The sequence below is a fragment of the Mirounga angustirostris genome, unplaced genomic scaffold, assembly GCF_029215605.1.
Source record: "Mirounga angustirostris isolate CCGP_5_RB_7025 unplaced genomic scaffold, mMirAng1.0.hap1 SCAF_15, whole genome shotgun sequence".
Classification (NCBI taxonomy): Eukaryota; Metazoa; Chordata; class Mammalia; order Carnivora; family Phocidae; genus Mirounga; species Mirounga angustirostris.
In genome coordinates, this window is record NW_026991723.1 from 10,839,887 (window position 1) to 10,911,975 (window position 72,089).

General features: G+C 39.7%; 2 protein-coding genes across 9 annotated transcripts; both read left to right on the forward strand.

Annotated features, from left to right (window-relative positions):
• Positions 1-4,510: 4,510 nt before the first annotated feature.
• On the forward strand, positions 4,511-57,530 carry ZNG1C (Zn regulated GTPase metalloprotein activator 1C). Of its 8 annotated transcripts, none has more exons than XR_008506694.2 (15): positions 4,511-4,767; positions 8,885-8,971; positions 10,927-11,023; positions 12,132-12,223; positions 28,602-28,661; positions 30,046-30,083; positions 34,851-34,897; positions 37,059-37,145; positions 39,500-39,544; positions 44,880-44,936; positions 48,695-48,746; positions 53,960-54,028; positions 54,126-54,191; positions 56,688-56,843; positions 57,213-57,530. XR_008506694.2 is itself a non-coding variant. In XM_045882204.2 (15 exons), the coding sequence occupies exons 1-15, from the start codon at positions 4,614-4,616 to the stop codon at positions 57,317-57,319; spliced, it is 1,188 nt and encodes a 395-aa protein (XP_045738160.1). In that variant the 5' UTR covers positions 4,512-4,613; the 3' UTR covers positions 57,320-57,530. The 8 variants fall into 8 exon arrangements, 7 of the variants coding, with proteins under 7 accessions (XP_045738161.1, XP_045738162.1, XP_045738160.1 ...); XM_045882204.2 differs by having other exon boundaries at positions 4,512-4,767; positions 56,714-56,843; XM_045882208.3 differs by having other exon boundaries at positions 4,751-4,887; positions 56,714-56,843.
• Positions 57,531-65,939: 8,409 nt separating this feature from the next.
• On the forward strand, positions 65,940-67,878 carry LOC123850228 (forkhead box protein D4-like 1). Its single transcript, XM_045883641.3, has one exon. It carries the CDS (start codon positions 66,135-66,137, stop codon positions 67,485-67,487), a length of 1,353 nt encoding a protein of 450 aa, XP_045739597.1. The 5' UTR covers positions 65,940-66,134; the 3' UTR covers positions 67,488-67,878.
• Positions 67,879-72,089: the final 4,211 nt, after the last annotated feature.

Here is a 72,089-nt window from a genome sequence, read left to right on the forward strand (position 1 = left end):
AAAAAGTTAGAAAGTAAAACTTAAAGCCACAAATGTCACTTTTAAATGTCCATTGTCAAGAGAAGAGGATGCTATTTAGACAGTCTCCTCAACTATGAGATGCTTTATTTGTTTGTTGCTTGTTTACCAACCACAGCTAGGTAGAGGAACTGGGTTAATTCTGAAACCCTGCTTCCTTTCCTCTAAACCAATAGCTGTTGCAGGACACTGATGTGTTCTTTCCTTTGTAGGAAGTCACAAAACGAGAGAAGAAAAACAAAACAAAACAAAAAAAGCAAAACCAAGCCAGCACTATTTTTAGCTTTCCTCTGATTTGGATATAGCGACAGTCCTTAGTTTTTCCCCTGGCAACTCTCCTAACTTTTAAAGGAGTAAAATGAGGCAAAGGGGAGGAGCAGGGAATTGTGCCAAAGATCTTAAGGCAAGGTTATTGTCGTGAAGCTGGGCGGCAGGAATCCAGACGGCCAGAGGGCTTATCTGCTCTGCTCCAATGCAGGAAGGCTCCTCCCATTAGGAAGACTCAGGTGCCGCCTAAATCCGGTCCCTCCGAGACCAGGTATCAGTTTCCTTGGAGAAATAGTTTAAGCTTCTCAGCTTCAGACCTTCCTCTGAATATTCATATGGTGGTAATCGTGGTGCCCAACCCTTTGAGGGCAAGGGGTTGTTGCAATGGTAAGGATTTACAAACTAAGCTGAAAATAGCAAGGATGCTATTAAATAATAGCCGAAAATAAAAAAAAAATAGCAAAGACGATCTGTTTTTGCAAAATATCATTTAATACAGCTTAACAAGGCAGCGCCTGTTAGCTTAGATCTGCAGTTGGTGGACTATGGCTTATCGCCTCTTTTTCTACTGCCTGCAAGCAGAATGAAAAGAACAGTGTTCCATGACATATGAAAATTATATCAAATTCAATTTCAAATCTAATCAATTTTCAAAATTTGCAGAAATTTGTTCTCTCTTATGATGAAAGTACCTACATAATATTCTTGAATTTGGCTGTTGACCTGTAAAACGTAAAATATTTACTACCTGGCCCTTTACAGAATAAGTTTGAAGATCCCTGGTTTGGAAGAACGTGGGATCGAGTGTCAGGTAAATCTGGAATGAGCCCCGGGGCTGCCATTTACTAATTGTATGACCTTGAGCAAGATATTTAACTTTTCAAGGCTTAGTTTCCCTGTCTATAAAATGGGCATACGAATAATATTTATCTTGCCAAGTTAAAGGAGATAATGCATTTGATGTGCGTAACACAATGCCTATCACATGGTAAGGGATCCACACATAGTTATTGCTTTGCTACAAAGCTACTGAAACTAAACAAAATGGCAAAACTGAGGAAATTTTATTTTTTTTATTTTTTTAAAGATTTTTATTTATCTATTTGACAGAGAGATACATCGAGAGAGGGAACACAAGCAGGGGGAGTGGGAGAGGGAGAAGCAGGCTTCCCGCGGAGCAGGGAGCCCGACGCGGGGCTCGATCCCAGGACCCTGGGATGATGACCTGAGCCGAAGGCAGACGTTTAACGACTGCGCCACCCAGGTGCCCCAAAACTGAGGAAATTTTAAAGTTACCTTAGAAAATGCAATAGACTCTACAATATTAGGATTAGGATTTTTTTTTTACGTATTTTAAATGGCATTTGGGATTAAACAACAACAACAAAACCTCCCTCAAAATAGAATGGATAAAAGTGGTAAGTCCTAGGTTAAGATAGAAGTGAAAACAGTCACACATGTAGGGAGAGCTGAGGTTGCAAGTCATGTATCTGAATATATCAAAACCCTCCCCTCTTCAGACACATGGATACTAAATTTTGAAAAAAGTTAATAAAAGTCAGAAAAGAAAATGGCGGAACTCCACAGAATTCCTGGATAGATATATTGCTGAAGAGTCTTACAGAAACAGACAAAAGAAACTTATTAAGCTGCAATCTTTGTAGTCATGCCTATGTGTGGCTCAGCTGAGAAATCACCACAAATAGGTTCAGACTTAACTGCTCAGAAGGCCAGGGCTTGAAATGGCTGGAGGAAGACCTTGAAGGCAGTGCTTCCCTGCAAATTCACACTGGCAACCCCCCACTTTTAATGCACAGTGAAAACTTTAACACTTTTAAAAAATAGCAGCTCTGGGGGCGCCCGGGTGGCTCAATCGGTTAAGTGTCTGCCTTCAGCTCAGGTCATGATCTCAGGGTCCTGGGATTGAGCCCCATGTCGGGCTCTCTGCTCAGCAGGGAGTCTGCTTCTCCTTCTCCCTCTCTGTCTCTCTCAAATACATAAATAAATAAATCTTTAAAAAAAATAGCAGCTCTGTTGGAATAAAATTCATATACCATATTATACACCTATTTAAAGTATACGGGGGCACCTGGGTGGCTCAGTTGGCTGAGCGTCTGACTCTTGGTTTCAGCTCAGGTCATGATCTCATGGGTGGTGGGATGGAGCCCTGGGTGGGGCTCTGCACTCAGCAAGGAGTCTGCTTGAAGATTCTCTCCCTCTGCCCCTCCTCACCATGCTCTTTCTCTCTCTCAAATAAATAAATAAATCTTTAAAAAAATAAAGCATCCAATTCAGTGGTTTTTTGTATTTTCACACAGTTGTGCTACCATTACCACAATCGGTTTTAGAACATTGATTTAGAACATTGATGACACCCCCAAAAGGTACACATGAGCAGTCACTCCTCTCAGCCCCCAGTCCCTGGTAACAACTAATCTGCTTTCTGGTTCTATAAGATTTGCCTACTCTAGTACATTTCATGTAAATGGAATCATACAATATGTGGTGTTTTGTGAATGCCTTCTTTCACTTAGCATAATGCTTTTGAGGCTCAGCCATCTTATAGCAGGTATTTTATTCCTGTTTGTTGTGAGATAATTTTTCATTGTATGGATGTACCACATTTTGTTTATTCATCCATCAGGTGATGAACATTTGGAGTGCCTTTGTCTTTTGACTACTGTGGTGTGTAAAACTCTATTTGCTCTGACCAAGGCTATACACTGTTACAGCAATATTTGTCAGTCATCTTGACCGAGCTGGCCTTATTGGGCACAGGTTGCTCTTGGTGAGATAAGAGATGTTAGTATAACATTCTGTCAGAACCACGTAAGGGTATCTGCAAGAACGTGTCTGAGCAATGTGTAGGAGAAAGTGGTCAGGGCTGTAACAACTTCTGTTCAGGCAGTAATACAGTGCTGAGGGGTCACTGAATGCTGTCCATAGAGCAAAACCTGGAAATGATTGACAGAAAATGAATGAAGAAATTGCTGTATAGTCATATAACAGAATATAATAAAACACTACCTGTACCTCTGAAACAAAGAATACATTTTCTGTTAAAAAAAAAAAAAAGAAGATATTAGGAAGGGAAAAATGAAGGGGGGAAATTGGGGGAGGAGATGAACCATGAGAGACTATGGACTCTGAGAAACAAACTGAGGGTTCTAGAGGGGAAAGGGGTGGGGGGATGGGTTAGCCTGGTGATAGGTATTAAAGAGGGCACATATTGAATGGAGCACTGGGTGTTATACGCAAACAATGAATCATGGAACACTACATTAAAAACTAATGACGTAATGTATGGTGATTAACTAACATAATAAAATAAATTTTAAAAAAGAATATAATAAAACAGAAGAGTTGAAAATATAGATAACCCCAGGAGATTACATACTGTATGATACTCTTTTTATGTAAGTCAAAGACAAAATTAAACAATAAATTGTCTATGCACATATATATTTGATAACACCAAAAAGAAAGGAGGGAATGATCAGTCACCCGAAATCAATTCAGGGTAATTGTTACTATCTTAAGGGAGAGGCAGAGGCAGAAGGTTGGAACAGGGTACTGACTCCACATAGATAGGTATACTTATTGGTAATGTTCTTGGGCTAGGGATGAAGTCAAAGGAGTTCATTATAGACATAAATAGAAAGGAGGGCTACCCATGGATTAATGATGGGAGTGCCATGAACCAAAGAATATGATAAATGAACACAGGTTACCTGAGTCCAAATAAGAAATGAGAAAGAAAAATAAATGAGAGTAGTGCATGTACATTGTAAAAATTTGGATATACATGTAAAATATGCAGTTATAAAAAAGAAAAAAATTTCACTCGTTATTCCTTCAGGGAGAAAAAGTACAATTAATACAGTAATGTTTTAGCTTCCCATTCTTTCCCCTATGAATTAAAAAAAGTTTCTAATGACACTAAAAAATTGTCAGATTGATGAAGTCTGTTCTCTACGGGGGCTGTTTAGGTCAGGCTACCCACTCCTGGCTCCCACCACCCAGGTCTCAATAGGCAAACACAGTGACAGCATCGCGGCTGCAGCCTTAACAGCTCCGCCCAGCTCCGCTCAGGTTCGGAGAACACGCCCCGGGGGTGGGCCCAGCTCCTGTGGGGGCGTGGCTAAGAGACGAGGTCGTTCTCAGCCTCGGCCCAGGTAAGCCGGGCGGGACCGGGAGGCGCCACACGTCGCAGCGTGATGACGTCAAGAACGCGCCCGGCGTGGCGCTTTCGGCGTGCGCAGCTGCGTTTCGGCGTTTTGGTTCGGTCTCCCGAGCCGAGGGTGAGGCGTGCTGTGCCCTTGGCCGGCATGTTAGCGGCTATGGGTGCTGTGGATGAGGAAGAGGAGCCGGCGGAGGAGGACTGTCCTGAATTGGTCCCCATTGAGACGAAGCTAAGAGAGGAGGAGGAAAAGTCTGGGCCCGGCGCTAAGATCCCAGTCACAATTATCACCGGGTATTTAGGTAACTAACCATCCCGGTCAGAAAATGCCGTGAACGCTGGTATCCTGGGATTTGGGGGGCTGCCGGTGCCTCATCACCTTAGGCATCTGGGCCTTCTGGGCGACAGCACATGTCTCTGAGGTAGGGGCTGGGTCACGCGCTTCCCGCCTGGGTTGCTTTTCATCTCGGGGCTCAAGGATGCCCAGACCCCTTGGCGTTAGATTCTCATTTATCGAGGGAGACTGAAAGTTAACCTCGCATTTTGGAGCTGGTTTTGGCTTTGCGCCTGGAGGCTTGGACCCGCCCCCTAATTATCCCTGTGGCCTCTAACAAGTTACCTTACCTTTCTGAAGCTCGTGAGCCTTACTGGAAAGTGCAGGTAGTATCGGTCGCCTGTTTGAGTTTGTTTTCTTACCTGCTAAATGGGGCAGGAAACACCTACCTTTATGTCTGTTACCTTTAAAGGGTGCCCTGTCTGTGCCCGACCCGCAAGGGGCATTCTTTAGTAGCTTCCCCTTCCCCGCGAGCCAGCCTCTCCCAGCTATTCGGGGAGAGGACTCCTATCTCAAACCTTTTTTTGAGGTTTTTTTGCAAAGCACTCTAGGAGAAAGTAGGAATAAAATCCCTACCCTCCCAGACTATTTCTCAAGCCAAGGACGTTCAGGAATGCACATGGACACTTCAATTCATAGGTGTGTAAGCGTGCAATTTCCTGAAGGACAGTTTTCGGGCTTACACTAGAGGGACTTTCTTGGAAAAATCCGAGGAGGAGTATTTTAAGGCCTTAAATTTTACTAGAAGGGCTAGAATAGATACAGGACCATATTAAAAGTGTGGGGAAAATTAAATGTAAACAAAATGAAACGATTTGGGGTTAATGATACCATTCCTAGATGATGCCAGAGACGAGTACAAACTTGGTGCACGTGGGGGCCTTTTACATAAAAATAAGAATGAAATCTCTGGTGTTTTCTTTTTTAGCTTTGTAGTCTGAGTTTATTCTTTTTCCTCCGGACTGGTTTTATAAGGGAATTTATTTTTGTCGTGTCCCCATTCTCTGGCTTTTCTTTTTAAAATTTTCTCCAACCTCTGTCCATCCTTTTAAGTTGACACTCAGATAGTTTCTATTTTGATGTCCCACAGACATCTCGAACTCGGCAGGTCCAAAACCTCATATGTTACCTTACCCTCCAATCCTCCTGCTCCTGTGATTCCAACCACCTGGAATACTCAAAAGTTTTCTAACTAGTCTTGTGTCATGCTTCCCTTTAATATATTCTCTGTATTTTAGCCCTAATGATCTTTGTAAGTGTCAACTGTGTCACACCCTTCAGTGTTTCCATTTGGGTTGCAGTTCAAATTCCTAAACATGAATCAAAAGGTCCTATATGATCTGGCTCTTGACTGTCTTTCTAGCCTTCAAAACTGTGGTCCAGCCACATTGAATTACTTTTACGTTTAAAAGGTGCCAAGTAGGGGCCCTGGGTGGCTCAGTCGTTAAGCGGCTGCCTTCGGCTCAGGTCATGATCCCAGGGTCCTGGGATCGAGCCCCGCATCGGGCTCCCTGCTCGGCGGAAAGCCTGCTTCTCCCTCTCCCACTCCCCCTACTTGTGTTCCTCTCTCGCTGTGTCTCTCTGTCAAATAAATAAAATCTTTAAAAAAAAAAAAAAATTATAGGGGCGCCTGGGTGGCTCGTCGGTTAAGCGTCTGCCTTCGGCTCAGGTCATGATCCTGGGGTCCTGGGATCGAGCCCCGCATCAGGCTCCCTGCTCAGCGGGAGGCCTGCTTCTCCCTCTCCCACTCCCCCTACTTGTGTTCCTCTCTCGCTGTGTCTCTCTGTCAAATAAATAAAATCTTAAAAAAAAATTTTTTTTTAAAGGTGCCAAGTATTTTAGTCCCTAGAATACTTTTCCTTTTTGTTACTCCTCTGCCTAGACCTTTCTTTTTGGTGCTCCCTAACATCTTGTACATGTTCTGTCCACTCTGTAATCCTGTGACATCATTGCTTCTTTACGGTCTGAATTACCTTCCATCTCCCACTCTTAGTCTTTGTAAGCATTGTGAAAGTAGAGACAGTTTGTCTCTGTTTTGTGCACTTTTTGCTAAGGCCCAGCATGAAATCTGGCCCATAGTAGACTTTTGAACGAATAAACTGTGCCTTAAAGTCTTCTGCTTCATAATATGGTTAATTACTAAGTCCTAGTAATTTTATTAGAGGGTCTCTTACGTCCACCTCTGCCTTTCCATTTTCACTGCCACTGCCTAGTGCTGCCCTCCTGTTCAGGGTCTCTTTCTCACGCTTGGACTGGTTCTAAGAATTTCCTCATTGCCCTGCCTCCTTAAGCTCTGTCCCTTTCATTCTATACTTCACACTTTTGTGATGTTGAGCTTTTTAAAGCACTCTAAACACAAGCCTTTCATCCCTTCAACAGCCTTTAAAGGAATATGACCTAGAGGGATGCCTGGGTGGCTCAGTCGGTTAAGCGTCTGTCTTTGGCTCTGGTCATGAACCCAGGGTCCTGGGATCGAGTCCCACATCAGGCTCCCTGCTAGGCAGGGAGTCTGCTTCTCCCTCTGCCTGCAGCTCCCCCTGCTTTTGCCTCTCTCTTGCGCTCTCTGGCAAATAATAAAATCTTAAAAAAAAAAAAAAGGAATATGACCTAAAAATGTGGAAGATATTAATACCCTAATGATCATTAAATCTCTCCTAGTTAAAGGCTAGAAATCTCGTAAATGTACTTCAGAAGTTGTGTGCAAGCTTACATGTGAAAGGTCTTAGCAGCACTGTTTGGGAAAATAAAACACTGGAGATAACCCAAATGCCCACCAACAGAAAAGTAAATAAATGATACAGTTGAACTACACTAATGTGCAGTTTGTTTTTTTTCCTCTTTGAACTTTGGTGTGTATAGTTGTTCATAAGATAAATGCTTTTCTTCTACTTGAGCGGAACATACTAGGTTTAACCTGCCACCTACTGGATAAAGTTAGTGTAGCTTTATGAATTTATCTTTCTAAGTACTGAATGTTGTGTATATTGTTAACATTTTCTACATCCATTCTCCTATTTTGTGTGTGTGTTTTATAGATTGGTAGACAGATACGGTTGACACTTGAACAATGTGGGGGTTAGGGGTGCCACCTTCCTGCATAGTAACTTTGGACTCCCCCAAAACTCAACTACTAATAGCCTACTGTTGACCAGAAGCTTTACTGGTGGGACGTTGCCCCAGGCACAACCAGGAAAGGGTTAAGCGCGGCTGCTCCCGTTGGCCGGGCGCGACGGGGTGCACCCCAGCTCCTTTGAACTCGGGAGCCAAAACCAGTCCCTGGTTAAACTGGTCGGCAGAAGCTTTACTGGTGATATAGTCGATTAACACATATTTTGTATGTTACATGTATTACATACTGTATTCTTACAAAAAAGTAAGCTAGAGAAAAGAAAATGTTATGAAGAAAATCATAAGGGGGAGAAAATACAGTACTGTACTATATTTACAGAAAAAAGTCCACATATAAGTGGACCTGCGACCCACACAGTTGTTCGAGGGTCAACTGTATATATACTTATTTTCTTATAGGTTACTTTGAGTACGAAAATAGCCCTGTAGTCAGTTTGAATTTGTGTCTGGTTAATGATGGATGTTGAAATAAAAGGGCTTTATGTAAATTTTAGAGACGTAAACTGTGTATTCTTGGCTAAGAAACATTGTCATCATGTGAAAGTGTCTAAATATTTTAAAGTACATGAGTAATTTAAATAAAGTAAATAAAGTACATGAGTACTTTATTCCCTGGAAACCATTATTTCAATAATTCCTTAATAGAAAATCTAGATGTCTTTATATTAATTATAAATTGTATAGAAGGCATATTTTTGTTAAATGAGGGTGCAGCAAGCTGTGATCCATGTTGTAGGCATATTTGTAAATATTTATAAGATTTTATGTCAACATAAAGCTTTTTAATAGTTGCAAAGGATACTTTAATCTTTCCCTCTAGAATCTTCTATACCATAGTTAAAAATAATATTTTAAAAATAGCACACAAATTTTTAAAAACATTGGGACTCTTTTTTTGTGTGTGCCTTTAAAATTAGCCTTTGAATATTGTTATTTAAAACAAATATGTTTTATAGGTGCTGGGAAGACAACACTTCTGAACTATATTTTGACAGAGCAACATAGTAAAAGAGTAGCAGTTATTTTAAACGAATTTGGGGAAGGTAAGTAAAGTTCAGTGAATGCCATGCTGTAAGAATTTATAGGATAGCTTATTCCCCTGGTGAATTGATATTCCATATTTAAAAATGAAAATACAGGGTATTATGATGTGAACATATTGATGCGGATTGTTCTGGGAAAATTAATTTCTTTCAAGCTTTATTTTGTACAGATTTGAGATACTGAAATTACTAGTTTTCATAAAATTTTATATACATTTGAAATTCATAGCAACAGAATTAAATTAGGTTTTTACATGAAATAACTCCAGAAGTAAAAATCTAAACATATGAAAGAAAGTTCTTTCAGACTTTCTATGTACTTTTGTACTGACTATACTGTTCACTTGTAACTTTTGAAAAATTCTTTAAAATGCTTCAGTTTTTGTAAGTTTATCTTGTTGGATGTTTATTGTTTGCAAAGCATTTAAAACTGAAGATTTAAAAAATAAGTTAAATATATGGTTTCCATCTCAAGCATCTGCAGTTGTCTGTGGAAATACATGCATTTAAAATTCCAATTTTTTTTGTTTTTAATATTGAACTATGCTTAAAAAAAACCTGTACAGCAGTGTTACACACAATTCTTTGATTACTTTTAGAAGTTTTTCTTAAGTGTGAATTTTAACCACAGCTCACTTTTAGCCAAAAAATATGTCTTATGTTGAGCTATTTCTTATACTATTTTCTCAGTTGTAAATGAATAAAGGAGCTAGGTTTTATGAACAAGAAGGAAGACCTGTTAAACTTGATTTCTCATTTTAATAAACTAAAGTGAAAAGTCCTGTTAGAAAAAATTAAAATGCTAAGATTTTTAAAATCCTAATCTTGTACTCTAGCTTCTTATTAACTGATCTGTTGGACACTGTGATCACATTTATTATTAGTTGCTATTTTTCTTCATTCTTTCTGGATTGTTTATATAATTTATATAAACCATTTATTTGCAATACTTTCCTTTGCATTTTATTTATAACCTCATTTTATATATAACCCTGAATTCTGTAGCAGTCCCTTTTAGAGCTCTTTATCCTTGCCTAAGTGAAATATAAACAAAAAATATATACATGAAAAATTACTCCATTTTCTTTTGTGGCCATTTGCTTTACTGGATATTTAGAATACTCCCTTGGCTTTGGTATATTTCTTTATTGGAGGAAAAGTAAGTATGATAACAAGCATCTCAGAATTTCACATATATATTATTCTTTCTTAAGTTAGCATTGCTAGGAAACTTTAGTTTAAAAATTTAATTTTTAAATGAGCACACTGATACCCTGGCCAAGCAAACTTCCTCAAAATGAACTTGGGTTTTTACTCATACCGGGAATATTGAGTAGTCTGTCTAGTAGAAACAAAAACAATTTAGAAGAAGAATGAAACGAAAAAAATAGATAAGGCAGTCTTTTAAGAGGGTTAAGGGCATATAAAACCAATACATTAAACATACTAGTTGGCCATGGACAAAGAGTGCTTTTGAAATAGCTACTTTTATTAATGGGCAAGTGAGAGGGCCAAAGAAGTAGGTATGAGTCATTAATTTTGGATTTGCCTTTTTTTTTTTTTTTAAAGATTTTATTTATTTATTCATGAGAGACAGAGAGAGAGGCAGAGGGAGAAGCAGGCTCCCAAGGAGCAGGGAGCCCGATGTGGGACTCGATCCCAGGACGCTGGGATCATGACCTGAGCCGAAGGCAGACGCTTAACCATCTGAGCCACCCAGGCGCCCCTGGATTTGCCTTTTTAGGGACTTAAATCCTCTTTAAAAAATAAAAACTTAAATAATCTAGAGTAGTATAGTTTAGAACACTGAGGCTGCACAAACAGAATGAAAGAATAAAAGTTATAAAAGGTTTTTGTATAAAATGTTTTGAAATCTGTGTTGTTGATATCCTCATCTTTGTTTTTGGTTGGCTAGTGAACATAATCTTAAGAGTGCTTCTTGTTAATTATTTCAGGAAGTGCAGTGGAGAAATCCTTAGCTGTCAGCCAAGGTGGAGAGCTCTATGAAGAATGGCTGGAACTTAGAAACGGTTGCCTCTGCTGTTCAGTAAAGTGAGGAATGTGTTTATTGTGTGCTTGTTGGTTTATTATAAATGTTTATTGATTATATTTCCAGCTTTGATTTTCTAGTGTAATGTAACTAAATTCATACAGTCTGCTTCATTGTATTTTCACATAGAAAATAACTTACTAGAATGTATTTTCTTAGAGTGTTTCTTGCTGCCCTGTTTATTTTTCTGTCTGCTCTAATGCTTTGGTTCTTCTATTGAGTTTGTTTTTATTGTCTTTGATGTTAGGGTTTAATTAGTGATTTCTGTGGTACGTGAAAGTCACATTTCATGTGTAAAAATTACTATTTTACATTGAGTGAGTCATTGGTCTTATTTCCAAGGATTCACCTTCTAAAAACAAAAGTAAATGACCATCAAAAAGGTGAATAGGCTCACGCTGTGTTCCACCAGTGATAGTTGCTTCCAAGGACAGTGTCTGTTTTTTTCACTAATATACCATCGATCTTAGAAAAGGACCTGACATATCTATTCACTCAGATATTTGTTGAGTAAATTAGGAAAATTAATACCTGTACTGTTGACTTTGTATATTCTAGTGAATTAAATTTTTTCTACATCATTTACAACTTAAGTATTTGACTTTGAGTCAAATATATTAACAAAGCTAAAATCATGACATTTTCTTGAACAACCAAAATGAAATCCAGTATTTTCTTGCACTGTCTGGTACCCTTATTTAGAACAGATTGAAAAGTAATGATCGTGTCCCTTTAGATGTTATATTAAATCACTGTAATTCATAAATTTTATCATTGTTTTGGATGTTGAGTTTTTTCTTTCATTATGCTATAAAAATAGCAGCTTTTGACTTCAGTCAGGGTATTAAAGTTTCCTCTACTTTTAATTTTATTAAAGTATTAACTCCTCATGTAGCTGATTTATTTTGCTATCAGTATATATGCCTCTATTTTTCCCCACCATTGGTAAATATTGATGGATGTTGTGTTAGAAGTTTGGGAAGGAGTTAAATTTTCACATGCCTAAAGATATTTTTGTCTCAGGTTGCTAAATATATTTTAAAACATTTATAATGATCACTTTAAAATATTAAGGTAATAAACTGTATTTTATATTTTGGTATTCTACAGGGACAATGGCCTTAGAGCTATTGAGAATTTGATGCAGAAGAAGGGGAAATTTGATTACATACTCTTAGAGACCACTGGGTTAGCAGATCCGGGTAAGAGATGACATTATTAATAACCAGAATATAGTTCTTAAACATTTTTAAATGTATTAGAGAAATATGTAAAGTAAGCATTAAACCTGCACTCCAGACTAAATATTTTTTGTTGTTGCTTAAAACAGGAAAAATACTGGATTGTCATGTTTCTTCTGCAGATAAATCATAATCGGAGTACTTGATAATTTTAACTTGATAATAGGATTGAAATTCAATTGATCTATTTAAGATTATTGGTAGGAACACAAGTAGTTAAAGTATGGAAATTTAGGAAAAATAAAGACATTCTACTTATAAGTTCTACTCCTATATTTGATTGATTATAGTCTACAGAGATCTTATTTCTGATTACTTTCTAATCCAGGTTTCTTGGAGGGTCATTTAAAGATTCTTAAGGGCTTTTGGACTCTAATTTCAGTATTGCTTACTCTTTTTCAATTAATTGTTAGCATTAGCATTTTGTTTTTCTACTACTAAAGTTGAAATAGTTTTATTGGTAAATACTGTCATTAGGTACAGAGTTAAATTAAGCCTACTGGGCCTTTTCCTGGTGTGGAATTAATGATTATCCATGAAATTTTTATCTCTGAGTAGAATTACATTTAAACCTCTCTATTGAAAGCTACACAAAGTTGAAGTGTTTTAGCAATCGATTTCTGTTTCCTTCTTACCCAAATGTCTTTTAGGTTACACCTTTATTCTTAGTTTGCAGAACATTTAGTGTTCCTTCTGTAAGTCTGACCATACCTTTTTTTTTATTTGAGTTAATGGCATTGGGCCATAAAACTATATAAAAGACTATATAGAAGTACTGTTTAGTAATAATTTATTAGGGGTCATAACTGTTTAAAACAGATACTGAAGTATACTGAAGGTCCAAATGTAATCAGTGGTTATTGTGCTTCCAAATACTGCATAATAACATTGTCCTTCTGTTTTCAAATTAGTGTTGAGTTGGGCTGTTTTGGTCCTGTAGTAGACCATATTATGTACATTTTCATACATTTCCAATAGATTTGACTGATGATAGGACTCGGACTATTACACTGATATTAAATATTAAATCTGGTAGGATGGGAAAATATATGCCTCCTTTTTGAAATAGCAAATATCAGTTTCTTTCATGGTAGCCACTTTATAGAGAAAAACTCATAACTTTGAGAGTAGGTGAGTTTAGTAAAACATGGTTCAGCTTTTCAGAGGGAGAAGGAAAAGTTAAATAAAGATCTCAGAAAGCTTTTGTACAAATTGTAGGTATGAACAGGTTAATGTTTCTTCTAACTTTCTTTAGAATAATGATTTTATTGTTTGGGTAAAAATGGAACATTCATTAAAAAAAAATTTACCCAATATCTAAGAAAATGTGAAGAAGAAAGTTAAATCACACTGTATCTCACTACAATGAAATACAAGTAGGTAAATTTTATTTCAGGGATTTTTCTGTGCCAGTGCTACTTGCTGAATGACAGCATCAGTCTCTGAAGCTTGTGAAAAATGCAGATTCTTGGGCCCCATCCCAGATCTACTGAATCAGAATCTGTAAGGGTGTGAGCCCGGCAATCTGTTTTAATAAGCCCTCCAGGGGATTCTTACACATTCATAAATTTGGGAACCCCTGCTCTATGTGCATATGAAAGCTGTATAAACAGATAAATAATTTTACAAAAATGTGATTGCATTCTTTGTGCTATTCTTAGTAAGTATTAATTTAGTTTTACTTGAATCTACAAGAAGAGAACTTGGAGGCAGTTCAAGATGGCAGCTTAGGAACACCCTGAACTATCTCTTTTCATAGACACACCAGATCTGCAGCTACTTATGGAATAATTCCTGCTCAGAAAGAACTAAAAACAGGCTGAACAGCTCTGTCTACAATAAGGAATATAAGGGCTACACTGAAATGAATAGAGGAGGTGGAGATGTGGTTTTGCCAAAAACTTCACCCCGGTGCAGCAACTCATAGTAGGGAGGGATTTCACAGGTCTGGAGTCTTTACCTGAGGAGGGATGGGTTTATACCCCACTTTGGGTATGCCAACCCTTGGAACCTGCACTGGAGAGACGAGGCCCTCCCAAATGGGTTTGGAAACCAAAGGGGCTTGTGTACAGTGAACCTGGGGGGCTGTGGGGAATCTGAGGTACTCCTTTTGAGGGGCTCACAAACAAGCACACTCATTTTGGGACCCAGTGCAAAGGCAACAGTTTGAAAAGTGACTAAATTATATGTGAAGGAGATTGATTTGCTAATTCTAAAGTGTTTACTGGAGTAGCTGGGACCAGTTGGGACTTTCTTTGGGTCCAGAGGTGCTTGTGAGCACCATTTTTGCACTTTCCTTCCACTTTGCTAGTGCAGTCAGGCACTGTGGACACAGACAGCCTCCCTAAAGCCGTGGGTGTGCCCCCATCCCCAGACGTGTCCCTGCCTCACTAAAGCCTTGGGTGTATCCTGCCTACATTGTTCTCCTCCTGCATCCCTGAAGCCATGGATGTGCATCACCCTCAGTACTCTTTCAGCCTTGCTAAAACATGCCTTTGATTGCAGTCCACAGAAGGAATGTCTGTTGATCACCTGTCCCTGGTGGCCAGAGGAGCTTGAATTTCTATACCCTATGGGACTGTAATAGGAAGGTAGTTTGGGGAGGGCTGTCATACCCAAGGCACTGCATAGACAGCAAGCTGAAACACACTACTAGTCTAGTCTGCCTATGAAAAAGGCCCATCCACTTGTCCTGGAGCTTCAGCCTAAGGGACAGGCTTCAAAGGTGCTCTCAAAGTGTAGGTAGGGAGACACCATCTTTGATCTCTCCCTCAGCCTCAACAGAGCTTGCTGGTACCTCCAAAAAGTTTATGTGCTTGTCTGAAGCCTTGATTATTGTGGCTTGAGTTCAGGAGACACCTCCAGATCTCTTGGGCTGGAGATCAGCAGGGTTTATAGTTGTGGTGCCACAGGGCTATATATTTGTATACTCCAAAAGCTCCTTCCTGTGGATCTGTCTTCCAGTCAGTCTGAAACTAGGTGCTGAGATCACTCCCTTTGGAACACTGGCAGGTCTATTTTTTTTTTTTTTTTAAAGATTTTATTTATTTATTCATGAGAGAGAGAGACAGAGGGAGAAGCAGGCTCCCAAGGAGCAGGGAGCCCGATGCAGGACTCGATCCCAGGACTCTGGGATCATGACCTGAGCCGAAGGCAGACGCTTAATCATCTGAGCCACCCAGGCGCCCAACACTGGCAGGTCTTGACACACTCTCAACAACTGTGGGATCTATCAAGAATAATTTAGGCTAATTAGGTAATCACAGAGTTTCAGAGAGACAACCAAGAGCTAGGGCAAGGTTGAATAATAAGGCTTATCTCCTATACAAGGCCACTCCTTCAAGACTGGGAGAAGTAACTGTTTTGCTTAATAAATAGAAACCAAGAGTCAAGTAAAATGAGGAGACAGGAATATTTTCCAAACAAAAGGAGGAGACAAAATCTCAGAAAAAAGATCTTAATCAAGTGGAGATAACTAATCTACCTGGTAAAGAGTTCAAGGTAATGGTTATAAAGATGTTTACCAGAGTCAGAAGAATGTTTGAACACAGTAAGACTTCAACAAAGAGATAGGAAATATAAGGAAGTACCAAATGCAAGTCACAGAGCTGAAGAATACAGTAACTGAACCGAAAAATACACAAGAAGGGTTCAGCATCAGAATAAATGAAGAAGAATGGGTCAGTGACCTGGAAGACAGGGCAGTGGAACTCAGCCAAACAAAGCAACAACAACAAGAAAATTAATGAAGATAACTTAAGGAACCTCTGGGACAACGTCAAGTGGAGTAACATTCACATTATAGGGATCCCAGAAGGAAAAAAAGTGAAAGAGGCAGAAAACTTCCCTAACCCAGAGAGGGAAACAGACATCGAAGTCCCAGAAGCATAGAGAGTTCCAAATAAGATGAACTCAAAGACATCCAGATCAAGAGACATTATAATTACAATGTCAAAAATTAAAGAGAATCTTAAAAGCAGCAAGAGAAAAACAACTTGTTAAGTACAAGGGAATCCCCAAATCACTATCAGCTGATATTTCAGATGAAGCTTTGCAGGCCAGAAGGGAGTGGCATGATAGATTCGAAGTGCTGAAAGGAAAAAACTTCCAACCAAGAATATTCTACCTGCCACGGTTATCATTCAGAATTGGAGGAGAGTTTTCTAGACAAGCAAAAGTTAAAGGAGTTCACCACTAAACTGGCCTTATAAGAAATGTTAAAGGGACTTCTTTAAGCTGAAAAGGAAAGGTACTAGAAAACATGGGAAAGTAAAGATCTTACTCGTAAGGGCAAATATATAGTAAAGGTAGTGAATTAACCACTTATAAAGCTACTATGAAGGTTAAAAGACAAAAGTAGCGAACTTACGTATAGTTACAATAATTAAGAGATACACAAAGTAAGAAAATGTAAAAACAAAATGTGGAGAAGAGAGCAGAAATGTAGAGTTTTTATAATACATTCAAATTTAAGTTGCTATCAACTTGAAATAGGCTTTTATTTATATGTAAGTATATATATGTAAATATAAACAAATATATAAGTATAAACAAACAAGCATATGAATGTACAAACATAAGTATATAAACAAGTATATAAATATATATGTGTAAGCTGTGTGTGTGTGTATATATGTGTGTGTGTATATGTGTATATATATATGTGTGTGTGTGTATGTGTGTGTACATATAGGCTGCAAGGGAAGTGAGCAAGAGAAAAAAAGAATAGAGAGGAACTATAAAAACAGCCAGAAAATAATTAACAAAATGGCAAAAAGTACATACCTATCAATAATTACTTTAAATGTAAATAGATACAGTCAAAAGATGTATACAGTAGTTGAATAGATTTAAAAAAGTAGACTCATCTATATATTGCCTATGAGAGATTCCCTTTGGATCTAATGACGTGCAGACTGAAAGTGAAGGGGTGGAAAAAGATATTCCATGCAAATGTAAATGAAAGAAAGCTGATGTGGCTATACTTACATCAAACGAAATAGTCTTTAAAACAAAGTCTAATAAGAGATAAAGGACACTGTACAATGACAAAGGGTCAATCCAATAAGAGGATATAACATTGGAAAATTTTTATTCACTCAACACAGGAATTCCTAAATATATAAAACAAGTATTAACAGACTTAAAGGGAGAAATGGACAGCAATACAATAATAGTAGAAGACTTTAGTACTCCATTTACATTAATGGATAGGTTACCTAGACAGAAAACCAATAAGAAAATGGTCAGCCTTAAACAACATATGAGACCAGATGGACTTAATAGGTATACAGTTAACCCTTGAACAGCATGGGTTTGACTGTGTGGGTCCACTTACATGCAGATTTTTTTACAGTATAATACTATAAATGGGGGTGCCTGGGTGGCTCAGTTGTTAAGTGTCTGCCTTCGGCTCGGGTCATGATCCCAGGGTTCTGGGATCGAGCCCCGCATCGGGCTCCCTGCTCAGTGGGAAGCCTGCTTCTCCCTCTCCCACTCCCCCTGCTTATGTTCTCTCGCGCTGTCTCTCTCTGTCAAATAAATAAGTAAAATCTTTAAATAAAAATAAATACTATAAATGTATTTTCTGTTCCTTACAATTTTCTGAATAACATTTTTTTTTCTAGTTTATTGTAAGAATACGATGTATAATACAACCTACAAAATATGTTAATCGACTGTTTATATTATCAGTATGGCTCCTGGTCAGCAGTAAGCTATTAGTAGTTAAGTTTTTAGGGAATCAGAAGTTATATGTGGGGGTCCCTGGGTGGCTCAGTCTGTTAAGCATCTGCCTTCGGCTCAGGTCATGATCCCAGGGTCCTGGGATCAAGCCCCACATAGGCTCTCTGCTCAGCGGGAAGCCTGCTTCTCCCTCTCCCGCTCCCCCTGCTTGTGTGAGCGTGCACGCTCTCTCTCTCTCAAATAATCTTTTTTTAAAAAAGTTATATGTGGATTTTTGAGTGTATGGAAGGTCAGTGCCCCAACTCCTGCATTGTTCAAGGGTTAATTGTATACAAAGCATCCAAAAGCAGCAGAATACACATTCTTCTCTACATATGGAATGTTCTCAGAATAGGTCACATATTAGACTACAAAACAAGTCTCAGTACATTTAAGAAGATTGAAATCATGTCAGATATCTTCTTTAATGATATGGTATAAAACAGTCAATTACAGAAAGAAAACTGGACAAATCATAAATATGTGGAAATTAAATAACATGCAACTGTTATAATCTGGGTCAATGAAGAAATCAGAGGAGAAATAAAAAATAACTTGACACAAATGAAAATGGAAATAGAACAGTCCAAAATCTACAGGATGCAGCAAAAGCAGTTCTAAGAGCAAGGTTCATAAAAAGATAGCTCTAGAGGAACTAGAGAAAGGAACTAGAAACTAAAGGAACTAAAAAAAGAACAGATAAATCCCATAGTTAGTAGAAGGAAAGAAATAATAAAGATTCAGAGCAGAAATAAATAAAAAACTAAAAAAAAAAAACAATAGAAAAGATCAATGAAAGTAAGAGCTGGTTATTTGAAAAAGAAAATCAGAAATGAAAGAGAAGTTAACATACCACAGAAATCAAGGATCAAAAGAGACTACTATGAATGAAATGGGTTAATTCCTAGTAACATACAATCTCTCAAGACTTCCAGTCTTCCATGAAGAAATAGAAAACCTGAATAGATGCATTATTAGTAAGGAGATTGAATCTGTAATAAAAAACCACCCAGCAAACAAGTCCAGGATTAGGTGCCTTCATGGGGAATTCTACCAAACATAGAAAAAAGATGTAATATCTATTCTTCTCAAACTCTTCCAAAATATTAAAAGAGGTGGAAAAGCTTCCAAACTCATTTTATAAGACCAACATTACCCTGATACCAAAACCAGAGAAGGACACCACCAAAAAAAAAAAAAAAGAAAATTAACAGGCTTATATCCCTGATGAACATAGATGTAAAATTCCTCAACAAAATATTAGCAAACTGAATTCGACAATATTAAAAGGATCATACACCATGATCAATGGAATTTATTCCAGGAATGCAAGGATGGTTTAACATCTGCAAATCAGTGTGATACACCACATAACAAAATGAAGGGTAGCAGTCATGTGATTGCCTCAATAAATGGAGAAAAAGCCTTTGATAAATTCCAGCGTCCATTTATGATAAAAACTCTTAAAGTGGGTATAGAGGGAATACTTAAGTATAATAAAGGCCATACATGACAAACTCATACTCAATGGTGTAAAGCTGAAAGCTTTTCCTCTAAGATCAGGAACAAAATAAGGATGCCCACTCTTGCCTGTTTTATCCAAGGAAGTCTTACCCACAGCAATAACACAAGAAAAAGCTAAAAGCATCCAAATTGGAAAGGAAGAAATCAATCTATCACTATTTCCAGATGACATGATACTATATGTAGAAAACCCTAAAGACTCCACCAAAAAACAGTAAATGAACTCAGTCATGTTGCTGTATACAAAATCGGTGTACACTTACCTGTTGTGTTTCTAGACACAAATAATGAACTGTCAGAGAAATTAAGGAAACAATCCTTGCAAAAAGCCTAACAAAACAATTTGCATCAAAATGAATAAAATGCCTAGGAATCAATCTAACCAAGGAGGTGAAAGACCTGTAGATTGAAAACTAGGACATTGATGAAAGAAATTAAGTCAGAACTAAATGGAAAGTTATTCCATGCTCATGTTTGGAAGAACTAATACTGTTAAAATGTCCATACTACCCAAAGCAATATACATATTCATTGCAAACTCAGAATTTTATTTATTTGTATTTTTAAAAATTTTTTAAAAGATTTATTTGACAGCGAGCATGCGCACAAGTAGGGGGAGCAGCAGAGGGAGAGGGAGAAGCAGACTCCTCGCTGAGCAGGGAGCCTGACACGGGGCTCAATCCCAGGACCCTGGGATCATGACCCAAAGGGAAGGCAGACGCTCAACTTACTGAGCCACCCAAGTGCCCCTCTATCAGAATTTTAATGCCATTTTTCACAAAACTAGGACAATTTTTTTTAAAAGATTTTTTTAAAGTAATCTCTACACCCAACATGGGGCTTGAATGCACAACTCTGAGTTCAAGAGTCACATGCTCGACTGACTGAGGCAGCCAGGTGCCCCAGAACAAATAATTAATTCTAAGGTTTATGTGGTATCACAGAAGACCCTGAATAGCCAAAGCAGTCTTTTTTTTTTAATTTTAAGATTTTATTTATTTGACAAGAGCACAAGCAAGGGCGGCGGGGGGTGAGGGGGGCGGCAGGCAGATGGGGAGGGAGAAGCAGGCTCCCTGCTGAGCAGAGAGCCCGATGTGGGGCTCAATCCCTGGACCCTGGGATAAATAAATAAAAAACTAAAGCCTGAGCCGAAGGCAGATGCTTACTGCTTGAGCCACTCAGGCCCCCCATAGCCAAAGCAGTCTTGAGAAAGAAGAGCAAATGGGAGATGTCACTGTCCCAGACTTCAAACTGTACTACAAAGCTGTAGTATGAAAACAATATGGTATTGGCATAAAAAAGACAGAAATCAATGAAACAGAATAGAGAACCCAGACATAAACCCAGGCTTTTCTAGCCAATTAATCTATGGCAAAGGAGGCAAGAATATACAATGAAGAAAAGATGGTCCCTTCAAATAAATGGTGATGGGAAAACTGGACCAGCTACATGAAAAGAATGAAACTAGGCTACTATGTTACACAATATACAAAAGTTAGCTCATAATGGATGAAAGATTTGAATGTAAAACCTGAAACCATAAAATGCCTAGAAGAAAACAGGTAGTTTGCTCCTTGACATCAGTCTTGGTTGAATTTTTGGATCTGACTCCAAAAGCAAAGGCAACAAAAGCTAAAATCAGCAAGTGGGACTATATCAAACTAAAAGGCATCTGCACAGCAAAGGAAGCAATCAATAAAATGAAAAGGCAATCTACTGACTGGGAGAAAATATTTGCAAATCAGGTGTCTGATAAGGGGTTAATATCCAAAATGTGTAAAGAACTCAGGTGCAAAAAAACAATTTGAAAAGAGAGCAGAGGATCTTAAATAGACATGTTTCCAAAGAACATATACAGGTGGCCCACAGGCACATGAAAAGATGCTCAACTTCACTAATTATCAGGGAAATGCAAATCAAAACCACAACGTGATACCACCTCACACCTATTAGAGTCAAATTGACAAGAAATAAGTGTTGGCAAGGATGCGGAGAAAAGGGAACCCTCATACACTGGTGGTGGGAATGCAAATTGGTGCAGCCACTGTGGAAAACAGTATGGTGGCTCCTCAAAACATTAAAAATAGAGCTTTCATGTGATCAGCTATTTAACTTTTGGGTATTTTTCTGAAGAAAATGAAAACACTAATTTGAAAAGATATGTGCACCCCTATGTTCATTGCAGCATTATTTACAGTAGCCAAGCTAGGATTCCTTCAGCCAAGCGTCTGTCGATGGATAAATGGATAAAGATGATATGCTATATATATACAACAGACCTGCCTTTTGCAACAATGGGGATGGGCCTTGAGGGTATTATGCTCTGGGAAATAAGTTAGATTTCATTGATCTGTGAAACCTAAGAAACAAAACAAAACTCAGATACGGGGAACAGATTGATGGTTATCAGGGGGAAAGGGGTTTAAAGGGTTGAAATGAATGAAGGGGGTCACTTGTATGGTGTTGGATGGTAACTAGATTTACTGTGGTGATCTCTTTGTAATGTATACAAATACTGAATCATTACGCCATACACCTGAAACTAATACAAGGTCACATACCATTTTACCTCAATTAAAATTTGTATATTCTATATGTAAACCACACATATATATGTAAGCCAACACATATTAGATACTCCACAAATCAACTATTGATATCATTAAAATTAATTAATAAATTCCTCAAAAGGTGGGCAGAAGCAAAAAAAAAATACTATGTAATTGAAATAGAACTTGAAAGAAATGAAGGAATCCTGAATATCAGAAAAATGCCTTTTCACTGGAAGGGATATGAGTTCAGGGGGGAAAAAAGGTTATAAAGAACATAAACAAATGGGACGAGTTAGTTTTTGAACTATATGTATCAGTTCAGAGTTATTTCTTGACTGCCGGACATAAAGGAGTAGGAAATGAACACTTCTACTTAGTCCCATCTCCTGGTTTTGATTGATTTATCCTGTGCTGTGTTAAGATTCCTAACATCTACATTCTCTCATACTTGTTTGGTTCTATCTTAAACAATTTTAGTCCTCATTACCTCAGTACTGTGGCTTCTCCATTCCTGAGTTGATGAATCTCTTTATTGACTGAATTTCATGGTCAGGTAATCCTTTCAAGCTATAGATGCTGTGTTCCTTTGCATTTTTTTTTTTTTTTTTTTTAATATTTACTTATTTGAGTGAGAGAGAGAGTCGGGAGCAGGGGCTAAGGGAGAGGGAAAGAAAAGTCCCAAGAGGACTCCGTGCTGATCGCAGAGCCCCACAGAGGGCTCAATCTCATGACCCTGAGATCATGACCTGAGCTGAAACCAAGAGTCAGACGCTCAACTGCCTGAACCACCCAGGCGCCCCTCCTTCCTTAAGTTCTTACATACTTGCTTGAGAGTGCTTGTCTTTTGTTTTTATACCTGAAGGATTATTTTACTGGGTATAAAATTTCCAGATCACGATTTCCTTCCCTCAGAACTTAACAAATATTGCTTCTTGATCTCTTAGTATTTTTTGATTGCCTGGATTTCCTTTTTTTATCATCAAGATTTGTGAGCGATATATTTTTTGAGTTTTAATGCTGTTGTTTCCTTTAATGTTTTGAGTCTGTCCACCTGGTGTTTTCATTGTTGAAAAACAACTTGGCAGGAGGTAATATCCTCAGGAACACTTTCATTAGAACTTTGTGGTCATTATTTTATTATATTGGGGCAATGAATGTTAGTGTAGAAAAGTCTAATTTTTTTCTGCCTCCTTGAAAGTGACTTGCTTTCTCATCCAAACTGCCTGACAATTTTTTCCTTTATTTTTGAAGGTCAGTAATGTAACCAGGGTACGTCTACATGTCATTCATAATCCTTTTTCCTTGGATTACAGTATAATCTGTAATCTGTAGGTTTATTTCTTCATTTAGGAGCATTTACCTTATTACCATGAAGATTTTTTTGTCCAATTATTGGGTCCTCCACTTGATGACACCAATTTTCCTTATATTGAATTTTCTTATGTTCTCCATATGTTTTATCTTCTAATTGTTTTGTCTTTTGCTTCTGCATTTACTTCAGTCATCTTACGTGTTCCTTTCTGTCAGTAATTCTGTTTCCAACGGTATCTGTTCTGTTCCATGATGTTTTAAAAGAATTCGTTAAGTAATGATATGTTTATTGGTTGTATGTTTATTTCTTTACACAAACTTCCATTTCATATTATTCTGCTTTATCTTGCCTTTTAGAGTTTGTTTTTAATTGATTTTGTTGTTTTTAAGTTCCTTATCATGAATAGGCCTTTGAGAATTTTCTTTGGCTTCTTGGGTTATGTTTCCTTCCAAAATGGGTTCTTTGCCATTTATATGCCTTATTCATTTCTTCAGTTTTTTTCTTGCCTTTATCTTCTTTTTTGTTTCTTCTAAGCTGTGATATATGTGCATTGTTTTTTTTCCTATTTATTTATTTATTCATTTAATGTAAAATGTATTATTTGTTTCAGGGGTACAGGTGTGTGATTCATCAGTCTTACACAATTCACAGCGCTACCATAGCACATACCCTCCCCAGTGTCCATCACCCAGCCACCCCATCCCTTCCACCCCACTCCACTTCTGCAACCCTCAGTTTGTCTCTTACAGTTTGTCTCCCTCTCTGGTTTCATCTTGTTTCATTTTTCCTTCCCTTCCCCTATGATCCTTGGTCTTATTTCTCAAATTCCTCATATCTGTGAGATCATATGATAATTGTCTTTCTCTGATTGACTTATTTCACTTGGCATAATACCCTCTAGTTCTATGCATGTCATTGCAAATGGCAAGATTTCATTTTTTGATGGCTGCATAATATTCCATTGTGTGTGTGTGTGTGTGTATACACACACACACACACCACATCTTCTTTATCCATTCATCTGTTGATGGACATCTAGGCTCTTTCATAGTTTGGCCATTGTGGATATTGCTGTTATAAACATTGGGGTGCACGTGCCCCTTCGGATCACTACATTTGTGTCTTTGGGGTAAATACCCAGTAGTGCAATTGCTGGGTCGTAGGGTAGCTCTATTTTCAACTTTTGAGGAACCTCCATACTGTTTTCCAGAGTGGCTGCACCAGCTTGCATTCCCACCAACAGCGTAGGAGGGTTCCCTTATCTCCGCATCCTCGCCAACATCTGTTGTTTCCTGACTTGTTAATTTTAGCCATTCTGACTGGTGTGAGGTGGTATCTCATTGAGGTTTTTTTTTTTAAGAGATTTTATTTATTTTTCCACAGAGAGAGAGAGACAGCGAGAGAGGGAACACAAGTAGGGGGAGTGGGAGAGGGAGAAGCAGGCTTCCCGCTGAGCAGGGAGCCCGATGTGGGGCTCGATCCCAGGACCCTGGGATCATGACCTGAGCTGAAGGCAGACGCTTAAATGACTGAGCCACCCAGGCGACCTCACTGAGGTTTTGATTTGTATTTCCCTGATGCCGAGTGATGTTGAGCACTTTTTCATGTGTCTGTTGGCCATTTGGATGTCTTCTTTGCAGAAATGTCTGTTCATGTCTTCTGCCCGTTTCTTGATTGGATTAGTTGTTCTTTGGGTGTTGAGTTTGATAAGTTCTTTTTTTTTTTTTTTTAATTTTATTTATTTATTTGACAGAGGAGACCCAGCAGGAGAGGGAACACAAGCAAGGGGAGTGGGAGAGGGAGAAGCAGGCTTCCCACCGAGCAGGGAGCCCGATGCGGGGCTCGATCCCAGGACCTTGGGATCATAACCTGAGCCGAACGAAGGCAGACACTTAACGACTGAGCCACCCAGGTGCCCCAAGTTTGATAAGTTCTTTATAGATTTTGGATACTAACCCTTTTATCTGATAAGATATTTGCAAATATCTTCTCCCATTCTGTCGGTTATCTTTTGGTTTTGTCTGTTTCCTTTGCTGTGCAAAAGCTTTTTATCTTGATGAAGTCCCAATAGTTCATTTTTGCCCTTGCTTCCCTTGCCTTTGGCGATGTTTCTAGGAAGAAGTTGCTTCGGCTGAGGTCGAAGAGGTTGCTGCCTGTGTTCTCAAGGATTTTGATGGATTCCTGTCTCACTTTTAGGTCTTTGATCCATTTTGCGTCTATTTTTGTGTGCAGTGTAAGGAAATGGTCCAGTTTCATTCTTCTGTATGTGGCTGTCCAATTTTCCCAACACCATTTGTTGAAGAGACTGTCTTTCCACTGGACATTCTTTCCTGCTTTGTCAAAGATTAGTTGACCATAGAGTTGAGGGTCCATTTCTGGGCTCTTTATTCTGTTCCATTGATCTGTGTGTGTTTTTTGTGCCAGTACCATACTATTTTGATGATTACAGCTTTGTAATAGAACTTGAAGTCTGGAATTGTGATGCCGCCAGCTTTGCTTTTCTTTTTCAACATTCCTCTGGCTATTCAGGGTCTTTTCCGGTTCCATACAAATTTTAGGATATGTTCCATTTCTTTGAAAAAACATGTGCATTGTTTTTTCAGCATGTTGGTGATTGATGTAGAGAACATCAGTCTACTTACATATGGTGTTGATGGATTATTTTTAATATCTTATCTATCTTAACCTAAACTTGTTTTTCTCCTGGACCTCAATTTGAATGCTGGGTCTTGCTGAGAGCAGGGAAGGGGAAGCAAAGGAAAAGGGGTGACTGAGAGCCAGATGGGCAATATGACTTTTAGGTTTTGTTCTCTTAAAGTACCCAGTGTTCCCCTCCTGAATTTCCTCCAACTACTCATGAAAATATATTAATACCTTGTGCAGGTACATCCTTAAGCTTCAGACCTTTTAGTTCATTTTGCTCTGAGCCCTAGAAAGTGACCCCCTCCTCCAAAAATGTGGAAATGGTTAGAAACTTTTACCCTTGGTTGACTTTTCCCTGTATTACTTATTCTTTGCTCAGTTCCCCTTCTTGCCATTTTGAAAGCTGTTTCTGATAAGTATTTGGATTTTGTAAACTTTTCCCCCGCAACCACTTATTAGGGTAGAAATAAGAATTATCAGAAGTCACATAGGACTTTCTGTTTCTTATTTAGAGTATCACTCTTCAAAATTTGTTGCAGGAGGTTGTATATTGGGTTGTTGCTAATAAAACTTGGCTTTTAAAATTTTATTTAAATGTTTGTTGTAATCGGTTTTGAATAAGGGAGGTTCTGTAATTTAGGTCAGGGTTTCTTAACCTTGGCACAACTGATATTTTGGGTTGGATAGTTCTTTTTTGTAGGGGATTGTCTTGTGAATTGTGGGATGTTTTTGTTTTTTAAATTTTTTTTAAGATTTTATTTATTTATTCATGAGAGACAGAGAGAGAGAGAGAGAGGCAGAGGGAGAAGCAGGCTCCCAAGGAGCAGGGAGCCCCATGTGGGACTTGATCCCAGGACCCTGGGATCACGACCTGAGCCGAAGGCAGACGCTTAACCATCTGAGCCACCCAGGCGCCCTGTTTTATTGTTTTTTGCCTTGTGGGATGTTTAACAGCATCCCTGGCTTCTACCCACTAAATGCCAGTAGCATTCCCCTAGTTGAGACAATTAAAAATATCTTTAGACTTTGCCAAATATTCCCTGGGGAGAAAAATCACCCTGGGTTTGGAACTATTGATTAACTTAATCTCTCATCTTACTCCTCTTGCTAAACACCTGCATCTAAATTTTAAATAGTTTTCTTAAGTAGCCTGGTAAGTATTACCAAAGATACACATCAGATTTAGAAAAAAAAGCTCTAATATATTCTTGCAATTCAACTTAATACTACATGAATGTTAACTGTATAGGACTTAGAAGCTATCTGAATAGTAATCCATGAATTAAAAAAAAAGGTTTATGAACAATGTGGAATTTTACTGAGTGAAAAAAATTAAGACTTTTTTAAATGACTTATTGTTAGGGGTAATGATACTCACAGTAGATTTACTTTTTTCTCCCTCATTAATTAAAATCATGGTTTAGCCAAGTAAGTGAAGAAAATTCTTATTGGCAATTCAGTTGTTTACCGTTTAGGAGACTGGCACTCTCCAGTTCTAAGCTAAATAATTGTCATGGTAAAGTAATTTCCTTGAAAAGAACAGGCATTGATTCGCCCCTGTTACTCACAAATCCTATTTCAGTCAAATTGGAAAACTATTAAGCTTTGGGGAAAAAATCAATAGGTATCAGGAAACCATTAGATCTTGTGGCCCTTGCTATATCTTGCATGAGTAATCACTGTAGACAGCTGACAGGTATTTCGCTGTTGACACAGTGATGCTGGGGGGCCACATCTCCTCAGTGTAAGTGGACAGCTTCAGACACGGGGATGAGTTCAGTTATCCTTGTTTTTCCCCAGTACTCATTCTTTTGGACAGCCCTGTCACTAACTGGACCTGTGATGCTTTGAAAAATCAAATACTTCTTTTACGGCCGGTTTTCTTTTTCTTGTGTAATAGCAAACTGATCAGGGCGTGTGCTTTGCTACTGAACCAGTGTCTGTCAAAAACAAGTTTTAATTTCTTACTTAGAAGTTTTTTCCTCAGATCCAAACTTTATATCCGTATTAAACAAATAGTATAAGGTTTTACTAGTAATGCTCTTATAGAGTGTATAATTTTGCCTTCTGTTCTTTTCCTTCTATAAAACTTACAGGTTTTTCTCTTTTTCAGTCAAGTGGCTTCCGAATTATCTATATTGTGTTTTGCTTCCCCTTAGAGAGAGAATTCATTATTTGTTAACTGCATGATTATTAAATTTGGAAGAGAAAACATAAAAATAAGTCCCGTGTGCACATATCCATAGTGCCCAAATTATTTGGTAGTATCTATTGGCAGATTACTATGGCATTGATAGAAGCTTGGTGTTGGGTTTGTATGTGATAAGAGCTGATCTGTTTTTCTTTTTCTTTCTTTCTTTTTTTTGTGGGGGGGGGCAGAAAAGGGAGAGGGGAAGAAATGAGTATAAATAGTAAAAGATTCTGTCATTGTAATTCCCATAAAGAAGTTTGGAAAGCCATACATAATTTGTGTATGTGTTCGCCTGCTAATTCTTTTAGGACACATTAAAACAGCCTGGGTAGAATAGTGTTTCTCAGTTTGAATAAATATTTTTATTTGATCAATATTGTACATATTTTTCAGGTGCTGTAGCTTCTATGTTTTGGGTTGATGCTGAATTAGGGGTTGATATTTATCTTGATGGTAAGTTAAAAAGCAAATATTCTTTTGTTTTCAAGGAAAATGTTATGGTTAAGATTTTTTTTTCCCCGCTCACATTATAATTTTAATCTTTTTAAACTTGTTTAGTTTGATGATGAAGTAAGATTCCAAAGCCCCAGAGAGTGGTAGAACTAGATGTCGGGTCTTAATGTCAGCTCCCAATTTAGTCCTTCCACTAAGGTTTTCCTTTTAAAATGCTATGTCAGTTTCTTACATCCTCTATTTGATTTATGTACTTAGTATGTTAGAGAGTTTTTTATTTTATTTAAAATATACAGTATGAGGGGCGCCTGGGTGGCTCAGTTGGTTAATCGGCTGCCTTCGGCTCGGGTCGTGATCCCGGGGTCCTGGGATCGAGTCCCGCATCGGGCTCCCTGCTCCGCGGGCGGCCTGCTTCTCCCTCTCCCTCTGCCTGCCTCTCTGCCTACTTGTGCTCTCTATCTCTCCGTCAAATAAATAAACAAAATCTTAAAAAAAATAAAAATAAAATGAAAATAAAATATACAGTATGAGGATCATATTTCTGCTTTCATTTTCCCTTGAAGATAAGAATTAAGCAAAGCCCCCACTCCTTACTTTTTTTGCCATAACACTTTTGGGCAATTGTATTCATAGACTTCATTTAAGACATATAGAAACTTTATGAATGAAGTAACTATGCCCCTCCCACCCTTTACCTTTCTTTAAACCAGGTCTTCCACAGACTCAAGAGTGAAATTTAAGACTGTGCCCAGTCATTTGGCTCTAGTATATGTAGCATGGAGCTGGTTGAATTCCCTAGGTATCATCAGACTCATTCTGCTGTTATCATTTGAAAAAATTATTTGGCATATAAATTCAGAGATTGACAAACTGACCATTTGGAAACTTAGGTACATGTTACGGAAAATACTTGTGTGAGTTAGATTTGGTGCAAATTATTAGGAATAAGATATCTTAAGACATCTCAGATTTGTTAAGCAGTAATTTAAATGTTAAGAAAAGTCTTGATTTTGATAATGTGAATATATAAACTGGAAATAACCTGTCTTGTGTAATTTATCACATTCCAGTTTATATTACGGAATTTGTCTCATCATATTTTGGATTTAAAGCTTTTTAAAGGCCAGAAAAATCTTATTTTCTTATTTACTTCTTTATTTAATTTAAAAAATTATTTTATAACCTCCCTAATGGGTTAAAATGGTGCTAAGGCACTCAGTACACATTTAAAATGTGTCTGCTTGTTCGTGGAATTGAATTAAATTGCAGCTTTGGCAAGAGAAAAAAACAATATTTTATTGAGTAACATTTGTGAACTGAAATAGGTTAGTTGTGATTTTCATTCTCAAGCATAGAGGTGATTAAAAGATATATTCCTTTGTAGGTATCATAACTGTTGTGGATTCAAAATATGGACTAAAAGTAAGTTGAAAGATTGCTGTGAGTTGCTAATTATTTGTTAAAAGCTGGGTTTGTGGGGATTGATTATAATTTTTTTTCTGCAGTTTTGTTTGAATATTTTAACAAGTTTTTTTTTAAACTATTGTGAACAATAGATGAAATTTGTGTGTCTTTTAATTATTGTGTTTTAAAATTAAGTATTTTCTGTTACTCTGTCTTGATATGGTAGTTGGAAGTGTAATATTTTGTAATGATGATATTACAGGATAAAGTTTGGGTATGTGTAACTCCTTACTGGGACTCAACCCCATTGTTGATGAGTTTTTCTATTTGATAGAAGAAATTGAGCTTGAGAAAGCATATGAGAACCTTTTTCTCTTGTTAAACTGCTACCAGACACAAACTGGAGAAATAATTGTGTTAAAAAAGAATCGCTTTACCTTATTTTGAGAAATCAGGGTTTATACATAAGTGTAGTGAGGAGAAACTCTCCTTTAAATGGTATCCTCCTGTGAATGTTTTCATAACTACCAAGTTCTTCAAATGCATTTAAATGGACTTCAATTCATAAAATGCACTTAGTAAGATTTTTAAAAACCTGTTGTTGCATAAAATAAAACAATATTTCTCACTTTCCAAGTGAAATACTACTAAAGGGAAAAGAGAATGAAATTATCCTCCGTCTCCCGGTCCCACTCTGGGATGTGGATAGCCCCCTCAGTGATCATTTCTTAGAAGTTTAAATTTAATATTTAAAAATGCACGTCCATTTTGTATTCTACTCCACAATATATCTCAATTTGTTAATTTGAAAAAGTGTTACTTCCGGGGCACCTTGCTGGTTCAGTTGGTGGAGCATGCTTGTTAAGTGGTTACCACTATCCCTTCACTGGCCCTTTGTCTCCCTCAGGAATAGAGCTGCCTAATTTGAGATGTTTGGAAAATAATTTCTCTGTAGATTTAGAGTCCAAATTTATTAGTCATCTTAAGAATCAAAGAAAGATTCCAGATACTACAATTTTGCTCAGAAAAATTCCGACTGTTCTGAAATCATGATATTTCTAACAAAATATTTATGGAGGAAGCAAAATAAATTCTTCATTCTGAATGTTTATTATAGGCATGTCTGAATTCATCTCTTACATACATTTATTACCAAATTTGGGATACCTACAGAAGAGATAGCAGTTAAGATATTTTATTTGTCTTCTTGATAGACTTAAGATATCATACCCAGAGTTAAACTCTTTATGTATTTATGATTACAGGAATAATTTTATATGTATATTTAGATTTGCAGAGAAGTTAAATAGAATCTATTATCAGTGTAATTGAGGCCAAATAAACAAAGCAACATTCTGAATAATGCAAACACAGTAAACGTTTAACCTCCTGCCACCTTGATAAAACCTCTTAAATTATTAAATCAATATACCTACACAAAACTGACATACTGTCAGGATAATGGAAACTTTAGATTTTTTAAGTCAGATGCCAGATAAATAACTTTTCCTTTATATAAAGAATTTGCCCGCTTGTCCAATTCCTCTGGTTGCAAAGCTTGACCCCAGTAGCTGCTTGTGATTCGGAGAATTCTGAGGCAGTGCAAGTAATGACACTTGGATAATGGGCAGCAATTTAAGGGTGTCATGCTTCAAGGAGCCAGCCCATCCCAAGGAAGGCTGAGAAATGGTACCCTGTGGCCAGGCAGCCAGATTGAAACTGAAGTGGTAATTGATATCATGGGCTGTCACTCTAATGGGATTGTCACCCATTGATCTGAAATATTCATTTTTTAATCACGGGCAAAGAATTGGACAACTTCAGATGACAGCTCTCTATTCTCAGGACTTGACACCCAGGCTGCCAACATTGTTCTTTTCAGTTCTACAAACGTGACAGCATTTAATGCAATAGAATCAATGGATGAAGTTACACAGGAAAGGTCAAGTGAGAGGTTTCTTTTTGGCTCTTCTGTTATATTGCACTAGCTGTTGAAACAATTCAGTCAGAAAACAGTTTGGCTTGGAAAAGACTGGAAAAATAAATAGACTGACATTATGCAATAATCGTTTTCTAACAGCTGAAATAGCGTCAGATCTATAACCAGTCCGTTGAGAGGAGAGAGCTGCTGCTCTTTTTAAATGTCGTCTGACATCTTTGACACTAGATTTCTTCCATTTTGGTCAACAGCAGTGTTTTCCCCCTATCTTGCTCTCTTCTTTTTGGTCCAGCTTGTTTCTGTTTCTGCAGAAGAGGACACCCGCTAGCCCTTATTGAAGTCGGGTCTACGGTGGTGTTATTTCAAAGGGTTTCTTTCTTTCTTACTGTGTGCTGAGTTGGAGGTTGAACCTTGACTTTTGGGAAGTGTTGGGTTAATTAGTACCAAAACCATTTTTGTCTTTTTTAATATATAAGCAAAAGCCATAGTCTCTCAGCAGACATGAGGAATCCTATGGGCATATCTATACATTCACACACACACACGCACACACACACACACACACACTCTAAAATTTTTGAAAAAGAATTTGCAGATGTTTTCCTTCCTTGCCTGTGTAGGTAGCATAGAATATAAAAATTGCCATTTTTTTAACTTTATAAATGGAATTTATCCGACTGAGTAACCAATATTGGAGAATGTCCCTTTGAATAAAAGACACTGGTTTTAGTCTTTTTGCAAAGTTTGACTTGGGGAGGAAGGAAGTTGCATGAGAAAAATAAATATTGGGCTGATACCCAGAGAAAATAAATGTTAGTGTGCATTTATTATTTCTTTATGTTTATATGGCCTTCAAAAATGCATAGAACAGGGCTTTTATCTCTTTTTCTATAATTATATGTGATTATTACATGCCTTATCCATAATAGAATTGTACATATTGGCCCATTTTTATTTTGGGGATTTTAACGTGTTTTTATATTTGGTACTTCTTGATTGCCTGAAGGTAGTAAAATGTTGGTTTTTCCCAGTTAGCTTTGAGTGTAGATTTCTAATCTTCTGGAGAAGTAAATGTGTTAAAAACGTGGGTTACTTTGTAAAACTACTGTTCCATTTAGATATGGAAATTCAAAAATAAAATATCTAATTTTCCTGCCATATCTTTTTTTATACCCCACCAACTCACAGCCACATAGCTCCAAATTCATATGTAAATAAAGCTTCCAAAAGGTCAACAATACAGTATTTTGAAAAATTTTTCAAATCCTGGAATATTCCAGGATCTTTCAGAAACAGGTACCTTGTTAAAAATACATCTTTATTAAATAGGTATACTGCTGAAGAGAAGGGGATTTGTTGCTGCACATTGTATAGAATATTTCAAATAACAACATCTACTTATCTTTGTCAACAAATAGGGGTGTTAACTAGAATTCATTCAATAAATATTTTTTGAGCCTGGTGCCAGGTACTATTTCCAGGATGGTAACAGCCTTGTTCTCTACAGGACATAATAATAGGATTTGCAGTAGCCTCAGGCCAAGAATAATTAGCAAAAATAGTAAACTTTGTCTTTTGGCAAGGAACAGTTTTTGATACACTAATAATAATAATATAGTAATTTTGAATGTAATTTTTAGGTAGTCTCTCTGAGTATACTCTTGCGTGATTGTTAATATTTATGTAACATCTGTATCGAAGATTGAGTCTGTGTGACATAAAAAGCTTTCATTCATAAGTTTTTAAAATTATGATCATTTTACTTCTATAGCACGTTTTCAATTTTTGAAAAATACCCCTATAAAAGAGTATCCTGTGACAGTGACAGTATTAAATTTAGTTTCTTCCTTTATAAAATGAGAATAACCATTCCCTCTAATTCTTAGGAAGGCTAAATGAGATAATGTATGTAAAATGATTTAAGAATTTGTGAAGTTTGATTTCAAATACAAAGAATATTAATATAATCAAATTGCCTCTAACCTCAGTAGGCAGCTTTTTCTTGTGACAGGGAGCATCTATTAAAGGTTAAAGTAATGAAGTGGAATGTTTTGCAGAGACAAACCTTTCGGCATTGATGCCTTTAGGGATTTAAACAGAATTATGGAAAAATAATAACTGCTTCCAGAGAGATGACAGCTACCTTGTGGGCCCCAATATCAGTGTCACAATATTTTTTTGGAGCTAGCTTGACTCTGGAGAGGTCAGCAAAGGAAATAGTTGCACTGAGGGGCCAGGTCACTCAAGTGTGGGTTTCTCTAAATGGTCAACTGCTTTTAGGCTAGAATTGGGGCTGTGGCCTTCCCACAGCTTGTTTTAAGGGAATAGAAAGGGCTCAGCACTGAGTCCATATTGTGTGTGATGATGCTGGGGTGGGAGGTGGGGTCTGGGACTGGAATGGATGGAAGTGTATTAGATTTAAGAAAGTCTATTTTGGTGGTTATCTCTTTTATATATAAGTAATAATGAATATTTAGAACAAAAACTTTTTTGTGAAAAAGGAAAAGGCCTGTAATTTGAACTGTAATGCCCTTTGTTTTTATTGACATTATTTATATCTGGAGGGTTTTCCTTTTAAGGAAAAGGAGATGTCAGGGGGACAGTATTTAAGTCCTGCCCCCTCCCCCAAACACCCCCAATAGATTCACTATAGGAAAACAATTACAAATGGGGAATAAAATGCTTTCAGTTAGAAAAATTAGTTCTGCATTTGTGTGTTCAGTAATAGAACTTGTTGAAATGTATATTAGAAGCAAGAAAGGAGTCTCCAAAGTAAAATTCTTTGTGTTGACATTAGTGTTTGTGTTTTCCCACAGTAACTTTTTTCAAACTTTGTTTTTGTTTAGCATTTAGAAGAAGAAAAACTGGATGGCCTTATCAATGAAGCTTCTAGGTATTCATATTTAAAGTATATATTGATTACTGGCTAATTGGAAAGAGAAAATTATTATGAAAACCAAAACCAAAGTGAGAAATATAAAAACATAGTCAAGGAAAATTCGTTGTCTTTTTCCCCTGTAATTGAATTATTGCTACTTGTAGTGGTCTGATAACTAAAATTTTATTTAAAACTTTTATATATAGCATAAAATGAGTGTTGGGCACAGCAGTTCTTTGAGAGGAGCTTGGGAGCAGTGAACATTTAAAACTGGTTTTTTGTTCTTTTATGATTTCATTGGGATTCAAGAGGATTATAAAGAAAAGAGTTGGTTCACTTACTGCCTTCTTCAGCAGTAATTCATTTGATGCACGTATTCACTGTTACTCAGAACAAAAGAAATACGGAAATAATTTTAATTGGCATTTAGAAAATTTTTTTGTTTAAACACCTTTATGTTCCTAATTGGGTTGTCTTTAGACTTAGAAATGTTAAATCAGTTTGCCTACCCTAAGCAGATTCTTGCTAATGGAGGAAAAAGGCTTTGGGATATACCACAGTTGCTAAGTCTGCTGCTGGGGTTAAGGGAGAGTCTCCCTGCGATTTGCTAAGTGTGATCCAGACATAAATAATAGACTGCAAACAAGCAGTTGGCTCCCTCTCATTCTGGACTATGGTGCTCTGTGGTGCTGTAATCCTGCCTGAACACTGCATTGGGTATATAGGTATGATTCAGATTAGACTGAACTTAAACATTTTTATAATTTTTTTCCTTATTAAAATATATTTTTTATAGAAAATGTAAATAAGCCAAATAGAAAGTAGTGAAGTGTCATAAAAGCCACAATAAAGATGGGGCACCTGGGTGGCTCGTTTGGTTAAGTGACTTGATTTCGGCTCAGGTCATGTTCTCTGGGTGTGAGATCCAGCCCCGTGTCAGGCTTCTCATTCAGGAGGGAGTCTTCTTCTCTCTCACCCTGTCCCTCTATCCCTTGCCCTATTCACTCGCTCTCTCTCAGATAAATCTTAAAAAAAAAAATAAATAAATAAAAGTAAATGTAAAAGGCTTCCAATTTAAAGATAGTAACTGTTTATATTTTGAGATGTCCACATTAAATCTTTTTTTTTTTTTTTAAGATTTTGTTTATTTGACACAGAGAGACACAGTGAGAGAGAGAACACAAGCAGGGGGAGTGGGAGAGGGAGAAGCAGGCTTCCCACTGAGCAGGAAGCCCAATGTGGGGCTCAATCCCAGGATCCTGGGACCATGACTTAAGCCTAAGGCAGTCGCTTAATCAACTGAGCCACCCAGATGCCCCATCCACATTAAATCTTTATTCATAGAACGCTTACTTAAACAGAAATGGGATTATGATGTACATACTGTTGAAACTTGCTTTTTCAATAAATTATTTTTGAGAATTTGGCTTTGTCCTTTGACATAATTGGCTATATCTTCAGGTAGCATAAAACTGGAATTAGGAATAAATAGCCTAGTGATTAAAATTTCCTGAAGAATTGAAAATTTAAAGAATCCTCAGCTCTACTTCTCCTGTTAATAGAAAATAGAACTTCTGTTTATAGTAAGCTATTTTGTTATCTAGCATTCTGTCAATGGGACAGAATAGCATTCTTTAACTTGAATGTCTGTGTATCTATTTTACAGAGAAAAACCTATTTATAGTGATGAAGAAGATATTTGTTCAGGATCCTGATGTATCTTCTGAATGTGGTTTAAAAAAAACTGTTTAGTGTTAATGTTAATTTATTTATTTCTTTAAAAATTCCATGTGATAACATGGAATATTTTAGTCAGTGGACTGTCCATATTTTTACCATATTGAATATCTGAATTTTATGCATTTCTTTACAAAGAAAATTTTGAGTTGAAAATGATCCTTGATTATAAACTTTTGGGGCTTTATCTTTGTAGTTTCAGAGTAGCAAGTGAGAGCACTTAGTAAATATTTTTTGAATGAATACATATGAAATCTGAATTTATATAGTGATGGATGCAGTTTATTCTTACTGTTTGAAGAATGATAAATAGGAGTAAAATCAATTACCATATAGAGTACTATATAGTTCTTAATGCTATTTGATCTGAAGGAGATGTTTCTATTTTTAATTTCTTAACATTTCTCTTTTGACATCTGTTCTTTCTTTGCTAATTTAGGCAAGTTGCTTTGGCAGATATCATCATCATTAATAAAACTGACTTGATTTCAGAAGAGGATTTAAGCAAATTAAGAACAACCATTAGGTATGAAGTTTTAAGTGTTAACTGCCTACAAATCCAAAGTGTACTATATAAAAGGTTTTTCCTGTATTACCCTGTAGAAATTTAAGGTTCAAGGTTGACCTGCTTCAATACCATTCTGGAATCATTTATTGTTGATGCCTAATTGACGCTTATGTAAAAATAAATATATAAAATCATTCCCCATTTCTTACAGAATGTAGTTAGAATTCATAGACTGATACTCAGGGTCTTCTGACTCCATCCTCCTTTTCCTGTCTCTCTTTGACTCTTTGCCTACAGGAAGTTCTCTAACTTTACTCAGGATGACTTATTTTCCCATGGATGTGTCTTGCCATAATATCCTTTCTTTACTCTGACGTGTTCTCACTCTCACTCTGCCAATCCTTGAATTCCTTCATTGTCTCTGTTTTAATTTGCTTCCTTTTTTTTTTTTTTAAGCCATTTTATCCGTTCTGTAGAGTCGTCCCGTCACCTCCTTTTCTCCCTCGCTCCTCTGTGAAATCTCCCCTGTCTCAGGTGGTCTCCTTTCCCTGAACCCTCACTGACTTTGTCTTCCTTGACTGTCAACTAAACGTGCCTGTCTCCCAGCTTGCTTCAGTGTCTTCAGTGTCCATGGCCAAGGTTGGTCAACATATGTATGTTAGTATGAATGGTACTCAAATATATGCTACATGATCCACAGTCACTTGGACTTTTCAAATGAGATTAGGGTTCAGGGACTTTGAATTATTTTTTAAGACAATTAATAAATGCCATCTACAAAGAGACACCCAATAGCTTTTATTATTAGTCATCTTTAATGGGTGTAATCTGCTGACATCAGATTTTGATTCTGTCAGTACCAGTTCATATAGTATGTTATAAATTGAATCAATAAAGGTGTAAGGCTCATGAGAAGATTGGCTGCAGTGATGAATGATTGAAGAGGAAAGAAATGCATATTTTTCTGCACATGTAGTGCAGGTAGTGTGCTGCATAGTGCTTAAGACGCTGGACTTTAGAATCTGGTTGTTAGTCTGGTTGGGTTCTACTCCTTGGTCTGTTTCTTGCTGTGTTCTTTTTAATTCTCATCTCTAAAACAGGAAATAATGCCTACTTCATTAAGTTTGGTTTAAGTGTTCATGAGACAGTGTTGGATATTAACAGTAAAATAATGTGCAGAAAACAGATGTGCTCTGTTAGCTACTGTTACCATTATTAGAGTGTAATTTTTTTTCCTGGTTTACATAGTAATTTCAAGCTACAACGAATAAAAATAGGAAAGAAATAGAAAAATGGTTGATATTTTTGAAAAGTCTAGAAAGATGAAAGCAGTGAATGGAACTTACTTCTTTTACCCCTTTTGACTCTGGTCTCCTAAATTTTGTTGGCCAGCTTGCTCTGTACAGCAATACCAGGAAAGAATGTGGACACAGTGCGTTGATAAATTATAGACCCTTTGGATTTTGACCCTCCATTGTACATCAGACTTGCAACTGACTGGGCATTAGATTTGGGGAGTTGGAAGAAGGTGAACATATCTGAGAGGAAGTGGCCATCAGGTTATATAGTATATTCAAGTAGAAAAGATTAAGAACTTTGTGAAATGGTAGAGAGACTTGCCTTAGAATCATTGTGGATGGGAAACCTTACCCACGAGAATAAGCTTGAACAAAAGGCACATATATTCAGCAAGGAACGCTGAAGGCAATGGAATTGATGGTATAAAGATAAATAGATGAGGTGTATAGTATGTTGAAAAGAATTTAACAAGTATTTTTAGTGCCATAAAGAGGGAGTCCTGTTTCATTATCTTAGTAATATCAGAAAGGGAAGGACTGGCAGAGTAGGTAGAGATTCTAGTTAGGGAATGAAGAGGTTATTTTGTGGAACAACCTGGATGCCTGACTTAACTGTTACTGTGAAACTGAGGACAGGCTGGGTGAAAGCCACTCACAACTAGGTTTTTATTTCTAGCCTGTGTATAGGCATTTCCACGATGTGTGCTTGTGGAAAATTGAGTTAAAAATCTTGATTTATCTACTCATTTGAGAACATTAGAATTACTGGCTATGAATCATTTTTTTCTAACGTGAAGGGTCTCTTTATAATGCACAGAGTGTCCCCTAGTTAGTCAGTTGTGCAGTAGATTTTTGCCTGTCACGTTTTAATACCTAAGTGGAATATACCTGATTTATGATTAGAAAAAAAATAATAAGCTATAAAAAATGTAAGTTTTGTTTTTCTGTTTTTTTCTCCAGATATACTTGTATATGCTTATTTCCTGTTTTAGAAATAATATGCTTTACGATCTTTAAAAAGTTTAACATTTACTTTTTTTTACCCTTTCTTCTTCATTTTTATGTTTATTTCAGATCCATAAATGGACTGGGAAAAATTTTAGAAACACAAAGATCAAGGTACTTTTAAAAGCCATTACTAATATTGACAGTAAATAATTTTAGTTAATAATAATTATTAACTAATTGGTTAATTAATGCTTGATTCTTTTATAACAAAGATACATGTGCCTTTTTAAAAAACGGGGCCCCAAAATATTTTGAATGTTCTTTATAAATTAGTTGGCATATTTGGTTAATATGTTTGCTTCTTGTTGTAGCAAAACTACAGTAGAGCCATGGTAAGACTGGGTAGCTGTGCTTTTGTTTCATGAGGAAGAAAACACAGGACTTTTCATCCACTCAGAAAAGTAACTAGTATGGAAATCTCTAAGAGTATATTATTAGGAATCATCTTAGCTTGAGGTACTTAAATGGCATTCTAATATTTTCTAAAAACTTCTAAGTTTTTTGTATAGCTGCAAAAATAATCTGTCATGTAAAAAGAGAGGAACCTTTACCTTTAAGTTTATCTTTATGTCCATTTCCTGTAGGTTCTTCTGTCTTTTTATTCTGTTCATACAGATGTGCAGTACTTTATAAAATAGACGTATTCTTGAAACATCTGTGAATTGTATTTCTTTGGATTGAATTCTGTTTTCCAATGAATGCTATTATGATTTCAGAAAATTTCTTACAGGGATATGTTGTTAAGCTCATTTTTTAGCAAGATTGGTTCAGCAGCTGAGAGACTCAGCAACATGCAGCCAGCAGCTGTGGGGTTCAGGGCTGGCAGTCCAGTGCCAACGCAGTCCTTAATTCAGAGGTTCTTTCCTTGGAAGTGCAGCAGCGGGCTTTGCTCGGAGGCTCGTCTGTGCGGCGGAGGTTAGAGGTGCTGACAGACTGCCCTGGGCAGTAGGCAGTAGCGGGGCAGCTGCTTGTGTGCGTGCGGAGGGCTGGGGAATTAACTTGGTGTGCATTCTCAGAAGCCACTCATCTGCGGGCGGAGGTGGCAGAGGGATGCCCTTAGCATAAGTCTTCCACAAGCAAACGCCCAAATGTGCTCCCTGCATTTCAGATTCCAGTGTAGAAAACCTCTGATCGCCTAACTCATACCAGAGCCATTCCTCAGTTATTGGTCTTCTTTCTCTTGCATTTTACCATTTTCTTTCTCCCTAAATTTTCTCTTCATTACAAAGTGACACACAGACGACCACAGAAAGCTGAAATAAGTTTTTAGAAACTGTATCCATCAATAGCTGTGGTTCCGTTGTAATAGCATTTATTTGGTTCATATTTACAAACATCTCAGATCAGTTTTTAAGGCCCCTGGATTTACCTTGCTTAATTTTTCTTTCTGTTTTCATTTTAGACCTTTATGTCCTGCGTAAAGGTTTTATCTTGAAGAGATTATTGTGTAACAATTTTGATGGTTATATGACATTTCTAACAGTTCTGTTATGTTTATAGAACAGTAAACATATAGTGATTAAATTTAGTTGCTTCACATGGATGAATGAGCAAATGAATAAAATCTCCTTTTTTTTTTTAAAATTATTTTTCCTGTTTCTTCAGTGTCTTGTGTTTGCCATTGTATCTGAGAATCTAGGGACTTTCTGAAATAGTACTTCCTTGCTGTGAGGACTGAAGTTGGATTAGGATCTTTTTCAGTGAAGATCAGACCTCCATGGTAGAATTCTTACCATGGTCATGAATCTTACATTAAATATTTCCCCCAATTCCTTGAGGCACAGCAACTTGAGCTTCCCGGTTTAGAAACGAGAGATCTGGTTTTTAACAAAATGGTTGAAATCACTGATGGAAGTTTTGTTTTATTGTATTTGTTTTTTTGTTTTTAAATTTTAATGCCTCGAGCATTTTGTGGTTGACAAACGCTGATGGTAGTAAAACTGACAATAATAAGACTGCTGTAAGCATATGTAGAAAAGGCTTACCTTGAGTATTGAAGTTGAGGAATAAGAATCAGGTGTAGCATTGTCTTACTGGTAAGACTTGAGTTGACTTTGAAGCAAATGGAAGTTCTAATGGGCCACGTAGACTTCAGAAGTAGGGGTGGAAGATCAGATGAAGAACCATTCTTATTTCTTCCTGACTCCTTTTTAATCTTACAGATTTCAGAGGACCGAACAGAGGAAGACCAAAATCCAGTTGTTCAATAATAAGTTAATCAGTTCAACGAACTGTTGGCCATTCTATTAGTTGCTAGGCATTTCTTGGCTTGTTGAGGATTTAAGCAATGGATAAGGCAAAAACTCTGCCTTTGTAGTAGGTGATGAGTCATTTGGGGGAGACAGAAGTAAACAGGCAAAACCCAATATATTAAATATTATCAGTATAACAGGAGTATTAATTATGTAGGGTCCTATAGGAACAGGAACATAGAGGAACAACTACTCAGCTCTTCTTGATGATGATTCAGGAAATTTTGACTGAGAATGTGATTATCGACCTCTTAAAGAATGAATAGGATTTTTTCAGATGAACAAGAGTAGAATGGCTTTTTAGCCATAGGAAGATTTTGTGCTCCAGGGACCTGTGAGTATTTTAGAACAGCTAGAGCACATGGTGTGTGGCAGAGAGAAAAAGAGGTGTGACTGAAGAGGTGGAGAACTTTCCACAAAGGGTCTTGAATGCAATGACATATATTTTGGATTTTTTTTCTGTGGGCAGCAAGGAGTCAGTGAAAGCTTTTAAAAGCAGTATGAGTCCTGGGAGAAGGATTGAATATGGTGCAGTTCTCCATGGAAGGAAATACCAGAAGGAGGAGCAACTTGTGGGTGAGGTAGTGATGGCAGGGATTTGGTAAAAGGTGTTTAGTTGAGTTTTGTAGATACTGAGTTTGAGGTGCCACTGGGGAAGGCCTTCAGAAATCTGGTTCTGGAGTTCAGGACTTAGCCATTGGATGGGTTTGACAGTTCGTAGATCTGGGATTAGCTGGTGGCTCCTGTTTAGGAGACTCATTGAACTTTGGAAAGGTGACTAGTAGACACTAACCCCGGGGTAGCCACTGAATTCCCCTCCCCACCACGTAAAAGCTAATGGTGGTAGTCTTTTTATTTTTAATTTTGTATTACTGTTTTGAAAATATCTGATGTTATTATCTCTAAAGGAGGAAATTAGGTATATTTTATGCCATGGAAATTAGTTTTCTAATTGGATGAGTGAAGGAATTTATTTTCCATGGGGGTACTAGATTTGGGGCAGGTCCATGGTAACTCTAATCTGGAACCTTAGACTTTTCCTGTTTTACTGTCCACTGAGAATCTGGTGAGATACAGTGAGAGACTGGTATTATTTTATTCACTGTAGATTTTTTTTTTTGCCCCCTCCCCTCCAACACTGCTGTAGCGCGTCCCCACCCCTCAGTGGTCCCTGTAGCGGAGAGCCCCAGTCTGGTCCAGGTGGGAGACCAGAGCTCCCCCAATCCTATTCCGTTCCCCTCCACACATGTCCAGAAAAGAGAGGCAGGCACCCTGGTACCCGCAGGACCCCCAGCTCTGCTGCAGGAGCAAGGGCAGTGGCTGGATTGAGGCAGCCTCAGTGGGGACTCTATTCTCTGTAGATTTTAACCTGTACAGATCTAGTGTTGATCCTGTGTGTTTTGGAAATATCAAAAGATTCTGCGTATCAAGCAGAATTATTTCTAAATGTGTGACATGGATTCTTAAAAACAGTGTCAGAGGGACGCCTGGGTGGCTCAGTCGGTTAAGTATCTGCCTTCAGCTCAGGTCATAATCCCAGGGTCCTGGGATTGAGCCCCGCATCGGGCTCCCTGCTCAGCGGGGAGCCTGCTTCTCCCTCTGCCTCTGCCTCTCTCTGTCTCTCATGAATAAATAAATAAAATCTTAAAAAAAAAAAAGAACAGTGTCAGAATGAAACTGTTTACTTTAGAAACTTGTGTTTCAAAGCTGACTTTTGGTATTCATACAGTTGGCCTGAGTTTTGATATTCAGACAATTGGCAGGTGTACTTTTTAAACTAGCTGTTTCCTAAGGTAAAGATGATAAACTTGGGGGAGAAGTTCATTCATTTGTCACGTATTAGTACAAATATTTACTCAGCTGTCATGGTGAAAATGGACATGTGTTTAATGTTAAGGCTTTGATCTCTTACGTAAGATGATATTTATAAATTTCTTTATGGAATATTTACTTCTTTGATGATTTTCCTGATTCTTTTCATCTAGAATGTCCAGAATTTCCAGTGTTGTTATAGTTTATGAGCATATAGCTTTGGAGTATTACTCTTTTAGTAAGATGGGAGTTTGTCTGCCTTGTGCCGAGATAAGTACTCCTGATCAAACAGTATTGTTGCCACAGGCATGAATATTTGGCCGACTGTTGAGAATCAGCAAAGCAGACAGTGCACGTCACTCCTAAGTTAGAAGAGGTGGTTTGGTTTACATGTTGGCATATTTTAAAAAGTCTTGAATTTGACTGTTTTGTTTTCCTTGTAAGAGAACTTACATGTTTGGCAAATTCCTGGACTCTAATTTGGAAATTCATTCTCTTGTCATTTTCCTGAAACATTCCTTCATCATAGCTTTGATTATAGAGAAATCACTGTCCTCTACTGTTTTACAGGCTCACGTAAACATTGGAATTCATTCACTAGCCTTTGTATGTGTATTTAAACCAAAATGAATGCTGTCTGTGATATGATATTCTCTGCCGGTTTGAATCACTGCTTTCCTGATAAGCCACAATTACCTCTAAATAATTCCCATGGAAATAATGTTTATTCAGGTAGAGCACTAACTGGGTTGTTTCAGTCTATGCAACCCTGGTCTGAAGGAAATAAACCATTCTTTGGATGTAGATTAGGGTCTTAGAGTAGTTGTTTGATTCCTTGTATTCTTAAAATACTACCTGTTATATCGTGGAAGGCGGGGAGTGAAGTAAATGAAATCCAGACGTCCTGAAGGTAACGTTTTGTACTGCACCAGTGCCTGCGCTTCACGTCCCGCATTTCATCTTTTGAGTAATAAACTGCTGCTTTGAAAAGTTCCAGTTCTGTAACTGAGGTTTTTTTTTTTTTTGGCTGTAAAGATGTATTTGAAATCAAGCTCATAAATTCCAGGATTGAAAAGACAATTGAAAGTATAAATAAAAATATGTATAGTTTATTGAAGAAATAATCAAGTAATTTTCTGCCTTGAATTTATACTAGTCACTGTTTTTTGAATTTTATGAAGAAATTCTATTAAAAAATTTTACAACAAGCTTTTTCTTCTTTGCTTGTGATTTTTATGTGTTCCCCAAAATAGTATGATGTATTGATTAAACTTTATGTCTACATTTTTGGCAAAAGAGTCTTAGAGATTTTTTTTTTCCTTGATTAATGGAATATATTTCACAGAATTTCCCACTGTTTACATTGGATTTCTTCCTTTTAGAGTTGATCTCTCTAATGTATTAGATCTTCATGCCTTTGACAGTCTTTCTGGAATAAGGTATGTTTTCTGTATTTTGTTGACTTTTATTGTAATGTACTTCTTACTCCACAGTTGTAGAAGTTACAGGAATGATTTATACAGTTGCACCCTTGATTTAAGCTTCTTGTCATTCCTGTGGTGTACAAGATCATTCCTAATGATATTGTTCTTGAAGGTTTTATTAATTGGATGTTTGGAAATCACAATGCATTTTCCTATAGAAATTTTAGTATAAATGGTAGTTAACTTTAGGGATTCATCGTTAATACTTCTCCACCAACCACTGTGTGTAATACTTTCTTTCTATGAGAAAAATGGATGAAATACATAAAAAATTTTAGCTTGGGGTATTGCTACACACTCCTCCTTTCTCCTCAGTGATGGATCACTTTCCTGTTTCTTTCCCTGGAGGGAATCTTTTTGATAAGGGAGAAAAACTTATCTTTCTTCAGTATCATTTTTTTTTAAATCATCTTAGCCATTTTTAAGTGTACAGTTCAGTAGCGTTAAGTATATTCACATTGTTGTGCAGTTGATCTGCAGAACTTTCTCATCTTGCAGAACTGAAACTCTGTTGAATGACGGCGCTCCCTGTTCCCCTCCCCACAGCCCCTAGCAACCACCATTCTATTATCTCTTTTTAAGCATTTGCCTACTTTAGGGGACGCCTGGGTGGCTCAGTTGGTTAAGCGTCTGCCTTCAGCTTAGGTCATGATCTCAGAGTCCTGGGATTGAGTCCTGCCTCAGGCTCCCTGCTTGGCTGGGGAGTCTGCTTCTCCCTCTCACTTTGCCCCTCCCCACCACTCATGCTCACCCTCTCTCTCTCAAATAAATAAATAAAATCTTGAAAAAAAAAAGAATTTGACTTCTTTAGATACCTTATACCAATGAAAATGTATGGCATTTGTCTTATTTTAACTGGCTTATTTCACTTAGTCCTCAAGGTTCATCCATGTTGTAGCTTGTGACAGGATTTCTTTCCTTTTAATGCTAAATAATATTCTGTCATATTGTCCATTCATCCACTGATGAACATTTGGGTTGCTTCCATCTCTTGGCCGTTGTGAACAATGCTGCTACGCCATGGGTGTGCAAATGTCTCTTCACGATTCCTGCTTTCATTTCTTTTTACTATTTTGAGGCATGCCATACTGTTCGGCCCAGCAGCTGCACCATTTTCGTTTCCCACCAGCAGTGCACAGGGTTCTGCTTTCTCCATGGACTCGCCAACACTCGGTATTTCCACCTGGTTTTGGTAGTAGCCGTCTTCGTGGGTGTGAGGTGGCAGTTCCTTGTGTTTGTGCTCTGCATTTCTCCAGCAGTTCGAGGTCATGACCAGCTTTTCATGTGCTTAGTGGCCATTTGTAGATCATCTTTGGAGAAATGTCTATTCAAATACTCGGTCCATTTTTTAATCCCATGGTTTGTTGTTGTTTGTGGCTGAGCTGGAGGAGTTTTTTAATATATTCTAGGTATTATCGCCTCATCAGATATGTGATTTGGAAATATTTTCTCCCATTTTCTCAAGTAGTTGAGTCATAAAAGCCTCGTGTGAGAGGTACCCTCCCAGTGCCCAGAGGAAAGGAGCATCCTTATCTCTGAAGACTAAGGTACACACGGAGGAATCACGAAACAGGCCTCTCTGAGTATCCTCCAGTTTACTACACTTGTTTCATACTCTGTCCCATCGTTTCTTTCCACAACCTTCTACTCTTCATCAAACATAGCATAAAAACGCTCAGGTTTAACCATTTCTTTGGTTCTTCATTTCTTTATGAAGGCTCTTGTGTCACATAAAACTTACATAAATAGGGGTGTCTGACTGTCTCAGTGGGTCAAGTGTCTGACTTGTGGTTTCTGCTCAGGTCCTGATCTCAGGGTCCTGGGATTGAGCCCTGTGTTAGGCTCCCTCTCCCTCTGCCCCTCCCCGCTACACACTCTTTCTCTCTTTAAAATAAATAAATCTTTTTTTAAAAAAACTTACATTAATAAACTTGTACCCTTTTCTCCTGTTAATCTGTGTTTGTCAATCTAATTTTCACGCCCAGCCAGGCACCTAAGAGGGTTGAGGAAAACTTTTTCCTTCTTACACAAGTTGTTGGCAGTTATTTTTAACAACATTAAATATTGAACATAAAGAGCGTGTGATTTTTCAAACATTTTGTAAGGTAATCTCATTCCACACTTGTTTAAGAACAGTGATAATGCATTAGTGACACTTAAAGAAGTAGCTATTTAATGTGATGCCCTCTCTGTGGCTCAGGCCTGTGCATAACTTTTCACTGTGCTCAGTTGCAAAAATGGAGAATCCTTTTCTGAGCAACCAGCTGGGAAGGATTTAATTTGACACTTTCTGTACTAAGACCCCATCCTGTGAGGCTCATTTCCCTCCAACAGTTCCTACAATCCTTTTCTCTTTTCTAAACTCCCTGTTACTAATTTACCCCTCACTGTTCTGCAAAGCAAAACATCTGCAAGGTTTTAAATCTTTTTCCTCCTCCCAGCCTAACCCATCAGTGTCCAAATGTATGCTACAGTTGTTAAGGTTATAATTGGTTGTGCCATATTGATCTTCTTGCTCTTTTTCGTATCAGAACAATACATTTTTAAGATTTTTTGTTTCTCTCAGTCACTGGCAACTGACTATATAGAAGGCTTATTTCTTAATATTACTTATTTCTTAAGAAATAGATATGTTTAAGGGAAAACATTGATAAAGGAATAAATATACCCTTCTAACTTTCTTTAGGTACTAGCCTTATTTTCACATTAGGAAGCATGGGACAGGGCGCCTGGGTGGCTCGTCGGTTAAGCGTCTGCCTTCGGCTCAGGTCACGATCCCAGGGTCCTGGGATCGAGCCCCGCATTGGGTTCCCTGCTCAGCAGGAAGCCTGCTTCTCCCTCTCCCACTCCCCCTGCTTGTGTTCCTGCTCTCACTGTGTCTCTCACTCTGTCAAATAAATAAATAAATAAAATCTTTAAAAAAAAAAAGGAAGCATGGGACAAGTTGATGAAATTTGGAGCAGTGGTAAAATGCTTACATGTATTTTTCTGGGCTGGTAATAGATCTGTTGGAATTAAAAAAAAATATGCTGACATATTTAACCACACAAAATAGTGTCGCTGAAGATTAGGGTTTTTTTTCTGTATTGTGTGTATATGTGTACATGTGAATGTGTGTACATTTTTTAACTGAAGTATAACATACAATGTTTTATTATTTTCAGGAGTACAACATACTAAGTTGAGAATTCTGTATCTCACTCAGTGCCCACCTCAATAAGTGTGGTCACCAAGTGTCACTATACAACATTACTACAGTATTATTGACTGTATTCCCTGTGCTGTATTTTTCATCTTTGACTTATTTATTTGTTTTTTAAAAACATTTTATTTAATTTTAATTTATTATGTTCGTCACCATACAGTACATCATTAGTTTTTGATGTAGTGTTCCGTGATGACTTACTTATTTTGTAACTGGAAGTTTGTACCTCTTAGTCCCCTTCACCTGTTTCACCTATTCCCCCATCCACCTCCCCTCTGGCAACCACCAGTCTGTTTGCTTGTTTGTTGAATGTGTACACATGGTTAGGAAAAATCTTTAAACAGTCTGCTAGCTTTTCTGTATTAGAATGTGTAAATAGCATGTAAAATTGGAACTGTGTAATAGATTGAGTTGTGGAAACTCCCTTCTTAGCTCCATATCTCTAAGTAACATATAAGGTTAAATCGAAAGTATATTGATCTCTGAATTTATAATCAGTTGTTATTAGTTTGCAGAAAAAACTTCAGCATGTGCCAACAACACAGCCTCACCTTGATCAGGTAAAAAACATCTTTAAAAATTTTTTTTAAGGATTTTTAAAAAATAAATTGGTTCTTTTAGGGCTGTTTTCTTTGAGTCTTGCTAAAAAAAAAAGTATTTTTGAAGTGTGTTGATAATTTTCAGAATTTGGATGCTTTTGAGGTAATCTCATCTAGCTTCTTAATGCATAATAGGAATTCATTAAGCCAGACTTCTTTAGAATCTTAAGAAATCATGCTTTCTAGCTTCTCCATTCAATAGGTCACTCTTCTGGTGGGAATCACTGCTTAAAAGCAGCCTGGGGGTTCTATACGCAGCCTGTTTTTAGCTATGTTGAACTAATAGATTAAAGGAAAGTCTGGTAAAAGCATCTATGGCTTATTTAAATGAAAATTTGAGTTTCACTTGCAGATAGCACTGTAAATTTGAATTCCCTAAGGTGTCCTTCATTTAGGTGCTCTATAACTCTAATTCCTGAGGTAAATATTGACGATACTAGGAACAAACAAAACATGTTTTAACTGTACCCATCTTTCTTTTAAGCAAGTCATAGATGGTGGAGGTTTAACTTCTTTGTTCCATTGAAACAGGGTGAGAGCAAGGGGGCGTGTGAGTGAGCCATGTACTGTCTTCCCTCCTCTGTCTGAAAACCATCACTCACTCTTTTGAAGCAATACTCATTGTGATGGGGCCACTTGTTTGTCTTCAGTTTGGCTCGTATTTATGGGGACCTGTACAACTGTGTTCCTGGCACTTTCCTCTCGGAAACTTTGTGAAATATTCATCTTTGCATGTTTTTAAAATGAATGAGAGAAATACAATTCCCTGGCTGTGGAATTTTTGGGAAAAACCAACTGTTTACAATACTCAGTAGTACTAAAGATGAACCAGAAGCATATTCTTACTGACTTTCCAAGTGAGGGACTATCATCCTAGGAGTCATGTAAAAGATGAAGAATGTAGTAGTCTCTTTCAAGAACCTTTATAATGGCCAGTATCTATACCTATGGTATCTTGCACATACCCCTCTCATGGCATTTATCATGCCTTATAATTTGGGTTGAAATGCTTTTTCCTTGTAGTAGTCTGTATACTCCTTAAGTGTAGATTCCTCAATGCTTTGCACAGGGCATGGTATGTGGTGGCTGCTCAGTGAGTATTTGTTAAAAGAATGAAAGCTATGATTCCCAAATGGGGAACATCAGAGTCACTTGTGGAACTTTCTAAAAAATATTGGATGCTCAGTAGTCCCCCCACCTCATATCTCCAGGAGTGGGGCTTGGGTATGTGCAAATTAATGTGTATGTACATTTTTAACATTTTATTATGGAAATTTGCAAAGATACACAAAAGTACAGAGAATAGCAAAAGGAACCCAGTTGCAATGGCTGTCAACATTTTGCTGATTTTATTTCCTCTGTGTTCCCAATATTTCTTTTGCTGGAGTATTTTTTAAACAGAAAATTTCAAAAATACATAAAAGTAGAGTAGTATAATTAAACTGCAAGTGCCCATTACCTTTGCTGGAGTGTATTAACAGAAATCCCAGACAGTGTGTCATTTCACCAGTAAATAGGGCATGTCTTTTTTTTTTTTTAAGGCTCTACAGGAGATTCTGATGCACTTTCCTGCTTTAGGTATATAAGAAAGGGTAGAATATAATATTGCAGACAAAGGGCTATGGGATTCAGGGGAATGATGGTCTCCTTCGGTTTAGTGGGTCTATCTTCATGAAAGATACTTTTTTTTAATGTACAGTAAAGCATACAGGTTTTTAGCATACAAGTCAATGTGTCTTTACATATATTTGTGCCTGTGTATCAGTCCATCTGCACATATGGACACATAGCTCTGTAATCCTCTCTTAGATCCAGATACAGAAGATTTCCAAAATCGTTAAGAGAGTTCCTTTGCGTCTCTCTCCAGTTAGCAACAGTCTTTGCAAAGATGCAACTGCTATTCTGAGTAAGACATCAAAATGTAGCCTTAAACTAGGAGGTTTTTGTTTGACTGGAAGAAGTAAGGGAAAGAGCAGTCCAGATGTTTGAAAGTGGGAAAGTGAGAATGCTCTAGAAGAGGAAGACTGTAAGTGTAGAAATCTTGGTGGATGCTTGGTATTTGACTCCTAAGCTAAGGTGTTGGGCTTCAATGTGCGGGGGCAAGCAGAACTCACGCTGTGCTGTCCCACAGTGTCAGGTGCGCTGGGTTGTAGCTGACAGCAGGAGACCAAGCAGGAAGATACCCTGTGACAAGGCCCTGGACTGTGTGGGTTGTTGGGGGAATGGAAATGGGATAAATCGAGGGCTGATTCACAGGGAGACTTGCCGGAGTAGCCTTACTGACTGATGCTGGGGCAGTAAGACAGGGGAACTGATGGGAAACAGACCTGATTGACTGGAGGGACCTAGGCGTAGAGAAACCTGGAAGAAACACTGATTTGCAGAGGAATGCTGGACTTTCAGCTTCTTACTTGGTGGCAGGATATCCAGTAGAAATGACTCGGGAGGAGCTTCACATTTGGGGTTGAGCACGTTAATGGGCTCAGTTTTCCAGATGAAGAAAACATGCAGAAGTTATTGCTATTAGATATTGTTTGCCAAAGAGTAGAACACCCAGGGGAATAACCTGGGAGGTGGACAAAAAAAACAGACCAGAAAACTAAAATTTTGGAGTTATTCCTAAATTTTATTTTAGGGGCAGTACCTTATTTTACTTTCATTTTCTGAATGATTGCTTCAGTTTTCTGCTGCTTTCTGTGTCTGGGAAAAGGAGAGTTAATTTTAGATTCAAAACAAAAACTGGGAAAAAAAAATACATAGGTAATACGTAGGGCATAGTAGGTATGTTATTAAAGTTTTATCCCTGCATCATCTGTAAGGCAGCTATCTTTCATGGATTCCTTGTTACCTCCCTATAAGGAGGACCCAGGATTGGAAGGTGAGAAGGCGAGAAAACCCAAATGGCAGTCTGAATAGTTTATTAAATTAGGAATTATGAGTTGTGACCCTTGTCCTCTCCACTGGGAATTTGCGGATTTCATCTTTAAGGTATTGTCTACTGCGAGAAGAGTTGATTGGTACAGAAAAACATCTAGTTCTAAAATGTTTATCTCACTCCTTGAGCCCCTTGATGCATTGTCGTAATTTTTAAAACCCTTTTTAGCTCATTTTGGAGTTAATTGTACCCCTTAAAAATATTGTCATATCCCTAACCTGCCGAAAGCAACAGTCACTCCCAGTAAAAATTCTTTAAGCTAGAATAAAACAGTATTGAGTTCCATGTTGAGGCCTTTCCAATATTAAAAGCCAAGTTATCCAACTTGAATAAAATACATTTTAAGCAGTTTTGAAGGTTGAATTGCTACTGTCTTTTGAAAATGACAAGTTATGTTTCATTTAGCAACCTTTTTGCTATGTATTTTGATATGGATTCTTAGGTATTATTTCTAGTGATTGCTTTAAGGGGAAAAGAAAGCTTTTTTTTTTTTTTTTAAGAAAACTGTTTAAATGCAGTACAACAAATAGTTCAAAGTGTGTTTATTTAGATTTAAAAATAAGTACTTTAAAAAATTTATGGTAAACACATGTGATCTACCCTCTTGACACATTTTTAAGTGTATAGTCCAATATCACCAGCTGATACTGTCTGCGTACTATTGTACAGCACATCTCTGGACCTTTTTCATCTTGCATGACTGAAACTATATTCATTGAACCGCAGTTCCCCATTTCCCTCACCTCCCAGCCAGGCAGCCACTACTCTGCTTTCTATTTCTGTAAGTTTGACCACTTTTAGATACCTCATATAAGTGGAATCATGCAGTATTTGTCCTTCTGTGACCAGCTTATTTCACTTAGCATGATGTCCTCAAGGCTCATCCGTGTTGTGGCGTGTGGCAGAATTTCCTTTTTTTTAAAGGTGAATAATGGTTCATCAACATACCACATTTTTATACTATACTATTATACTAAATTTTCTTTGTCCATTCATCTGTTAGTGTTATGTTGTTTCATCTCTTGGCTATTGTGACAGAATAAGTACTTTTAAAAATCTGACATTTTAAAGTCAATTTTAGTTGGCTTTCATGTCTCATATTTAGTAAGAAAGTGCTTTATGCTTTTCCCATTACCAGCAACAGTGGAGACTAAATATCAGTATATTTTGTCCTTAGATTGGTCTTTAGTACTTACCTTTAGCGATCCTCTGTTTGGATAAAAAACAATTTGGTCTTTTCATATTTTCTGCTCTAAGCCTGTGTGCTTTTCCATTGGTGAATAAAATTGCTGTTAATAAATGCAGTTGCAGGAAATGATGCAAAGCCATGCTTTACTATGTTTTTTTCTTCCTGTTTTAAAGCTTGGCTTGAGCATCTTATCCTAATTATCCAAGGTGGGATTTGTGTTTTCATCATCTTACGCTTAGCCCTTGTGTATTTTCATCATTAGGTTGAAATTTTGGTTACAGGAGCAAATGGAGCTTTGGATTTTAGTTATGTGACCAGCTACAGGAAATCTTGAGCTTCTGGTTCCTTAGAGTGGACAGTGAGAGATTTATCAGGAGCAGGAGGAAAAATAAATCTCAGAGTTAACATTCTAAATGATGTCAACCTTCTCAAACCAAGAGGGACATTAAACTATCATTCTCATCTCCAGATACTCTTCTCCTTTGGCACATACATGGTCAGAGATAAACTGAATTTTTCCTTTATATTTTTCCCAGAGAACAGAATTACACTTTTGCATTTGAGTTTTACTCCTGGCTCTGAGTAGTTTATTTTTTCTGAGCCTTATTCCCCCCATTTATAAAAGGGAAATAATTCTCTTTATTCCACAGGATTGTTGTCACGAGTAACTGAAAAGATGAAATGAAGTGACCCAGGCAAGAGTACCTGGCTTGGTACATAGTTGGTACACTGTAGAGATTACCTTCCCGCTCAGTGCTGAGAGTCCTGGAAAGGATGAATTAAACCATGAGTATCCTTTCATGAAAGTTTCTCTGTTTAAATACTAGCCCACTGATCACCTCTGTGGAATACAGAAAATGGAATTGCTGCTACCAGAACTCAGCAAGATAGTGAAAAAGATAGACCCAATATAGTTGTCAGGCAGCATACATGTTCATTTATTTTTTTTGTCTTAAAATATACTGACATTACTATAAAATATACCGATGTTCTAAAAATACACCATTACTGTAAAGAAAATCATGATTGATTATCTGTCTTGATTTATAGAGCATTATTACGGTGACATTTGAAGTACGAGGAAATGCAAAGGAAGAAAGTCTGAATGTATTTATTCAGGTGAATGCAGTATTTGATAATGATTTACCACCTGATGTGTTACTTGGTTGTTGCTGGCAGTGATGGTTGGTCTTACTGAATATGTCACTTGATACAGAATCTCCTGTGGGAGAAGAATGTGCGAAACAAGGATGACGACTACATGGAGGTCATACGGCTAAAGGTGCGGAGTAGGGTCTACACTTTAGTACCCTTTCCTTTCTTGACTGTGACAGAAAACCTTATTTGGTTTTAAACACAAGCGCTGGTTTTAGTATAAATAACTTTTGTCTGATTTCATTTTTTTTTTCTCATTTCCATTGCTGTGAAAAGAAGCTTTGGAAATCACTGCGTAAAGCGTGATTTATTTGCATAGCTTCATTTGCAGCTAAAACAACCTGTGTGCTTTGAAACATCATCCCTTGTTCTCTCTTCCCAAGTGTTCTGAGCAGTTAACCTGGCTAATGAGCTTGACTCGCTGGAACTCTCCTTTCCTTGGCACACAGCTTGCTCAGTTAGGGAAAACTGAATGAATGTCTTTTTTTTTTTTTTTTTTAAGGGAATGGTGGGGAGGGGTAGAGGGAGACGGAGACAGAGAATGCCCAGCACAAGCCCCACATGGGGGCTCCATCTCACAACCCTGAAGTGAAATCAAGCATCAGACGCTTAACCGACTGGACCACCCAGGCATCTTTTTGTGTTTAATTTTCCAAGAGAGCTTCATTAACAGAGAAATCACATTAGAAATCTTGCTGCAGCTAAACCTGTGTTGCTTGGCGGATTTAGCAGACACTAAACAGTTATACTATCAACAGTTAGAGAAGACTAGAGAAGAATTCTTGCTCTGTACTTGGAAACCCATTCATGTTACGTGGCATTTGGGTATTTATGTCACGGAAGGTGTTTTTTCCAGGGGGCAGTGGTTCTAGTTGTGTGCTTAACCAATCAGCAGTCATTTGTCTACTCCTGTGTTTCCAGAAGTGTGCATAAAGTTTTTATTATTACTATTTGGTATTATTACTGTTAGTAACTAAGTTTTCCAGTTAGCAGCTGACTTCCTGGGGTCACTAGAATGACAAAGGTAGAGGCAATCAAGAAACCATTCAAGTTTAGATTTCTTTACTCCCCATGCGGCCCTACCTGGGATTGGCTTCAGAGCAACGTGGGTGAGTCTCAGTCTGTTCCCCAGTCATTCCCACCCAGAGGAAGTAAGCGTGGGCTTTCCTGACTGCAGCACCATCTACATTCCATGATCCTAACTGACAGGGTGTATTTCATTCTGTGACTGCTTTTGTCCCCTGCTCCTGAATGCGGGGTGGTCCCTACAAAGCAGACCTTGGGGCACGTATACTATTGCTGCCACCGAGACCTCCACACACAGCTCCAGGGCGCATCCTGCACCAGCCCAGTGTGGATTTTGTCCTCAGGTGCGGGACGGTTTTTCTGCAGTTGTCTGTCCTCTTTGGTTCTTCTCTTGGCCTTCCTCTCAGCACAGCGACACTTCGAGATCTGGGGCAACACAGCCTTCACCTTCATAGACTTCCTTCTTTTCTGGCTACAAAATGTTAGTGTGATAATGATGAACATGTTTAAAATGTTCACTCAGGGAGGCGCCTGGGTGGCTCAGTCAGTAAAGTGTCTGCCTTGGGCTCAGGTCATGATCCTAGGGTCCTGGGATGGAGCCCCACTCTGCTCAGTGGGGTGTCTGCTTCTCCCTCTGCCTGCCGCTCCCCCTGTTTGTGCTCTCTCTCTCTGTCAAATAAATAAATAAAATCTTTTAAATAAAATAAAATACAACGTTCACTCAGGTAGCAGCTAACACTTCAAATTCTTTATACAAGTAACAGAAAATTGATGTTTAGATAATTCTTTCCAAGGAGTTACTACGTATTAAAATTCAAATTTGAAAAGCAGAAATCAAATCATGTTGTACACCTTAAACTAATACAATGCTGTATGTGAATTTTATCAGTAAAACTAGGGAAAAAAAACAGAAAACAGAAGTGGGCAAAGGAAAACAGGAAGAACATACACTTAAATACATAAATATGCCCAAACACACAAAGCTAATGTAGCAAGAGTGACTATGAGTGGTTTGTCTCTTACTGTTCTGCATTAATTTTATAACAAGTATAACAACATTATTTCAGAGAAATTATTTTATCCCCGGAGGGGCCGGTTTATCAGATAACTTGTTTCTCATTTCTGCAAATCAATAAAAAATGAACTTTATCCAGACAATGTTTCCTTTCCTTTATTCCATCATTCCCTGCACCATTCACAGCAACCCAGTCAGAATTATCGCCCGAGTACTTAAACCTCTCAAGTTTTCCCACTAAAACTGTGAAACAGGTGTAAAATCCTTAAAGTAGAAACATCAGTAGAATTCGATGCATGTTTTATCATTTGGTTGTTTAAATTTTTGGTTGTCATAACACTGAAAGGACATCCTAATACATATATTTTATTGTTAGAAAAAGGGATTATTTAAAAAAAAACATTGTGCACATAAACCTTTTTTAAAAATTGGAGACTTTAGAAACTATTTCTAGAATGCACAAATAAATGGATTTAAGTAATTTTAACAGCATCTTCTTTATGCGTGTGTATTTAAAATGGAATAGGAATAATTCATCCATAAACATTGATGGTCAGTTTCTGCTTTAAATTTGAACTGCAGCTGATTGAACCCTCTCATCTGAGCAGGGGCTGGTGTCGATCAAAGACAAACCAAAACAGGTGATTGTCCAGGGTGTCCACGAGCTCTACGATCTGGAGGAGACTCCACTGAGCTGGAATGATGACACCGAGAGAACAAATCGATTGGTTCTTATTGGTAAGTGACAGTTAAATTTCTAAAATATATATTTGAAAGTGATACAGTATGCTATTTAACCAGTTTTAACCAGTCTCAGCCCCTTTTGTCAACCTAACTAAGCTTGTGGTTAATGTATTTGTCTTCATGATGTGATAACATTCATAAGAACTTGTTAAGGCATTTTACTCCTCTTCAAATGTAGAAAAGTAATTAAAATGCCAATTTGGTTCTGAGGGACTTAATTAGAAATAGGAAGTTAAGGGAAGGGATCACTGATTACTTAGTTTTTGTAAATTTCTGAAGATTATCAAGTTGTTAATGATTTGGAATTGATAGGCAAACTTGTTTTAATAAGCATCATGTAATCACACTGTATTCTGTTTGCAGGCAGGAATTTAGATAAGGAGATCCTCACACAACTATTTATAGCTACTGTGATGGAAACAGAAAAGCGGTGGACAACACATTTCAAAGAAGATCAAGTTTGTCCATAACACTGGAAACATTTCTTATCCGAGGGACTGGGTGATAAATCGGGATTAAGTTTCCTACTGGGTGTATTTCAAGCATCTATTTTTTGCATTACTTCTGTTGTGAATTCTGGCGTACTTTAAAATAGTGTTTATTTTATGGAACACACAAAATGTAGTAAATAAGTACTTAAAACATTTGACATTCATACAATAAAACATAATGTCCTCTAAAGTGTTTTTTGTTTTTTTGAGAGCGAGTGCATGGGAGGTGTGCACGTGGAGGAGGGGCAGAGGGAGAAGGAGAGAGAGAATCCTAAACAGTCTCCACGCTCAGCATGGAGCCCAATCAGGGGCTCAATCCCAGGACCCTGAGATCATGACCTGAGCCGAAATAAAGAGTTGGACACTCAACCACTGAGCCACCCAGGTGTCCAGTTTTTTTTTTTTTTAAGTAGATGTTTCACAAAAGTATCTTTTGTGAACTGGCTTTGAAATTAACATATGCTGAACTTTTTATCCATGGAAGTTATTTATAATCATAACGATAAAACTTAACTTTCACGTTCTTTTTTTCCCTTAGAACTACACTGATTGCATAAATAAAATTTTATGGTTATTAACAAAAATTATTTAAAAACAGTATCACCTGGCAGGGAGCCTGCTTCTCCCTTTCCAGCTTCCCTGTGCTTGCGTTCCCTCTCACTATCTCTCCCTGTTGAATAAATAAATAAAAGTAAAAACAGTATCATCATTTTTATTAAATGAAATAAAAATCTTGATGTGGCTAGAGACTTATGAGTGGAAGAAATCTGAGTAAAAAATTAAAGCCATCTCCTAGTCAATTTTAAGCTTTCCTGTAGAGTAATGGAACTTCCATTTACTTCATAATATATTTAGATGATTCCAATTTTAGAGCTTTTAATTTTAAGTAGAATTTACTACTGGTATTAAATTCATCATGATTTCCTTGAACTTCTTTAATTTTCAATATAAGCAAAAAAGTGACAGGGTGCAAAACTTCAGACGTAATTGCAGATAACTTAGAATAATTTAACCATCTTTATATCAGTGGTTGGTGTGTACAGTGTCCTACTTATCTCCTATTCTTACTAAAGGCCAGCTCAGCATAACTGTATTCAGATTGTAAGAGAAAAAAGCATTAGATGGGATTTAAAGAAGAGCTCTCCCAAACTAATGATTATTAAATATCAGAAAGCTATAAAAATGCCCTTTGGAATTTTTTTTTCCAGAATTTTAAGTAAAAGAGTTATCTCTCTGTATCTTGAATGGTTCCAGTGTTTGGAGGCAGGCCGGTTGATTAGATTATCTGTCTCTCGGGGCGCATGGGTGGCTCAGTCAGTTAAGTGTCTGCCTTGGACTCAGGTCATGATCCCAGAGTCCTGGAATTGAGCCCCAGGTCAGGCTCCCTGCTCAGCTGGGAGCCTGCTTCTCCCTCTCCTGCTCCCTCTGCCCTTCCCCCTACTCATGCTCTCTCTCTCTCTCTGTCAATGAATAAATATACTTAAAAAAAAACTTACCTGTCTCCTCCCCTGCATTCTTTCCCTTTTTAAATAAAAGTTCTCTATATTTATCCGTTTGCCTCCTGAATCCATTCTTTTAAATTCATGGTTGAGAGAATAAGCTTGCTTGGTGGCAGCAGATTGCCCAATAGAAACTCAGCTGATTTTTGAGTCTGATCTGGGCTTTAGTTCCACTTCTGCTTCTTGGTTGTGTAATCTTGGGCAAAGTATTTTCTTGAGATTGGTTTCTGTTTTTATTTTTTTTTGAAGATTTTATTTATTTATTTGACAGAGAGCACAAGTAGGCAGAGTGACAGGCAGATGGAGAGGGAGAAACAGGCTCTCCGCTGAGCAGGGAGCCGGATGTGGGGCTCGATCCCAAGACCCCAGGATCACGTGGATAGTGATAACATCAATCATTCAAGGTTGTGAGGATTGAATAGGTTTCTAATGCACCCAACTCAGCTCCTGGCCCACAGCAGAACCTGGATAAATTTTTCTTGTTCCTAATAACTTAAACTTGATTTATTTTATAGTTAATGTTGCCATAATCATACTCCGTAATGTTCTTTGGCAAACAGTAAGTATCTAGATATATCTATTCTAGGCCATGAGAAAGAGCTTACTTATTAATTGTCCTGTTGTGGGAGAAATGTTTGAAGTAATATTAATACATACTCTTAAAAGTCTGTCTTTATCAAACTCACAAATATTTGTTTTTTCTCTAAAATGTATTAATCTTGGGGCGCCTGGGTGGCTCAGTCGTTAAGCGTCTGCCTTCGGCTCAGGTCATGATCCCAGGGTCCTGGGATCGAGCCCCGCATCAGGCTCCCTGCTCAGCGGGAGGCCTGCTTCTCCCTCTCCCACTCCTCCTGCTTGTGTTCCCTCTCTCACTGTGTCTCTCTCTGTCAAATAAATAAATAAAATCTTTAAAAAAAAAAAATTAATCTTGGGCGCCTGGGTGGCTCAGTCGTTAAGTGTCTGCCTTCGGCTCAGGTCATGATCCCAGGGTCCTGGGATCGAGTCCCACATCGGGCTCCCTGCTCAGTGGGAAGCCTGCTTCTCCCTCTCCCACTCCCCCTGCTTGTGTTCCTGCTCTCGCTATCTCTCTGTCAAATAAATAAATAAAATCTTTAAAAATAAAATAAAATGTATTAATCTTTAAATATTTTTTATCACATAAGTATTGACTGAATGCATTTGTGTTGTAAAAATGCAAACATTGCAGATGAAGTCAGTCTCCCCTGACCTTTCTCCTTCTGTCATGTCACTCCTTGGGGGTAAGCAATGTTGTCAGCTTCACTCACACACGTGGCTTATGTTGTCGCCCAAAGTGAATTATTTTTCAGTGATTAGAACCATAATTTTAGCTGCTTCCTCAGGAGATTTAGAAGCTTGTTATAAATATCCTCAAGGAAAGGTTTTATTTATTTTTATTTTTATTTTTTTTAAAGATTTTATTTATTCATTTGACAGAGAGCATGAGATAGAGAGAGCATGAGAGGGGGGAGGGTCAGAGGGAGAAGCAGACTCCCCGCTGAGCAGGGAGCCTGATGCAGGACTCGATCCCGGGACTCCAGGATCATGACCTGAGCCGAAGGCAGTCGCTTAACCAACTGAGCCACCCAGGCGCCCCGGAAAGGTTTTATTTTTATAATGTGTGTGTTTTTATTTTATTTATTTATTTATTTTAAGATTTTATTTATTTATTTGAGAGAGAATGAGAGATAGCACGAGAGGGAAGAAGGTCAGAGGGAGAAGCAGACTCCTTGCTGAGCAGGGAGCCCGATGTGGGACTTGATCCCGGGACTCCAGGATCATGACCTGAGCCGAAGGCAGTCGCTTAACCAACTGAGCCACCCAGGCGCCCTATAATGTGTGTTTTAAAAAAAATATTCCTTATATATTGTAATGCAGTTTGCTTTTAAAAAATTATTTATTTATTTTACAGAGAGAGAGAGTGCACCTGGTGGGGGGAGGAGCAGAGGGAGAGGGATAAGCAGACTCCCAAGCTCAGTGCAGAGCCCGAGGTGGGGCTCTGTCCCAAGACCCTGAGATCATGACCTGAGCCAAAATGCTTAACTGACTGAGCCACCCAGGTGCCCCTTCACTGTTTTAATTTAGATTTTACACTGTATTTTTATGTTGCTTATATGTTCTTTTAAAGATGTGTTGTCCTGTTCTTCATTCTTATTTTTCCCCAAATGAAGTATTTTTCCATGATCAGAATCATTATTGGTTTAATCCGCACTTCAGAGGACTTGGGAACTTGCCATAAATATCCTGGAAAGAATATTTTTTATAATGCAAATCACTGAATAGTGGGGGCTGTTACTCTGCCAACTATAGAAAATTTGAAGGGTATTGATGGTGATGATCAAGGTTTAGGCATAGTTCATCTAAAATTCTGTAGTTTACTGAGTAATATAGGATAGATTACTAAATCTCTCTGAGCCTTTGCCTCCTTATTCATAAGATGGAGAAAAAATGCAAATCTCTCTCTATTGTTCCAGGGATGAAATTTAAAGCACCCTGAATACAGAGTCTCAGTACAGGTGAATTCTCTTTTTATAGCAAGATTTGATTTAAAAAAAATTCAAGCTTTCTGCATACCTTCCTAAAGCAAATAGTTCTTTTCTAGGCTTTTCCCAGCTTTTGATATAAGGGGCAAGAACACTGGTTCTGAGTGCAAGGAAGCTGTAGGAAGGGGTCAGCACAGTGTGTGAGGGAAGACCAGGTGACTAAAAGAGTCTATAATTATTAGCTCATGACATTTGAAGAAAGTTAATCGTCAAAATAACGCTAAGAAGCTTTTAAGCACTTAGGAGCTTGGTTGCTTGGTTGCTTGCTACAAATTGAGTAATAGTCTTCTTTGGATTACTAGTGTAGGTGAGAAAACTATTTTTAGATTGCTTTGAAAAGACTATTCCAGTGTTAGAAATGCATTGTGGAAGTGATGTTGAAAGAAAGAAATTCTGCCTTCATAGACTAGCAACTTGCCCTTCCTACTGCAATAAGAAAGAAAATATGCTAGATTTTTCTTTGTCAATTAGTCTTAATACTAGAATCAACTTTAACTGTTGATGACCACATTGCCTTTAATTTTCAGAGTGAAATGGAAAGAAACCAGACAACGTCATTGTTTTTGTAGATCAGTGTAGGAAGTTTGGTGTTCACACTAGGATGGCATTTTATGAGCCCAATAGGTTTGTTCAGAAAAAAAAAAACCCTCTTCATTGTTAGGAAAGAAGTAATCACCAAGTATTACAGAGTTCCCACCATGCACTGGGCCGCAGGTTAAATATGGCAGGGGCTACAAAGGAAGGCTTTTGATTCTTATGGCAACACTGAAGAATTGATGGGAGGGGACAGTAAGAGTTCCTTTCTTTTCCTTTTTTTTTTTTTTTTTGGTAGAGTGACTTGGCATAGTGGGGTCTTGCTTAGTTTTCATTGATAAGGCTCTTTGTTTTCACATTGACATATTTTGTATAACACTTTTATTTAGATACAATTCACATATGGTAAACTTTACCCTTTTTTTTTTTTTAAAGATTTTATTTATTATTTGACAGAGAGAGACATAGTGAGAGAGGGAACACAAGCAGGGGGAGTGGGAGAGGGAGAAGCAGGCTCTCTGCTGAGCAGAGAGCCCAACGTGGGGCTCAATCCCAGGACTCTGGGATCATGACCTGAGCCGAAGGCAGAAGCTTAACGACTGAGCCACCCAGGCGCCCCAAGTAAACTTTACCTTTTTAAAGTGTACAATTCATGGCTTTAGTATAATACACAGGTAGAGGCAAGCACCACCACCACTGTGTCATTCCAGAACATTCTCATCACTCCCCAGAGAAACTATCCATCAGCAGTTACTCCCCATTTCCCCCAGCTCCCAGCCCCAACAACCACTGATCTACTTTCTGTTTTTACAGTTGGCCTATTCTGACTCCTTTCACATACCATGTTTTCCAGATTCATCCCTTGTAGCATGTATCAACACTTAGTTTCTTTTTATTGCTGAACAAAAGACTATGTACCACATTTTGTTTATCCATTCATCAGCTGATGGACATTTAAGTTTCTTTTTGGCTATTAGGCCTTTTTTCCCATGTTTAATTTTTTAAACTAATAGAATGTAATTTTCAGAACAGTTTTAGATTTACAGGAAAATTGAGCAGATAGTACAAGATACAAATACAGATAGTACAAGAACCTATATCTCCCCCACTTCAGTTAATGTCTTACAACAGTATGGCACATTTTTTACAATTAGTGAACTGATATTGTTATATTATTATTAACCAAAGTCCATAGTTTATTCAGATATCCTCAGTTTTTACCTAGTGTCCTTTCTCTATTCTAGGGTGCCATCCAAGATGTTAGTTATCATGTCTCTGTAGACTCCTCTTGGCTATGACCATTTCTTAGACTTCCCTTGTTTTGGTGACCTTGATAGTTTTGAGGATTTTTTTTTTTTTAAAGATTTTATTTATTTGAGAGGGAGGGGCAGAGGGAGAGGGAGAAGCAGGCTCCCCACAGAGCCACCCAGGCGCCTGAGGATGGTTTTGATTAGGTACATAAGATGCTCCTCTATTGGAATTTGTCTGTTTTCCTCCTGATTCAATGGGTTTTGGGGAGCGAGATCACAGAGTGCTATTTTTATCACATATCAAGTGTATATACTGTTAACATGGTTTATGACTATTGATGTTAACATTGATCACCTGATGACCTGGCTGAAGTGTTTGTCAGGTTTCTTCACTTGTAAGATTATTCACCTGCTCCCCCTGCCCCCCTACTGTAGTCTTTGGAAGGAAGCCACTCAGTGATGTCCACCACAGTAAAGGAGTAAGTATGCTCCACGTCCTCCAGGGTGGAGTATCTACATTATTTGGAATTCTTCTACATGGGAGATTGGCTTCTTTCCCCCCATTTGTTTTTGGGGGGGTTTTGTTCTGTTTTGTTTTAAAGCAAGCTCTACGCCCAGTGTGGGGCTTAAACTCGGGACCCTGAGATCAAGTCACTGAGCCAGCCCGGTGCCCCTCCCTTCCCCCATTTATTAATTTACTTGATCATTAATTTTCATTAGTAGGGATGCTTGAATATTTATACTTTGGGTTGTAATCTAATCTTTCCTCAAATTGTCTGAGCTTGGGCCAAGGGGTGGTCGTGGGGGGCCTCTTTCATTTGTCTCCTGTGCCCCCTTTGACATACCTCCAAGAATGGGGGTGGTTTCAGTTGTTTTGTTTTTGCATGCCTTTCCTTTTCTTCTTTCATTTTTAAATAACCCAAATCCCCATAGAAGTTGACTCTAGGAAAACTAACAATACTCCCTTTCCAGGTAATCGGATTCCTCTGCTCTGGCAGAAAGGTCCCTTACCTGCAGGGGGTTGACAGGGAGGCAGCTGGGAGCCGGAGTTTGAATAAGACACCTGTCACAGCCCTCCTGGAGCTTAGTTTAGTAGTAGTTGGTGAATCTGGGATTCAAACACAAATCTGTAAAGCTCAAGAGTTCTGTCATTTCAAGCTACATTTGACTAAGACTGAGAGGGTGAGAACCTCAGGAGTAGAGGAAAAGCTTTTAAAAGACAGCGGTAGAGAGAGGTTTTCAAAATTTTATCCTGAAGGGACTAGCTACTTTGAGCTTTGTTGTTGTTGTAGTTGTTATATTTTGCCCTTTTAGCAGGCTTCTGATTTTTTCCTGAAAATCCATTATCATGAATTCAGAGTGGAAGGTTCACTCTGTGACAATCAGTGGCATAATGTAATATTTTCACGCTGCATTTTTTTAGATGCCTTCTCAAATTCTTTTCACTAGTGGCTGGGTATTAAATTATGAATATATACTCTTGCTCAGCATTTCAGCATAAGACCCCCTTATATAACACACAATATATTGCACTGGGCTGCTACTCTAGTCTCTGAGCGAATTTAAATGTAGCCAATCTAAAAATCCTTACTTCCAAGGACATCAAGTAAGTTAGACAGAGCTTCTGTGCCATGTCGCTTCTCCAATGTAGGGAATGACGACCTAGTAATTCGGCAAAGGTGCTGAAACTGCACCTCTTCCTTTGCCTTATTTAAGTTTCAACTTTAGTATTGTTATAGTAAAAGTGCTTAATGTTGGCTTTAACGGGGAGGAGGGTAGAACACATGTGTGAGCAACTGACTCTCAGACTGGTGTATCCCTCGGTGTTGTGAGGCTATTTTTTCTGAAAACAGGATTTTTCACACTGGCTCTGTACTAGTTAGGATGTGGCAAAATCAGTGTGGTTGTTTATGGACATCTTTAAAAAGAAAAAAATAATCAGTGGTCACTTGTTTTATGAAACCCATTTTAATTACAGAAGTCTCGCTCTCCAAGTTCGCGACATAAAATGTATTTCATACTGCAGTTAAATGTTCAAAGAAGTTCAAGAGTCACTGATGCAAGGGGACTTCTCTTTAGCTCTCCTGCTTTCCTTCCACCTGGAACTTACATAACTTAGTGCCAAGGACATCTCAGCCTTTTCCATAAAGCTGAGTCCGGGAGAACATTTTGGGGAGCTAAGGTGGGAAGCAGAAGGGACCATGCAAGCCTCCCTCACACACCCAGGAGCTCATGGATATACTTAGAACATTAAGAATATTTCAGCTCATCATTCTGGATGAGGACGGAATCCACCAATGAAAATGGGGGGATCACCAGCTATGAAACACGAAAACATACTTTTACTGTTACACATTGTTTTACAGTCAAACATTGTAGACATTTAGCGAAAACATACTTTTACTGTTACACATTGTTTTACAGTCAAACATTGTAGACATTTAGTGCCGTCCCCCCCCCCCCATTTCTATCCTCCAACGGAGAGTCCTGAGTGTCAAGGTGGCCATAAATTGTTGGATACCATATTTTCCTGCCTCTTCTTTATTTGCACGTTTTCGAAGCACTTTAACAGCGCATCTTCCTTGCTGGCGGGTGGGTGTAAGAAGGAGGAGGCTGAAGGTTCTTGCCCTGTCGGGTAACGTGCAGAGGACCCTCATCATTGGACTGCGTCGGGAGGAAGTGGGAGCTCTCGGAGGTAGGGGAAGAAGGGGCATAAAGGGGGAGGGGGGAGCCAGCCACACAGGGACTCCAAGAAGCCTTAATAGAAGGCAAAGTGCATCTTCGCTGGACGGTGTTGGAAACGAGGAGAAACCAACAGAAAAGAACACCAAAAGGGCAACCACAAGGGTTTCTGCTTTTTGGAACACTCTTAACCCAGGCCTCCAGCCCAGCGCCCGCGAGCCGGGTGAGCGGCCGCCACCTCCCCTGCGTCTGCAGGACCCGCTCCTCCATGAACTTGCCAAAACCCGAGCGCCTCTGCCGCGCACCGCAGCGCAGCCTCCGGAGCTCCGACGGGGAAGACGGTGAGATCGACATCCTGGGAGAGGAGGAAGATGAAGACGAGGAGGAGGAAGAGGAAGACGAAGAGGCGGAGGAGAGCCCGCGGTTCCTAGCGCAGCCGGGGGCGCCAGAGGCGCGGCGGGGCGCGGGCGCGCTTCCCCGAGAGCCCCCCGAGAGCGGCGGCGCCCCGAGCGACTCCTCCAAGTTTGGCACCGAGTTCAGGGCGTCAAGCGGCCCTGCGGCGGCCTCTGGGGGCGGCCCGCAGCCGGCGAAGCCCCCCTACTCGTACATCGCGCTCATCACCATGGCCATCCTGCAGAGCCCGCACAAGCGCCTCACGCTCAGCGGCATCTGCGCCTTCATCAGCGGCCGCTTCCCCTACTACCGCCGCAAGTTCCCCGCCTGGCAGAACAGCATCCGCCACAACCTCTCGCTCAACGACTGCTTCGTCAAGATCCCCCGCGAGCCGGGCCACCCGGGCAAGGGCAACTACTGGAGCCTGGACCCCGCCTCCCAGGACATGTTTGACAACGGCAGCTTCCTCCGGCGCAGGAAGCGCTTCAAGCGCCACCAGCCGCCGCCGGGAGTCCACCTGCACCAGCCCCCGCCCGTGCCCGCCGCGCCCGCCGCCCTGCACGGCCTCTGCCCGGGCCTGCTGCTCGGGCCCCCCGCCCCGCCGCAGCCAGTCCCGGGGGCCTACCCCGCCGCCGCCGCCGCCGCCGGCAGCCGCCCGTGCGCGCTGCTGCACCCTCACCCGCTTCGCTACCTGCTGCTGTCGGCCCCGGCCTGCGCCGAGACGCCCGGGAAGGCGCTGCGCGCCGACCTGGCCGCCGCCGGCGCGCTCTCGCCGCTGCAGCCCTCCCCGCGCTCCCGGCCTCGGGAGGAGGGCAAGGGGCCGGCGGCGCGGCCGCGAGACCGATGCACCCCCTTCAGCATCGAGAGTATCATGCGAGGGGCCCGGGGAGGGGGCACCGGGGCCGCGCAGGGTCTGCCCCCGACCCCGTGGGGCTACTGCCACCTGCTGCAGCGCCCGGCGGGCCTGTTGCAGCACCGGGCCGCCCCCCCCTTGCTGCGCGTGTCCGCTGCGGCCGCCGCGTCGGCTGCCCGGACCCTGTTGGAGCAGCCGCAGCAGCCCCCGCAGCAGGGCCGTACCAGCGGCGGCGCTCCGAGCGAGGGCGCTCTGCTGGGCCAGCGCCTGTCCGCCCCCGCGGCGCTGCTGGGGTGTCAGCCCGGAGCAGGAGGCCCCGGGCTGCCCACGGTGGCCAGCCTTTCCGGCAGAGAGGGTATCTTGCCGGCCTTTTGAGGAGCATCCACGCCCTGTCCGGGCGCTGACTCCGCGGGGCGCACCTGCAGCCCAGGTGTAGCGCAGAGCAATGAGGGGTCCCGCTCGCCTCGCCTTCTGCTCTCACGCACAACACCCTGCGCGGCGGGGGCAACGCGGGTGCATCTGAATCCCTCAGCCGGACAACCACTAACTGAAGCACAGTTCGGGTCGCTGCAAAATATTTACAAAGCTCAAGTCGGATACTGTCCAGACAACCGGGACATAAACTTCGGACGGCGGCAACTCTTGTCCTTTTTTTTTTTTTTTTTTTTTTTTTCTAGCCTCAGGTTGTGGCTTCTAGGACTTTTCCGGTTACACATTTTAGAGGAAGTAGGAACGTGAGCGGGATATTTCGTTCTGTTTTAAAAAAAGAGAGAAAAAGAAAATACACAAGGTCCAATGCACGACTTGTTTCCCCTTGTTCACTCCCTAGGAACTGTAAATATTAGTCCCAAGTCAAGTGCAAAATACTTATGTTCTTTATGTCTTCCTGAAATGGATGTGTAATATGGAATTTTAATTTTGAAACATTTGTTTCTGATCTGTGTGTCTGATGTGCCATCTTACGTGGAAAGATGTTGAAATCAAAGCTAGCTATATAGACCAAATAAAATGCGAAATCACTACACTGCATCATTTATTTCATATTACTTCCCAATAATCGATTTCTAAGTGGAACTTCTTTCAAAACTTAGTTCTTGGGTCCCCTGGGTGGCTCTGTCGGTTAAGCCTCTGCCTTCTGCTGGGGTCATGATCTCAGGGTCCTGGGATCTAGCCCAGCGATGGGCTCCCTGCTTAGCAGGCAGCTTGCTTCTCCCTCTGCCCCTCCCCCTGCTTGTGCGCTCTCTCTCTCTCTCTCTCTCTCTCGCAAATAAATAAAATCTTAAAAAAATAAAACTTAGTTCCTTCCTCCCAGTTAAACAATTTAGTTTTACAATTCATCTTCATTATAGGTAGCAGAAACAATTTTCAAAACGGCTTTCAAAACTTCCAAATATTTGAAGTTGAAAAGGTCCTGGGTTTTAAAATAACGGGATTCAGTATTTATGAAAGCGATAGAAGAAAAAGAATTGGAGAGAACTGTAAATATATTCTCCATTTGTTTTTCATTTTTCTAAAGACGTTGATTTTTCGCCTGGACAAAGTGGAGTACTATCTGAGATCAACTCAGAATGTAGCGGCCAACATTTACTAGGGAAATTTTTTTTAAAAAAGGCATTCGAATGTTCAAAAGCAGGGCCAGGGAAAAAAGCAAGGATCAAATGAAGCAACTGTGTTGTGGACATTTACAATTAAAACCATTTTCTCCCCAGATGGATGCCTTCTAAGGGCTCATAGTCCATTTCTTTAGAACAGAGAGAACTTTGTTGTTGTTGTTTCAAAAGGAATTTCTGAAAGAACTTTGCAACCAGAAAGGTTTCACTGTCATTCGGCTTCCAGGTGACCGGGTGGGAGGGAAACCAGACGAAGATGCCCATCAGGAAATACTCCCCAGAGAAAGCAAGTCTCTAGAGACCCCGCGGCACTAGCACTCCCGGTCCGGAGAAGGGCTCCTGTTTCAAAAGAATTGCATTCCTTGCCGCTTTGGGAGAAGTCACTTGGTAAATGTGAGAAGGTCCTTTCCGTTCATCTACTCCGCTGTTCCAGCTGTGAATTTCTAGGGAAGACAGACACATTTTTACAGCCGTTTAATTGGTCCACTTTTACCCCAGTTTCTCATCTCCTCCCCAGCACTGAGAACTTCTTCGCAAGTCTTGCCTGCGATCCTCACCTCCTCCGGGCTTGCAGTAGTGCAGTTCTGGGGACGTTCTGGGAAGCTCTCAAGCCCAACCTAGGTAGCCGCCTAGACTCGAACTTCCATTCTCCCTCCGCCCTGCACGTGCAGTGTAGCCTTAGTCCGCACCACCAGCACCGCGGACTCCCGGCAACGGCCCTTATGCTCCGGCTGCCGGGGACCTAAAAGCCCCTTCTAACCCCGCCCCCCCCAGCCACTTTCCCTTCTCAGGTTTTGCCCCGTCTGCACCCCGGCTTTAAGATCCGTTTGGCATATTCTGCAGATCTGGGGCTACCTGTGTTTGGCAACAAGCCCTGATAAAGAGAGCTTATTTCCTGCCAAGAACAATCCCGCTCACGTTCCAGCGCCGCCCCCCACCCCCACTCCCCTTGCTCTTGAGTGCGAAACCCTCTGCGGGCCTACACGCGTTCATTTATTCGGTCAACAAACTTCGTGGGAGCAATGCGTGGAGCCGCCGCTGAGCGCGGAGCCGACCCTCGGGGCTGAAGCCGGTTTCTTCCTTCGCTTCGCCCCAGGCCAGACCAGCACCGTCACGAACACGGGTGTCTGAGGGTCAGAACCCGGCCCAAGCCGGCCTCTCCCGCTCCTACTAATGAAAGCACATCGAACATGAATTTTCGAGAAAACTGTGGATTCGGTGGAAGAGTAAACTAAACGTTCTCCGCTGAACTTGGCGACTGCGCGGACAGGTCGGGCCTCGCGGGGGGCCCACGGGGTGCCCCTCCCGGCCCGCCCAGCCACGGCCCGGGTGCTGCGGCCAGCACCAGCCCAGCGGTGAGGACCAGCCCGGGCTGAGCCCACACCGCTGGCGGGGCGGCGCGGGGGCAGGTGGGTCCGCGCAGGGGCGTCCGGGAGCCTCCCGGGTCCCCGCGGCTGTCAGGGCCACACCTGCTGTACACCCCCGCGCGCAAGGCACAGCGTTTCCCTGTTGCGCAGAGGAATCGAGAGACGGGGTTGCCTCCGACCTTCGGGCTCCTCTTCTTGAGACCGGGCTGACTGGACACTTCCCGAGCGGCTGGGGGAGCGGAGCCTACGGGCTGGGAGGCGCAGAGAGGCTGGGGCGAGGGCAGGAGGGAAAGCGTGTAAAGCGACTCCCCCTCGGGTCCCACCGGCTAATAACTGATGGCAGTAAGGACAGCGGCTCACCGTTCTCCTCTGCTCCCTGTCTGTCTGCCAGGCACTGGGCTCCCCTTTAGCCCTCCCAGCACCCAGTGGAGAAGCCACGCTGGAATCCCCATCACACAGATGAGAAGTTTGCGACTTAGAGAAACTGAGAAACTCGCCCCAAGACCCTGAGGCGGTGGCACCGGGCCCTATTTGGTTTCTGAACCGCTAACCCTAAGGGCGCCCGCGACCTTCTCCTGGTTGGGCCTCGGGTGGGTCACGGAGACCGAGGCCTAAACGGACCTAAATTCCCGGCTCCCTGCCCCAGGCCCGGCGTGCCGGGAAGCGCACTTGTCCCCCCCCAGGACCCGGCCCCCCCAAGCTCGCGCCGTCGCTTCCCCAGCCCAGCTCCGGGCGCTCTGCTCCGCGTTTGTCTAGGAAGCGCTTGGGTGGAGCAGTGGGAAGGTCACGGCCGGGACTGCACCTGCCGCGCCCGGGTCCGCGCCGAACTACCCGACTCCACCCAAGGCAGCCAGCCAGGAGGCAGAGAAGGGTGCGTTCTTCCTCCCCAGTGGGATTTGCGTCCTCTTTGCGCTGGTGAGCCCCAAGAACCCAGGCACGCCTGGACGTAGTTGTCGGCGGCGCTGCGACCCCCCAGTCCGCCTGCGGGTCCGCAGCCGCCGCCCCCTCCCTGCCGCCCGCCCTCGGCGGTGGAGTTCGGCGGATGGCTGCCCCGCGCTGCCCCGCCAGGCCACACTTGGTCCCGGGAACCTTGACCCTGCGCTCCGGCTCGCGCCCCGCGCCAGGCACTGGTTCTGGACTGGCGAAAGGGTCGTGATGTGGCCGGGGGGCTGGGCCGCACCTGCGGCCTGGAGCGAGCTAGGGAGGGATGGCGACGCTGGGCTGGGCCAGGGCCAGCCCGCAGTTCACCCTCAGGTCAGAAGGAAGGGGCCCACTGCGTGGGGGTGGAGGCGGGGGCGCCTGCGGGCGAGGAGAGAGGGCGTCTGGGAAGCTGCAGACTGAGTGGCAGAAGGCAGCGAGCCTCGGTGCCCGTCGGCGGCCCGGTGGCGTGTGGCGCGGCGGTAACGTTCTCCGCGTCCTGCCCCGGCACACTGTGGGTGTCCGCAGTGTTTCAAAATACTCATGGGAATGCAGCTAATGCGGCTCTCTGCCGAAACCAGACGCCCCAGCTCCTTTCATCTGCCTTTCATCTGCCTTTCATCTGCCTTAGAAGCAATAAGGACAGAAAATCTAGAGAAACAGCAGAAACTAAGAGACGAGGAGTAAGGTCAAAACGGCAGTAAGAACTAACAGGGCTGAGAGCGAGATGAAGCGATTTTCAGCTTTCGGGGTTTTTGCACCGATCCGTCACCACATTGCACTGAAAGCCTGAGGGGACTGGGCTCTCATTCCCCCTGGCACTTAGGAAGAATGTTCAGAAATGTCTAGTCTGAACTGTAATCCCACTCTGACTGCTAATGTCCCCTACCTGTCATTTCTACAAAAATGGTTTAGGCTTAATGGCTGTTTTTTCTTTTTTCTTTTTCTTTCGTATCAGCACTGAAATTATTTAAGTGTGTTTCGAGTATTCATTGATTCCATATACACCACTTGGTTCAAAGAACTTACATAGATGATAGCTAATAATACCAAAATCTACCACCCCCACCCCCCCAAAAAAA

Coding starts and splice junctions, on each gene's coding strand:
- ZNG1C (XM_045882204.2), top strand. CDS start 4,614: ATGTTAGCGGCTATGGGTGCTGTGGATGAGGAAGAGGAGCCGGCGGAG. Junction 4,768..8,884: donor AATTATCACCGGGTATTTAG/GTAACTAACCAT, acceptor TATGTTTTATAG/GTGCTGGGAAGACAACACTT. Junction 12,224..28,601: donor CACTGGGTTAGCAGATCCGG/GTAAGAGATGAC, acceptor CATATTTTTCAG/GTGCTGTAGCTTCTATGTTT.
- LOC123850228 (XM_045883641.3), top strand. CDS start 66,135: ATGAACTTGCCAAAACCCGAGCGCCTCTGCCGCGCACCGCAGCGCAGC.